We start from the raw sequence: 72,089 nt of genomic DNA on the forward strand, positions 1-72,089 counted from the left end.
TCTAAACCTCAAACTAGAGAAGTGAAGGCTGTTCATCTATCTAGCCACCTTCCAACTATCCATCCAACCATCCACACACTTAACCAGCCAACCAACCAACCACCTATCCACTCATCCATCCACCCACCCACCCACCCATCCAATCAACCATCCACTCATCCATTCACCCATTTACTCACCCACCCACCCATCCACCCAGCCAACTATCCAACTATCCATCCATCCATCCACCCAACTAACCAACCAACGACCCATCCATTCATCCCTCCACCCATCTAATCAATCATCCACCTATCTAACCAACCACCCAATCAAACATTCACACATCCATCCACCCACCTATCTACTCATTCACCCAACCATTCATCCACTCACCCATCCACCCACCCAACCATCCAACCATCCATCCACCCAACTAACCACCTATTCATCCATCCTTCCATGAGTGACACATCCAATGTAGACTCAGGTGTTTGACATCAAGACCCCCCAGATCCTGGGCCTGGCGAGCAGCTTTCCGATGACCTCACTTACTCCTGGGATATGGTCCCTGGGGAAAGCAATGTCTCACCCAAAAGGAATGATTTTCAAGCAGGGACATGCCTAGGCTGGGGGAAAACCTCAAACACTCTGCCTGAAAATGCAATTTTAACCCATTCTCCTTTGTACAATTTACACTGCTTGCAAAGAGCATGTAAGGACTGACTGCAAGTAGAAGATCCCAGCCCCAGCATACTCCTGAAGCTCACTGGAGTAAGGTCTTTGCATTCCCCATGGGCAGGGCCAGGCCCCGGTTTCAGGTGTTTCTCTAGGGGATCCCTTCATTGCGGTGGGTGCTAACATTTGGGGTAACAGAGCAAGCCACAGACTTCCAATGAATCTCCTATGCACACTGCAGGAGAGTGTGGGGGAAAGAGCTGGAGAAAAGTGCAAGTGGGTTTCCAGGGGCTTCTCACCCCACTGGTGGCTCAGCTGGTAAAGAATCCGCCTGCAGTGTGGGAGATCTGGGTTCTATCCCTGGGTTGGAAAGATCCTCTGGAGGAGGGCATAACAACCCACTCCAGTACTCTAGCTTGGAGAATCCCCATAGACAGGGGAGCCTGGAGGGCTGCAGTCCATGGGGGCTCAAAGAGTCAGACATGACTGAGCGACTAAGGACAGCTTAGTCACAGGGCTCTGAGGCAGCCCAGAGTCTTACTGGAAACCCCCGAGATGAACAATAGCCCCAGTGATCCACCCCCTGTGGTGACCATCAGATCAACATCTGTCAGAGGGAACACAAGATTGCTGTTTCCAAGCCGGAGCTAAAGACTGACTGACATTTCAGGGCGACAAGCAAGTAGAGCAAACATTCACTGAGATCGTGTTTGTTGCTCTCTTTTCTTTCTGTACAAATAAAAACGGTTCCAAAATTCTAAAACCTGAAGGTGATAAGAGATCAAATAGCTCCAGAAAAAGCATGCAAGTTAGTCACTTAGCCGTAAACTTCCCTGAGTTTTAATAACTTCACCATCTCTATCCCAGAAAGGACCTCCCAACAGTTAATCCCTTGGGGGTGGCAGAAGGGGCTGTCACCTGTCTCTGAGCTTCAAGGGTTTAAATTGTTTCAGAAGTTCATCCACCCTTCTCAGGCTGGGGGTTCCAGAGGGAAAGAGCTACTGATGCTTCTCCAAGTGGCCAGACTTTCAGGTCGGGATGGGAGCATCTTGAACCAGCCAGATTAAAGGAAAAGGGTCTATTTTCTCAGAGAAGAGTCTTAAAGGAGGTCACCCAGGAAGCCGTATTTCTCACTCAAAAACCACAGGGCAACTATATACTGCCCATGGAATTCCCTTAAATGAGAGGGGAGACCCCCAGGGGTGATAGAGCTGGCCAAGCGGAGTGGAAGGGGTTTGATTAGGGTGGGTCCTTGGAGGTCCTGACCTATGGACTAAGGTCTCAGCGCAGACAGGAGAGGAAATGTCAGTGAGATCTGAGTGTCTTTGAAAGTAGCTTTTGTAACAAAAATAACAAGATCACTGTTAGTTTTTTATTTTAAATTAATGTCAAATTAATCTGACCCTAGATGAATAGATTAATACTAATCCACACTTTAATATCTGGTTTTCCTTAGGTTTTGAAGTTCAACCTGTGTATTAAATTTTATTTGCAAATCCAGGAAATTTTAATATCACTTTCAAGGAGATTAATTTGACTAATATTCAAACAGTTCATTTTGAACTATTAAATCCCTAGTGTAAGCAGTCACATTTACAAACCTAATTTCCCTAAATTTATTTTTTTAATTACTTCAAATGTCTCCAGGAAGCAAAAGCTCCCCAAGCAGTAAACTCACTGCATTAAATCTGACAAAGACAGTTTGAAGGGGGTGAATATCAAGTGTCCTTGACTGTCCCAAAATTGTGTACAAATTTCCCAAAATGCTTCTACATTTTTCCACTTAAATCACAGGTATAAAGTTTATTCCCAAAGCAGGAGGCTAATCTGACAGTTATAATGTGTCAAACTCTCCTGGTGCTGTGTGTCTGCTCAGTTGTGTCTGACTCTTTATGACCTCACGGACTGTAGCCCACCAGGCTCTTCTATCCATGGAATTCTCCAGGCAAGAATACTGGAGCTGGCTGCCATTTCCTACTCCAGGGAATTTTCCCAACCCAAGAATCGAACCCACATCTCTTGTGTCTTCTGCAATGGCAAGCAGCTTCTTCAGCAGCTGGGCCACCTGTGAAACCCCAAATTCTCTTCAGTTAAGTTCAGTTCATTCGCTCTGTTGTGTCTGACTATTTGCAACCCCATGGACTGTAGCATGCCAGGCCTCCCTGTCCATCACCAACTCCCAGAGTTTACTCAAACTCATATCCATTGAGTCAATGATGCCATCCAACCATTTCATCCTCTGTCGTCCCCTTCTCCTCTTGCCTTCAATCTTTTCTAGCATCAGGGTGTTTTCCAATGATCAGTTCTTCACATCAGGTGGCCAAATTATTGGAGTTTCAGCTTCAGAATCAGTCCTTCCAATGAATATTCAGGACTGATATCCTTTAGGATCAACTGGTTGGATCTCTTTGCAGTCCAGGGGACTCTCGAGAATCTTCTTTGACACCACAGTTCAAAAGCATCAATTCTTTGGTGCTCAGCTTTCTTTACAGTCCAACTCTCATATCCATACATGACTGCTGGAAAAACCATAGCTTGGACTAGAAGGACTTTTGTTGGCAAAGTAATGTCTCTGCTTTTTAATATGCTCTCTAGGTTGGTCATAACTTTTCTTCCAAGGAGCAAGCGTCTTTTTATTTCATGGCTGCAGTCACCCAACTGCAGTGATTTTGGAACCCAGAAATATAAAGTCTGCCGCTTCTTGCATGGTTTCTCCATCTATTTGCCATGAAGTGATGGGACCAGATGCCATGATCTTAGTTTTCTGAAAGTTGAGTTTTAAGGCAGCTTTTTCACTCTCCTCTTTCACTTTCATCAAGAGGCTCTTTAGTTCTTCACTTTCTGCCATAAGGGTGGTATCATCTGCATATCTGTTATTGATATTTCTACCAGCAATCTTGATTCCAGCTTGTGCTTCTTCCAGCCCAGCATTTCTCATGATGTACTCTGCATAGAAGTTAAATAAGCAGGGTGACAATATATAGCCTTGACATACTCCTTTCCCGATTTGGAACCAGTCTGTTGTTCCATGTCCAGTTCTAGCTACTGCTTCCTGACCTGCATACAGATTTATCAGCAGGTCAGGTGGTCTTGTATTCCCATCTCTTGAAGAATTTTCCTTAGTATATTGTGATCTACACAGTCAACGGCTTTGGCATAGTCAATTAAGCAGAAGTAGATGTTTTTCTGGAACTCTCTTGCTTTTTTGATGATCCAGCAGATGTTGGCAATTTGATCTCTGGTTCCTCCGCCTTTTCTAAACCCAGATTGAACATCTGGAAGTTCACAGTTCACATACTGTTGAAGCCTGGCTTGGAGAATTTTAAGCATTACTTTACTAGTGTGTGAGATGAATGCGATTGTGCGGTAGTTTGAGCATTCTTTGGCAGTGCCTTTCTTTGGGATTGGAATGAAAACTGATGTTTTCCAGTCCTGTGGCCACTGCTGAGTTTTCCAAATTTGCTGGCATATTGAGTGCAGCACTTTCACAGCATCATCTTTTAAGATTTGAAATAGCTCAACTGGAATTCCATCACCTCCACTAGCTTTGTTCATAGTGATGCTTCCTAAGGCCCACTTGACTTCCCATTCCAGGATGTCTGGCTCTAGGTGAGTGATCACACCATCCTAGTTATCTGGGTCATGAAGATCTTTTTTGTATAGTTCTTCTGTTTATTCTTGCCACTTCTTCTTAATATCTCCTGCTTTGGTTAGGTCCCTTCCATTTCTGTCCTTTATCGAGCCCATCTTTGCATGAAATGTTCCCTTTGTATCTCTAATTTTCTTGAAGGGATCTCTAGTCTTTCCCATTCCATTGTTTCCCTCTATTTCTTTGCACTGATGGCTGAGGAAGGCTTTCTTATCTCTCCTTGCTATTCTTTGGAACTCTGTATTCAAATGGGTGTATCTTCCCTGTTCTCCTTTGCCTTTCACTTATCTTCTTTTCACGACTATTTTTAAGGCCACCTCAGACAACCATTTTTCCTTTTTGCATTTCTTTTTCTTGAGGATGGTCTTGATCCCTGCCTCCTGTACAATGTCACGAACCTCTGTCCATAGTTCTTCAGGCACTCTGTCTGTCAGAGCTAATCCCTTGAATCTATTTGTCACTTCCACTGTATAATCGTAAGGGATTTGATTTAGGTCATACCTGAATGGTCTAGTGGTTTTCCCTATTTTCTTCAATTTAAGTCTGAATTTGGTAATAAGGAGTTCATGGTCTGAGCCACAGCCAGCTCCTGGTCTTGTTTTTGCTGACTGTGTAGAGCTTCTCCATCTTTGGCTGCAAAGAATATAATCAATCTGATTTCAATATTGACCGTCTGGTGATGTCCTTGTTTAGAGTCATCTCTTGTGTTGTTGGAAGAGGGTGTTTGCTATGACCAGTGTGTTCTCCTGAAAAACTCTATTAGCCTTTGCCCTGCTTCATTCTGTACTCCAAGGCCAAATTTGCCTCTTACTCCAGGTATTTCTTGACTTCCTGCTTTTGCAATCCAGTCCCCTATAATGAAAAAGACATGTTTTTTTGGGTGTTAGTTCTAGAAGGTCTTGTAGGTCTTCATAGAACCATTCAACTTCAGCTTCTTCAGCATTACTACTTGGGGCATAGACTTGAATTACTGTGATATTGAATGGTTTGCCTTGGAAATGAACAGAGTTCATTCTTCCACTTTTGAGATTGTATCACCATTATCTTCAATACCTCCACCATAGTTTGGCCCCAGGTAAATAATAGGGAGGGAACACAGCTCCACCCATCAGCAGAAAAATTGGATTAAAGATTTACTGAGCATGGCCCTGCCCACCAGAACAAGACCCGGTTTCCCCCTCAGTCAGTCTCTCCCTTCAGGAGGCTTCCATAAGCCTCCTATCCTTAACCAAGAGGGCAAAAAGACTGAAAACCACAATCACAGAAAACTAATCAATCTGATCACAACAGACCACAGCCTTGTCTAACTCAATGCAACTATGAGCCATGCCATGTATGGCCACCTAAGACAGACAGGTCATGGTGGAGAGTTCTGACAAAATGTGGTCTACTGGAGAAGGGAATGGCAAACCACTTCAGTATTCTTGCCTTGAGAACCCCATGAACAGTATGAAAAGGCAAAAAGATAGGACACTGAAAGATGAACCCCCCAGGTCAGTAGGTGCCCAATATGCTACTGGAGATCAGTGGAGAAATAACTCCAGAAAGAATGAAGAGACAGAGCCAAAGCAAAAACAACACCCAGTTGTGGATGTGACTAGTCATGGAAGTAAAGTCTGATGCTGTAAAGAGCAATATTGCATAGGAACCTGGAATGTTAGATCCATGAATCAAGGCAAATTGGAAGTGGTCAAACATGAGATGGCAAGAGTGAATGTCAACATTTTAGGAATCAGCAAACTAAAATGGACTGGAATGGGTGAATTAACTCAGATGACCACTATATTTACTACTGTGGGCAAGAATCCCTTAGAAGAAATGGAGTAGCCATCATAGTGAACACGAGTCAGAAATGCAGTACTTAGACGCAATCTCAAAAGCGACAGAATGATTTCTGTTTCCGAGGCAAACCATTCAATCCTCTTCATATTTCATTTTAAATACCAAACACACCTAGTATTTTTGTTCTGAACTTAATCCTTTAATATTAATATTCATGATTGATTCCTCCATCCCTTCCACATTTAATTTGAGGCCTGCCTGGCATTAAACAATTCTTGCCAAGTAAGAAAACAATTGCACCTCCCTAAGAAGTCTAGGGTTCTCCTCTGAGAAGACAAAGATACTTATTCACCTGACTTTCAACTTCAACTCCAGATCTGACTTTGCCCTGATACACAGGAAGCCATGTTGAGCCTTTGGGGGTCACGATTTACCCAGTGCCTGGGCAGCCTTGACCCAGGCCCCTGTATGTTCTTCAGCCCCACTTCTGTCCCCTAGAGCCCCCATGTCCCCCATGGTGGTCCCTCACTGTCCCCTGTTCCCTTCCTCTGTCATCATCACCTTCTACTTTTCAGGTTGGACATCCCACCATATGGGATAAAGATGCATTCCCCCACCCCACTCCCAGTGACCAAGATCTGGTCATGGGATGTCAGTGGACTAGGCGATGCTACATAGTTTTGGGAGGGGGACACGGCCTCTTTTCTTTTCCTGCTTCCTTCCGGCTGGAGCTGGAGCTGTCATTTTGGACCACAAGATGGAAGTCAAATGCTGGGGATGCCAGAATCAGTCATCGCCCCTGTATTGGATTCAGCGAATTGACTTTCTTTCTCATTTCCAGTCTAACAAGGCCACAATGCATGTGGGTACTAAAGTGGCCTCCCCTGGATCCGGCACATTCTCAGAGCTTTGTCTGGCTCCACATTTACGACACTGAAGTCACTTTGTTGACAAGATCCAAGGTAAAAGATCCATGGACGAAAATGCCAGGTAAAGCGATGTTGGTGTACAGTGATGGGTATTCACTGTGATGGGTCCGTGGGTATTCCAGGCCAAGATGTAGGGAACAGCAATGCCATCTCAGGAGCCGAAGATGAGTTTTCATTATTTACAACAAATAAATAACTGGACACCAGGAGAAAGCAGAGGGAATCAGAAAGAAGACCCCAGTGCCAGGGTACCTCTGTCCCTCCTCCATCCAGAGTGTTTCCCAGGTCTTGGTAGAAGGGATCCACCAGGTCACAAGACCAAACCTGTATCGCAGGTATCAGAATTACTCATGTATGGGCCTCTTTGTGTTTATGTAATCCTATATCTAGTTCAGTCAAAATACTGACTTCCCTTTCAAAATGTTCTTGTTTTTCAAAAGTCCCAAGTTAAAAGGCCTCATTCAGGAATTGTCAAAATAAAGTTATTATTTTACAATTTTAAGAAATGTAAACAATTGAAAACTATCACCAACTAGACACTGATAAAATAAGTTATGGTAAATCCTTAGAACACTTTGTAGTCATTAAAAATTGTGCTAAAGAAGATTTGATAAGGAGAAATGTTTGTAGTCTGTGAAAAAAGCAATATAACTTTATATATTGCATGATCCCAATTTGGCATAAATACTTATTTGTAGATTTTAAAAGCTAATTTTTTGGGGTGCCATACCACACAGTTCGTGGGATCTTGGTTCCCTGACCAGGGACGGAATCCATGCCTCCTGAAGTGGAAGTGCCGAGTCTTAACCACTGGACCACCAAGGAAGTTCCCTAAAAGCTAAATTTTAAGCAATGACAATAACAACAAAAGTCAGCAGTCAAAAAATAAACACTTTGAATAACCAAAAAGGACCAAAAAGTATAGCACAGAGATACTCAATATTTTATAATAGCACATTTGGGGAAAGAATTTGAAAAAGAATAGAGATTATGTATAAATATATATATTTATACATATTATACATATATTATATATATTATATTTATATAATATTTATTTTTTATATTTATTTATATTTATATTATATTTATATTATATTATATTTATACATAAATATATCTATATATTTATACATAAATATATTATATTTATATTATATTATATTTATACATAATGAAGAAAGCTGAGCACCAAAGAATTGATGCTTTTGAACTGTGGTGTTGGAGAAGACTCTTGAGAGTCCCTTGGACTGTGAGGAGATCCAACCAGTCCATTCTGAAGGAGATCAGCCCTGGGATTTCTTTGGAAGGAATGATGCTAAAGCTGAAACTCCAGTACTTTGGCCACCTCATGGGAAGAGTTGACTCATTGGAAAAGACTCTGATGCTGGGAGGGATTGGGGGCAGGAGGAGAAGGGGATGACAGAGGACGAGATGGCTGGATGGCATCACTGACTCGATGGATGTGAGTCTGAGTGAACTCCAGGAGATGGTGATGGACAGGGAAGCCTGGCGTGCTGCGATTCATGGGATCGCAAAGAGTCAGACACGACTGAGCGACTGAACTGAACTGAACTGATAAATATATATACGTGTATATATACATACATACATATACATATACATATGTATGTATGTATGTATAACTGAACCACTGTGTTGTATACCTAAAACCTGAAACTAACACAACATTGTAAATCAACTATGAGTGAAGTGAAAGTGTTAGTCACTCTGTCATATCTGATTCTTTGCAACAGGCTCCTCTGTCCATGGAATTCTCCAGGCAAGGATACTGGAGTGGGTTGCCATGCCCTTCTCTAGGGAATCTTCCTGACAGAGGAATTGAACCCAGGTCTCCCACACTGCAGGCAGATTCTTTACGTCTGAGCCACCAGAGATATACAAATCAGCTATATGTCAATAAAAAGCAAAAATAAGAAAAAATGAAGAGTTTGAATCCAGATTCACCCCTAATTTCCCCTGGGTCTAGTGGAGATGGCCTTGATCAAGTCTATTAGAAATCAGCACAGCCAGAGGGGATGATCTGCTCGGCTCAGCTACAGAAGTAGATCTCACACCACCATGGACCAAGGCTACCGATGATAGAACCTAAAGAAGCGTGCTGTTCCCACCATTAGCCCTTGCAGGATGAGCAAACATCCAAGGTGGATTCAGAAAATCTGGATTTTTACTATCCATTTGACCTTGAGCAAGTTCCCTCCTCTCAGTTGGGTGAAGTGGGCTATACAGCCTCCCTCCTAACTCACAGGATGCCTCTGAGGATGGAAGATAAGCTGGTGAAGGCAGCTTGAAGGTGTCCAGGGAGCTGAAAGGGAGCTTCCGTCTGTGGGTTCATTGAGCCTGGGTTCTCACTTCAAGGAACGTTTTGGACCCACTCCATCTCCACTCCTCAGACATTGGTGTTGCCTCATTATTAGAGAAAAAGTCTATTTCTATCCTGTTTTTCAAAAATTGTTTATTCCGAGGCCAAGCAGAAGAGACTCATGAACTCAGTATAAGCTTCATCAGTTCACTTCTATGTGTGTGTGTGACTTAAACTCTGGCTTCTCTTTATTTTACTAAAGTGTAGTTGATTTGCACACATGATTTACATGTGTGTTAATTTCTGCTATACAGCAAAATTCTTCAGTTATACACATACATACATTATTTTTCACATCCTTTTCCATTATGGTTTATCACAGGATATTATTAATAAGTATAATAAGTATAGTGCCCTGTGCTATACAGTAGGACCTTGCTGTTTATCCATTCTGTATATAGTAGTTCCCATCTGCTAATCCCAAACTCCTGCCCCTGCCCCTACCCCCTCCTTGGCACCCACAAGTTTGTCTGCTATGTCTGTGAGTCTGTGTCTGTTTCACAGGTAAATTCATTTGTGTCCTGTTGTCTCTCATAAGTGTATCATATGATATGTGTCGTCCTCTTTCTGACTTAATTGACTCTCTATTTATTTTGGTTGCACCAGGGAGCTTGCAGGATCTTAGTTCCCTGACCAGGGATTGAATCAGGCCCCTGGCAGTGGGAACATGGAGTCCTAACCACTGAACCATCAGGGAATTCCCTCAATTGACTTTTAAATACACACCCCCAGGCTGGCTCCTTTTTACTCCCAGGGAGATTTGTGCTGAGCCCTCCCCGTGCGTCCAGCTCTTTGTGGCTCACACAACTGCACACCCGCTCATATTCCCAGGCCCCTCCAAAGGCTGAGCTGGACTAGCAGGAAGTCTGGAGAAGAGAGTACCATCCTCTGTGTTGCTGAACTGCCAGATGCACAACTCCACATATGAGAAAAACATAACACTCGCCTCCACTCCATCCCCATCCACTCCTAAGACTCACAGCTCCTAAGAACTGCTGCCAGAGCCTGGACACCAGGGTCCCAAGCTCCAAAATTGGTCTAAAGCTCTGCTGTCAACGTCTTGAAATTCCTAATACTTGCTGAACAAAGAACATCACACTTTTATTTCGCTCTGGGCTCTGCCACGCCGTTGGCTGGTCCTGCTCGCCACCCTCTCCTGCCCAGCTCCTGGACGAGGTGCGTCATAAGGGAAGAGCCTTGGAGGAGCAGGAGGTGACAAGGGAGTAATCCGACAGGTAGAACAGGTGTGGGGCACCACTTCATCTCTGCATCCTTCCTCCCAAATTCCAGGAAGGGGCTGCCCTCTGCTTTGCAGAAAGCAAAGGAGAAGAGGCTCTCTGGTCTTGTGATTCGACCACATTTCTGAAATGCAACGAGGGGTAAGCACGGTGGTTCCATGTGGATCTCAAAGCGCCTTACAGCAACCTGGAGTCTATCCTCTCCTGTCCCTGGGTTTGTGCTCCTAGCTTCGCAGCCAGGAGTGGAGATGAGAGAGAGCCAGGGGCTCAGGCCTGTGTCCTGGAGGCCCCTGCCCCAGCCTGGGATTCTGGCTGCAGTCTGGCAGGCTCTCCCCATCTGCTCATCCCTTGCCTGAGACTGAGGGTCCCAGGGAAGACTTCCTCTGAAGGCTGTTGCTCTTGTACATGGCTCAGTCCTTCAATGCAGTCATTGAAAGTCACTCCTAGTCATTTAAATTTGAGAAACAGGAGCTGATAAATATCTCATTCATTCATAAAGCAGCACTAAAAGTAGAAAGAAATGGAATTTTCGTAATACTTTCTCATTATTTCCTATTAGACCCTTAAACAAAGCACACATTTATAAACGGCTAAAGCCTTAAACTCAAATCAGATGACCTTAGACCTGGGGCACTGCCTGTAATTTACAGGTGAAGAAAGAGGACAGAGCAGAGAGGTGGAGTAACTCATCCAAGATCACACAGCCAGCAGCAGAGCCAGAGCTGGAATCTAGTTCTTCTAGTTCTTGGGCTGGGGCCTGACTCAGAGCAGCCAGCAGGGAGGGAGAAAAAGGGTTAGAAGCAGACACTCAGGAGATCCTGCTGTGGGCCAGGGACTCTTGGGGTACCTCTAGGCCTGTCTCCTAGCCCCCAGGGAGTCCTGGCCCCCTGGCTGTGCTAAGAGGCAGAAGGGGAATAGGTCAAGGGTGGAACCAGTCTGTATAGTAAGTCCCCTACAAGTTTGATTCCAAGAGTGGATTCATAAGTACAATTTGTAAGTCCAACAAAGTTAGCCTACGTATCCAACTAATACGATGTCATACAGTAATAGGTTTATAATACTTTTCACACAAATAATACATAAAAAAAAAACAAACACAAAAAATAAAGGAAATATTTTTAATCTTACAGTACAGGACCTTGGAAAGTACAGTAGTAAAGTATGTTAGCCAGCACACAGGGGCTAGCATCAAGTGAAAAGGCAAGAAGAGTTACTGACTGGAGGAGGGAGAGGAGGTGGGAGATGGTAGAGCTGAAAGATCATCAGCAATAGGAGAGAGAGGACATGCTACAGTGTCACTCACGCCTGACGCTGATGGCAGTCCATTTCCTCACTGGCTGGAACCAGACAAACGTTCATATCTTTGAATGAACAGCTTGAAGATTTGTACGTAGGGGACTTTGTTGTTGTTCAGTCACTAAGTCATGTGCAACTCTTCTCAACCCCATGGACTGCAGCACCCCAGGCTCCCCTGTTCATCACTATCACCCAGAGTTTGCCCAAACTCATGTCCATTGAGTCAGTAATGCCATCCAACCATCTCATCCTCTGGCTCCCTACTCTCCTCCTGTCCTCAATCTTCCCCAGCATCAGGGTCTTTTCCAATGAGTCAGTTCTTCACATCAGGTGGCCAAAGTATTGGCACTTCAGCTTCAGCATCAGTCCTTCCAATCACTATTCAGGGTTGATTCCCTTTAGAAGTGACCGGTTTGATCTCCTTGCTGTCCAAGGTACTCTCAAGAGTCTTCTCCAGCACCACAATTTGAAAGCATCAGTTCTTTGGGAGAATTACTGTATTTGATTTGAGACATCAGCATTTGTTAGCACTTAGTGTGGAGGTTTTGTTATTGTGGTTACTGTTCATTTTTATTACACAACATTTTTGTAAAGTTTTATTGAGATATAATTCACATACCACACAATTCACCCACCTAAAGTATATAATTCAATAGTTTAGTATTTTCACAAGTGGGCAATGAACACTGCAGTCAACTTTAAAACATTTTCATTGCCTTGGTATCTACTTATTCTCTGTATGTGTCTCTTCCAGACACTCCTTACAAATGGAATCAGACAGGACGTGGCGTTTTGTATTTGCTTCTTTAGCTGAGCACCATGTCCTCAAGGTTCTTCCATGGTATACCATGGGTCAGACTTTCATTCCTTTTTCTTTCTGGCTAATATTCCACTAACGGATGTTCCATTGTCTGGCCATGTCCCGTGGTTAGAGGTCCTGTTTCTCCCAAGGCCTGGGAGCGTTCCCATAGTGCTGCCTTTGGGACTCAGGGTCTGCCCTGCAATGCACCTGTCAGGTCTTGCTGAAGGCACCCCCTGACACCTTTTCTTGAGCTCAGACACCTCTAGTCAAAAAGGCTCTGCCATGTCACATGGCCCAAGAAACAGGACTGTCTGCTCCACAGCCTACACCCGTGACACCGTCTTTGCTCCAGGCTTTCTCTAAACCAGCAGCTTCCACCCCCTGGGGTAGGTGGGTCAGAGTGATACCCAAGCCACTGGGCATGCTGCCTCCAAAACCACAGATGCCTGGTGAGCATCACTCCTGTCTGACTGGCGGGAAGGGCAGGTGCTCAGCATGTCTATTGCTCTGGAGGACAGTTCTGGCCCATTCAGGTTGCTCTAAATGGGGCACCAGCGTGGAGGCCCCGGAATATTTGTGGAATGTGTTCCCACAGAGAGTTTACCCTTTGGAAGGTGTGTGTCTTGCCAGGATGGCCAGAGTACCATCACTTCTCATTCCTCGGGTTAAGTCACCCTCCGGGTCTTCCGGCTATGCCTGCGGTGGAGACCGGGCTCTCTGTGAAGGCCTCCAACTTGGGCTTCAACTCTCGCCTTTTCTTTAAGTTGCTGATTAATAGACTCAAGATGGTCAGCTTTCCTCTTGGGAGCACAGCCCCATCCACTCTTACCCCACCCTGCTCAATGGCTAAGCCGAAACCCCGCCCACCAGACTGTCAGTCTTCCAGTTAACATGGGGCAGGATCCTCACCACAGGCCCTCGGGGTCCCCACCCTGGGGCTCATCTTCAGAGTCATTTCCTAGTGAGACAGGATGGGACCTGGGAGACTTCGCTGCAGGGCATGCACCTGGACAAACATTTCTTCCAGCTACAGATACCAAGAAACTAGAAGGGATTAAAAGTAACTGTGTGCCTGCAGCAATTGGGACAAAATCTGGACAAAAGATACAAAACCCCCCACAAAAACCCATGCCAAGTGTGTGCATGCTAAGTCACTTCAGTCGTGTCCAACTCTGTGAGACCCTATGGACTGTAGCCCACCAGGCTCCTCTGTGCGTGGGATTCTCCAGGCAAGAACACTGGGTTGGGTTGCCAGGTCCTCTTCCAGGGGATCTTCCCTACCCAGGGATCGAACCTGCGTCTCTTATGTCTCCTGCATTGGCAGGGGGGTTCTTTACCACTAGTGCCACCTGGGAAGCCCCAGGAGCAAAAGTAGGGTACTGAGCATGCCCCCTGCAAGAACACGACCTGAGGGTTGGGCCAAACACCTAAGCCACCCCTCCAGCCCAACTCCTGGACACACCCCTACCCTCACCCCATGAAAGTGAAAGTGAAAGTGAAGTCGCTCAGTCGTGTCTCTTTGCGACCCCATGGACTGTAGCCTACGAGGCTCCTCTGTCCATGGGATTTTCCAGGCAATAGTACTGGAGTGGATTGCCATTTCCTTCTCCAGGGGATCTTCCTGACCCAGGGATCGAACCTGGGTTTCCCACATTGTAGACAGACGCTTAACCGTCTGAGCCATGAGGCCAGCCATGACCCTCACCCTGTAGAAGGAACCAGTTCGTACCCTCCTCAGGGAACCAGCAAGCCAGGGAATCTATTTCCTGTTCTCCCTCTCCCTGTAGCAGCATGGGCCCCTATAAAGCCCCATCTGAATTTCTTGTCTGGCCTGTAGTCAATTTCTATTGATTAAGGAGGCTGAGAACCCTGGTCGGGGCCACTAGGACAATTCCCCTAAACCAGAGCCTCTGCCGACCTGCATGGACCCTTTGGAAATGCTGGAGGAGGAAGGTGGGGGGCAGGGGGCCGAGGAAGGGGTGAATATAGTCACCTTCAGCCTCATCCCTCCTTGAGGCCCAGGGCTGGTGGTTTAGTGTCAGCTAGGAAGGGCCTGGCCAAGGGCTGCTGGGAGTGGGATCACATCTGGAAGCTCCTGATCACCAAGAACCTGGCTCCAGAGAAGGGACACCGGAGTTGTAGTGGCTGTGAGCAGTGGGGATCTGGGTGGGGAGCAGCAGCTTGCCCTGTGCCCTGTTTGTGGGTGAGACTGAGTGCTGGGGACAGCACAGAGCTCTCTCTGTGTGCGGTGGTGGCATTGGCTGCTCTCTACCCCAGCTGTTGAAAAGTCAGAGGCCCACAGGAGCTAGGTAAGTGCCTCAGCCACTTGGGCGGGAAGGGGGGTGTGTGGTGAAGGGCTGTGGTGACTGGAATGTGAGCACCCTCCGCCCCAAAGGCATTTGAATTCACATTTTACCCATCAGAAGGGACCAGACCATAAGGATGACCTCCAGTCTGCAGGCTTGGTCAAACTCCCAACACCTTGCACTCCTGGACAGTCAGTTGGCATCCCCGGCCACCCCAAAACTCTAGGGTAATAGGTCGATTGTTTCCAAACCTGGTTGATCAGCAGAGCCACAGAGACGCTCCCTTTGTATTTTTTGAACCCTTTTTCTGGCGATTCATTTTAAACTTCAGAATGAATGTACATTTGCTTTTAGAAGTTCAAGCAATTGAGAAATACAAAGAACAACAAAAATAAAGTCCTCCCCTACGTGCTTGTTAGCCCAACTCCCCTCCATGAGCCGTGTGCAGGCTGCCCCCACCCAGGCTGTGCAGACAGAGGTGTGTATGCAAACGCTGGGCGTTTCGGATTTGGCTTCAAAATGGGTCCCCACCCTACCCATCCGTCTGCCACTTGCTTTTCTTTCTCTCCTACTCACGGCACAGAAGATCCTCCCAATCAGGAGCCCCATTCAGGCTTTATTCCCTTTTTTTGCTGCTGGAGAGGCTGCAGCCTGGATGGGCTCTCTGAGCACTCCCCGAGTCTCTGTCCTGGTCTGACCCTCCCAGGCGGACCCTACTTGTGCAGTTACCATGATTCCAGATCAGCCGTCAGCGTCCCCTGGAGGAGGATGTGGTTTCCCCTCCCCCACCAGCATACGGCAAGTGTCATAACTGCTGGAATTTTGTCACATGCAGGTGGACAGGCCAGCGAGGCTCCTACAGAGGGCAGAGTGAGCCGTGCAGGCCCACAGCCCTGAAGTGTCAGCCTCCCAGAGAGGCAGCCAAGGAAGCAGCCCCTCTGCCATCAGACCCGAGCCTCCTCTCCCAGAACTCGCAGTCTTGTCCCCTTGGGGGTGGGGAGGTCATTCCTCTGCCCCTTCACATGAGGCTGGGTGTTCCCAGAAGAGTGATGTCAGATGGGCAGCTTGGTCACAGGCATGAGCAGAGGGCAGATGGCCACCCTCCCCTGCCCTCTTTTTCTTCCTTAGAACCGCTACCTCCATGAGCTGCACAGAGAATCTGGGAGGAATCTGTTACTCTCAAGTCCCATGACTCACAACAAAACCTCACCCACACTTTGGGGCCCCCACCAAGCCCCCGTGCACAGAAAGATGGATCTACAACTGTGCTTTCTTTGAAACTCTCCCTTCTTTTAGGAATTCCCTGGCAGTCCAGGGGTTGGAGTTTTTACTGCCATGGCCAAGGTTCAATATGTAGTAAAGAAAAAAAAAAAAAAAAAATCACTCTTCATCCAAGAAGAAAAACAAAAGTACAAAGAAAACCCCAAGTGTCTCCTTCTCGGAAACCTGACGTTAGATAGGAATGCTGGCTGGAGGCAAGGAGTGAGACGGGATATGAGATGGGATGTGACATGGCATGAATGCATTTCCCAGATCAGATCTGTATGCTAGGGATTCTGCTCTGAGGAATTCTCCCTCTCAGCCACCTCCACCTGCCGTGGTCCAGAGCCTCTTCCTGTATCAGCAAACGAAGCCACAGACAACTCAGCCCCCATCGGCAGCCAGGTGTGTGGGGCAAGGAATAGAGTGTAGACCCTGGTGTCCCAAGGGCCTGGATTAGAATTCACCACCTGTTACATACGGCCTGGGGCAGGGATTTCACCTCACAAATCTCCTTATCTGTCCATTGGGATGGTCAAAAGTCACTCTGAGAATGAGAGAAAGCAGATATTGTAAAAGCAGTTAGTATCCAGGAGCTGACTCATTAGAAAAGACCCTGATGATGGGAAAGATTGAAGACAGGAGGAGAAGGGGACGACAGGGGATTAAATGGTTGGGTGGCATCACCGACTCAATGGACATGAGTTTGAGCAGGCTCCAGGAGATGGTGATGGACAGGGAAGACTGGCATGCTGCAGTTCTTGGGGTCACAAAGAGTCGGACACGACTGAGTAACTGAACAGCAACAACAATCCAAATGGAGCCAAGTGCTCAAGAAAGTGGGAGGTGGGGGTGGGATTGTCCCTGAAGCAGACAGAAGGAAGGAAGAGCTCAGAGGAAGAAACAGACCTGGACCTTCTCCATCTGCACGCCCACCAGCCCTGTCCCCTGACATTCTGTGCCCCCACCTCTCCAGAGCAGTCAGACGTGTCAGCCTGTTTCAAAGTGGGACTTGTCGGAGCTGTCCTCGATCTTGACCTCTCTCTGTGCTCCCTCACAATGACCGCTGGCTGTCTCAAGCCTGGAAAGAATTCCAGCATGAGGATGTGAGGCTAAGCTTCTCCAGGCTTTGAGGAGTATTTCCTCCTGCATTGTGGAGTTATGGCAGTGTGGGGGGTAGAAGATGCAGCTGTAACAACTTCATGTACTCTAGGGGACCCAAAGTGCTCAGGTTTCTGGAGGCAGAGGTGGAAAGAATAAATGTCTTCTCAGTATGTGGAGGAGGAGCCTTGTCTGGCCACATCCTTTGAGCTACAGACCCCAAAGCTTTGCTGTCCTCCCACTCTCCACAGCCTCGCCAGGTGGGACACCTCAGACACCTGTGCTCACCTGTGCCACCCCTGACATTGGGAAGCAGTGATAGAGCTGACAGGGTGGACTGTGGACCGGAAGCCCACCTCCCCAAAGGACCCGAGGGCATTGCTCTGTGCTGGGGCTTACCCAGAGTTGGAGGGGCAAAGCCTCTTAGTAGCCCCCTGCACCCGCCCCTTCTGGCTGTGGGGAGTGGTCCCCAGCATGGGTCAGGCCTTTGGGCTCCTTCCAACACCACAACAGGAAGGATCTGATAAGGTTGGAATAGCTCTTTTCCGTCCTCTCCTCTGCGAGCTCCAAGGATGACCTCACCCTGGCCACCACCTGAAGCCCAGAAAACAGGGCTGGGCCTCCCTTCCTAGAAGGGAAAGGAGGGTCCAGAAAGAATCCTGTGGGGGAAGAGTAGGACCAGGCTCCCAGGCCTTCCCGGGTACACCCAATCCCATCCCGGTTTGACTACTGCTGACTAAGTGCTCACTGGACACCTTCTACCTGTATCTTCCCCCTGGGGACAGGTACCAGGTAGATCACATGAGGTGATGGCAGGTGTGGGGTGGAACAGCTCACTGAGGGCCTTGCTGTCTAGGGTAGAGGGGTTGGGCTTCTTGGTAAAGAGCAGTGATCTGTGCACAGGCAGACGACTTGGCCACAGCCTGGAGGAGTGAGCTAAGCCAGCCAGCAGGGAGGAGGGCGGCTCCAAGCAAGGAGAGGCTGTGGGAGCGTGGGTGGGGGCGGAGATGGCATTGATAGGAAGGGGGGGTTCCTGACCTTTTCATGCCATGAATATTTCTCAGGTTAATGTGTTAAGGTAGCAAAGTAGGACTCCAAAGGAAAAGGATGTTCAAACACAGCTATCAGAACCTAGATACAGTAGATAATCTGCTTCTTTGGGAAGCATTTGCTTGTAGGACCAGAGCTGAATCTAATAATGACCATCATTTCAAACTGGAGATGCGAGTGGTGCTTGCAGAGAGAAACACCTGGGATGTGATGTGGAAAGTCTGTGGCTGCTGAAGCAGGCTAGTCCTTGCATTTCTGACACCACAGTGGTGGCTGCTGTCATTCTAAGTGAAGGGTGTCTGTAGAGAGGTGGGGTCAACAGGCCTCAGCGAAGGTCAGGGTCATGAGACAGACTGAGATTATCTTGAACCCTGGAGCCTGAGTGTCGGGGTACAGTGTGGGGGCAGCCCCAACAGAAATAAGGCAGGGCTGGGAGTCCAATGGCTGAGCAGGAGACAGGGGTGGGGTCACTGACTCCTGAGACATCTAGTACCTTCTCCACCGTTCCAATGGGAACTCAAGACCCAGAATGAAAGAGTGTCTGTTTGGGGCAGAGTTTAGACCCCTGGATTCCTAGTCCTGTTCTTGTCCGCTGGAGTCAGATCCCCATTGAACCGAGTAGATCAGTAGGGCAGGTGTTTCCAACAGGAGGGGACACTGTTGGCCAGCATGTCCATGTCACAGCCCCTGACTCAGGCCACAATGCTGAGGGTGCCAAAAGCCAGCTCCCTCTTGGGGCGTCATCCCCTGGCTGCAGAGAAATGCGTTCTCCTCCAAGGTGGTGGGTGGTCTTCAAAGACATCAGGCTCTGTTTTTCTTGGCCAAGCCACATACATGTGAGATCTTAGTTCCCCAACCTGGGATGGAACCCAAGCCTCTTGCATTGGAAGCACAATGTCTTAACCACTGAACCACCAAGGAAGTTCCATCAGGCTCTTTTTCAAAAGACAATGCCAGGTGGGGCTGGCCTTCTCCCAGGGCTGGCCCACCCAGTCCCAGCTTGAAGACCCCCAGCATCTGTCTCAATCCACTGCTTCCTCAAACCCCACTCATGTTGATGAGTGCTGTCTAAAGCATCCACAGCCCCCACAGTAAAGACTCCCAGCCACACAGGGAGAGCATCGGGGTCCTCAGGGTGCAGGTGAAGGGAGAGGGGCACTGGGGTGCTGCTGGGCTGTGGGAATGGGGCTCTGAACCCCTCACACTGTGTCTGCTGGGCCCCAGGCTCCATCCCCACCCTCAAGCTGGGCAACCCAGTGGTCTGGTTTAAGAGGCTCTGGCCTGTCCTGTCTTGTTGGGACCTGAAGACCTGGGATAATAACTTACCTCACAGGGAAGGTGTGGGGATTAATGACTTAATGCTGCCAAGCGCCCATGTGCCCAAGTGCAGGATGCCGCTCTGGCCACTGATTCACTCTGCTGGGCTGCAGGTCAGCAAGACTCAGAGGGGATCCCTCTTGGAACATTCTCTCCACCTCCTCCTTCTGAGACCGTCTTTGCCATGGGGTTGGGAAGACATCAATTTATTACTGAACCGAACTTGGGTCCACTTACTCGCACACAGTAAAGCCCATCTGCTGACACCAGGCTGTAGTGAAGGAAAGTGCAGTGTTTATTGCAGGTGCCAAGCAAGGAGTCCAGGCAGCCAGTGCTCAAAAGGCCAGAACTCCCCAGTGGCTTTCAGGGAAAGGCCTTTAAAGACAGGGTTGGGGGTGGTGTATTATGTGATCAGCTCATGGACATTCCTCTGATTGGTTGGTGGTGAGGTAATCAGGAGTCAACATCATCAACCTTCTGGTTCTAACTGGTCTGGGGTCTCTATGCTTATGGGAGGCACACAGTTAACTTTTCCCACCTGGTGGGGTTTCAGTATCAGCAAAACAGCTCCAAGGACATGGCTCAGAATACTGTCTATAGCCCTTGAGGAGGAAATCAAGGTCCTTGACTTTGTTTGAGGGCTAAACTCTTATTACTTTGTACTGTTTGTCTGTTTTTCTTTCTGCATTTTCTCACTTCTCTGCTTAGATTTACTCTTTGCAACTTGGGACAGGCCTGGGAGGATAAATTTTTCTACTGACAAGAGGCAGGTGGAGGGGATAGGGTGGGGGGATGTCTGCTCCAGGAAGGGTCCTACTCCGTTTCAGAATCAACCCACCTCCACCCAAACTGGGGGAGGCAAGAGAAAGGCAGGCCCAGCCTCGTAGGGCATCCAGACCTGGAATCGAGAACAGAGAGGTGACTGGGTGCCTAGCAAACAGTGGGGCCCAAACAGAATCCACATCCAGCCTTAAAATCACACCAGAGGCCAACCCCAAGGGAGAGGAAGCCGGTGCCACAGGCAACATCCCTCCAAGGTATAGACCCACCTCAGTCCTTTGGGAGGGCCCATCCTCAACAGGAGAAGGCAATGGCAACCTACTCCAGTACTCTTGCCTGGAAAATCCCATGGACAGAGGAGCCTGGTAGGCTGCAGTCCATTGGGTCTCTAAGACTCAGCCACAACTGAGCGACTTCACTTTCACTTTTCACTTTCATGCATTGGAGGAGGAAATGGCAACCCAGTCCAGTGTTCTTGCCTGGAGAATCCCAGGGATGGCAGAGCCTGGTGGACTGCTGTCCATGGGGTTGCACAGAGTCGGACACAACTGAAGTGGCTTAGCAGCAGCAGCAGCAGCAGCATCCTCAACAATCTGATGAGCTTCTAATTAGGCCCCTGCTGTGGAGGCCCGTATTTTATTATAATGATAGCTTGGATTCACAGAGCATCGATCTGCCAGAAACTCCAGGCGCTCTAAAGACTTCATCTTAGTTTTCTTGCCAAATCGCTGTAGGGCCTGGAGGGGCAGGGAGGGGTTAATTGGCCATTAGCGCTAAGGAAACTGAGGCACAGGCAGGTTTAAAGATATGCCCAGGGCAGAAAGAGGTTACAACCAAAGAAAAAATATTGGGCTTTGGCGTCTGCCCACCTGTACTTGGGCTTCCCTGGTGGTTCAGCAGTAAAGAACCCATCTGCCAACGCAGGAGACGCAAGAGACATGGGTTTGATCCCTGGGTCGGGAAGATCCCCTGGAGGAGGAAATGGTACCCCACTCCAGTATTCTTGCCTGGAAAATTCCATGAATAGAGGAGTCTGGTGGGCTACAGTCCATGGGGTCGCGAAGAGTCAGACTCGATTGAACTAACAATCCTGTACTTGGTCCACAGTTTCTGAAGGTGGCCGGGACCAGACTGGTGGGGGAGGCTGCCGGCACAAGGCCCCAGGATGCCCAAGGACATGACACTGACAACAGGTGGACCCCATTTCCGAGACCTCCCAGGAGCCCCTGGTCTGGCCCATGGCATTAGCGAGGGTCCCACCTGTTCTTCTGGCCTATCTGGGTGGCTCCAGCAGCTGCCAGGCATTTACCAGGTAGAGATCAAGAGCCAGCCCCAACCTGGGTGGGCTCCCTGACCAAGACAGGAGACAACCCTGACCAGAGTGTCAGCAGCCCCAGTGAGAGAATCCTGTCCAGCAACACTGACGTATGGGTCTCCTGCTGCCACTGACCATCAGTAGTATGTTCATAGAACAAAATAGGACACCCGTTTCTGGTGTATTTCCTTCCTTTCCATGGTGGGGGGACGTGGCCTTTCCGTGGTTGGGTTCTCCACCCTAGCCTGGCCTCCACCTGAGTGCAAGCCTGATGCCATCACCCCACTCCTCTGCTCTCCCCACAGCGCACACACTGAATTGTGGAGTCAGGAGACCAAGTGACCTCAGATAAGTGAATTCACCTCTTCTGCCATCCAGGTGAGGGGGATGCCCTGACTGGGGCATTTCACACATCACGGCCCTGTGAGCTCCTGGAGAAATAAGCAAACCTGCTTTCAGTAACATCAATGATCATGTGAAAAGCAGAAGACAGAGAACTGCTAAATACACCAGCATTTATTTCAAAGTTCACAATTATTTTGAAGCTGGCAAAAGATGAAGATTGGTAGAGAAGGAAACAGCAACCCACTCCAGGATTCTTGCCTGGAGAATTCCATGGATGTAGGAATCTGGCAGGCTACAGTCCATGGGGTCCCAAAGAGTCAGACATGATTGAGTGACTGAGTGGGCACGCAATGTATAGTATATAACTTTTACTGCTGTGGAAAGCAGATAAAGATCTTTCTCAAAATATTACAGCAATGAAGACTGAGCCCAGGCAGCTGAATTTGGTCATCACTCTGTGAGATATAACTTCATTTAGGGCAAATGGCAATTCTAATTAACTGCTCATTTTCGAGTTTTCTGGTGCATTTATGAGATGGAGTGATAGCTGTTTCTGGGTTGGCTCCAGGAGCAGAAGAATTTCACAAACAGTTAAATGATGCCAGTTTAGTACTTGTGTTATCAGATGTTTCAAATAGAAAAGCCAATTAAGTTAATTTAAGTAATTGCCTAGTTTTTATTTAGATCATTAAATAAAAGTAAAGCTTTGAACCTTTATTCTGTTGAAGATGTATCACTGGATGTTTTTGAAAATGCAAGATGTAAATTCAGTGAAATACTCAATATTAATGATATCATTATTTGTTTTTGTTATAATACAAGTGTTGACATCACACAGTGTCATAGTAAAAGTATGCTATTATTAAATTAAGAAAGTATGGAGCTTGGCTATTATCAAAAAGACAAGAAATAACAAGTGTTGGGGAAGGTATGGAGAAAGGGGAACCCTCCACGTATAAACTGGTGAATAGTTTGGAGGTTCCTCAGAAAAACTAAAAATAGAGCTACCATATGATCCAGCAATCCCTCCTCTGGTATTTATCCAAAGAAAACAAAACACAAACTCAGAAAGGCATGTGCTCCCTGCGTGTTTGTTGCCACATTGTTTACAATAGTCAAGATATGGAGACAGCTAAAGGTCCATTGATGGATGAATGGCTCAGGGAAAATATGAGATGCTAGAAAGACAGATAATGGAATATTATTCAGACATAAAGAAGAATGAAATCTTGCCATTCACAACAATATGGATGGATCTTGAGGGCATTATGCTAAGTGAAATGTCAGACAGAAGACAAATCGCTATGATCTCACTTATGTGTGGAGTCTAAAAAAAAAACAAAAACAAAAGTCAAACTCATAAAAACAGAGAACTTATTGGTGGTTGCCAGAAGTGGGTGGAAGGTGGGGGGTAGGAGGATGGGCAAAATAAGAGCATCAAAAGGTACAAACTTCCATTTATGAAATAAATAAGTCATGGGGATACAATGCACAGCGTGGGGACATGAGTTAATGATACTGTAGTGCATATTTCAAAGTTGCTAAGAGAGAGTAGATCTTAACAGATCTCATCACAAGAAAAAAATTCTGTAACAGTGTATGGTGACAGATGTTAACCAGACTATCGTATGTCAACTATACCTCAATCAGTTCTGTTCAGTCGCTCAGTCATGTCTGACTCTGCGACCCATGGACTGCAGCATGCCAGGCTTCCCCGTCCATCATCAACCCCAGAGCTTGCTCAAACTCATGCCCATCAAGTCGGTGATGCCACCAACCATCTCATCCTCTGTCATCCCCTTCTCCTCCCACCTTCAATCTTTCCCAGCATCAGGGTCTTTTCCAATGAGTCAGTTATTTGCATCAGGTGGCCAAAGTATTGGAGTTTCAGCTTCAGCATCAGTCCTTCCAATGAATGAATTCAGGACTGATTTCCTTTAGGATTGACTAGTTTGATCTCCTTTCTGTCCAAGGGACTCTCAAGAGTCTTCTCCAACACCAAGTTCAAAAGCATCAATTCTTTGGCGTTCAGTTTTCTTTATGGTCCAACTCTCACATCCATACATGACCACAGGAAAAATCATAGCCATGACTAGATGGACCTTTGTTGGTAAAGTGATGTCTCTGCTTTTTAATATGCTGTCTAGATTGGTCATAGCTTGTCTTCCAAGGAACAAGTGTCTTTTAATTTCATGGCTCCAGTCACCATCTGCAGTGATTTTGGAGCCCAAGAAAATAAAGTCTCTCACTGTTTCCATTGTTTCCCCATCTATTTGCCATGAAGTGATGGGACCAGTTGCCACGATCTTCATTTTTTGAATGTTGAGTTTTAAGGCAGCTTTTTCACTCTCCTGTTTCACTTCATCAAGAGGCTCTTTAGTTCCTCTTCGCTTTCAGCCATAAGGGTGGTGTCATCTGCATATCTGAGGTTATTGATATTTCTCCTGGCAATCTTGATTCCAGCTTGTGCTTCATCCAGCCTGGCATTTCACATACCTCAATAAAATTAATTAATTAATAATTTAAAAAGGAAAGTATGAAGCAGAAATATAGTTGGAACTGTTGTAACAAACACAATTTGTACATGAATCTTAAGCTGCAGTATGCCTGTAATTGAAATAAAAGCTGCAGATATCAAAACTTATAAACATTTTTATATTTATACAGTAACTGGGCTACAAAATTTCTGTGACAAAGGTAATACAGATTACAAAAAAGAAGTGTTTAATCAGGGCTGTACAAACTTTCTCCCTTTGACATCCATATCTGCTCAGATTTTAGAAATGCATAGCCTTTGCAAATCAATCCAAATGACTTCAGTGGCACTAGATTTGAGTCTGTGATTGTGTCCTCTGGATTTTGGCTGCCTTTTCTTCAAAATCTTTAATCAAACTATTCAACAAATAGATTCTCAAAAACTTCTTTTGAAGTTTTATGACAAATTATTATAACTATTAAAAACAAGATTGGAAACAGAAAGACTATTTAAATATATCACTTCAGATGAAAGAGAAGAACTCAACAAACTGCTCGATGTCTGCGCAAATGGTGTATCAGAAGGACTTTGGAATTCTGAAATGGCTCCTTGGAATATCTCCGTTATGGAGTGGATTTTTGATGGAGCTCATATATTAGTTGGAGATGTAGGTAGCTAGATAGACAGATAGATGGATAGATAGGTGGGTGGATGGATAGATAGGTGGGTGGATGGATGGATGGATAAATAGATAGATATCAATAGCTATTGGAGTAGAATAAAACTGAGAAAGCCTATGATTTTCAGCAGATAACTTGGACAAAACTTTCAAAAGAATCATACACACAAATACACACAGACCCACACACACCTACGGATATATTTTGCCTTATAAAACTATTTGATGCTGTGAAAGTGCTGCACTCAATATGCCAGCAAATTTGGAAAACTCAGCAGGGGCCACACTACTGGAAAAGGTCAGTTTTCATTCCAATCCCAAAGAAAGGCAATGCCAAAGAATTCTCAAACTACCGCACAATTGCATTCATCTCACACGCTAGTAAAGTAATGCTCAAAATTCTCCAAGCCAGGCTTCAGCAATACATGAACTGTGAACTTCCAGGTGTACAAGCTGGTTTTAGAAAATGCAGAGGAACCAGAGATCAAATTGCCAACATCTGCTGGATCATCGAAAAAGCAAGAGAGTTTCAGAAAAACATCTATTTCTGCTTTATTGACTATGCCAAAGCCTTTGACTGTGTGGATCACAATAAATTGTGGACAATTCTGAAAGAGATGGGAATACCAGACCACCTGACCCGCCTCTTGAGAAACCTATATGCAGGTCAGGAAGCAACAGTTAGAACTGGACATGGAACAACAGACTGGCTCCAAATAGGAAAAGGAGTACATCAAGGCTGTATATTGTCACCCTACTTATTTAACTTCTATGCAAAGTACATCATGAGAAACGCTGGGCTGGAAGAAGCACAAGCTGGAATCAAGATTGCTGGGAGAAATATCAATAACCTCAGAAATGCAGATGACACCACCCTTATGGCAGAAAGTGAAGAAGAACTAAAAAGCCTCTTGATGAAAGTAAAAGAGGAGAGTGAAAAAGTTGGCTTAAAGCTCAACATTCAGAAAAGTAAGATCATGGCATCCAGTCCCATCACTTCATGGGAAATAGATGGAGAAACAGTGGAAACAGTGTCAGACTTTATTTTCTGGGCTCCAAAATCACTGCAGATGGTGACTGCAGCCATGAAATTAAAAGACGCTTACTCCTTGGAAGAAAAGCATATTGAAAAGCAGAGACATTACTTTGCCTACAAAAGTCCGTCTAGTCAAGGCTATGGTTTTTCCAGTGGTCATGTATGGATGTGAGAGTTGGGCAGTGAAGAAAGCTGAGCACCGAAGAATTGATGCTTTTGAACTGTGGTGTTGGAGAAGACTCTTGAGAGTCCCTTGGACTGCAAGGAGATCCAACCAGTTCATTCTGAAGGAGATCAGCCCTGGGTATTCATTGGAAGGACTGATGCTGAAGCTGAAACTCCAATACTTTGGCCACCTCATGTGAAGAGTTGACTCATTGGAAAAGACTCTGATGCTGGGAGGGATTAGGGGCAGGAGGAGAAGGGGACGACAGAGGATGAGATGACTGGATGGCATCACCGACTCGATGGACATGAGTTTGAGTAAACTCCAGGAGTTGGTGATGGACAGGGAGGCCTGGCGTGCTGCGATTCATGGGGTTGCAAAGAGTTGGACATGACTGAGAGACTGAACTGAACTGAACTGATGAAAGAAATATTCCCTGGATGTAAGCCGAAAGACAAAATCTCTAAACTTGCCCTGTTCCCCTTCCCTGAACCCTGCCCCTAATAACCACCGGTCTTGAATGCATCTTTAAATGTTTTAAAACAATTTTCTTGAGATATAATGGCCATGTAACAAACTACATATTTAATTTATACAATGTGATATGTTTTGACTTGTGTTCTCACCAATGGAACCATCATCTCAATCAAGAGAGTGAACACATCCATCGTTCCATTGAACGGAGAGACTACAATTGGTTTATCCATCTCACCTGCTGATGGACACAGGCTGTATCCTTGTTTGGTTTTACAAGTAAAGCCAAATGTTGCTGTGAACATTTGTGCAAAAATCTTCCCATGGACACGTGATTTCATTTCTCTTGATAAACACCTAGAAGAGGAATGCCTGAGTTATCTTGTAGGTGTATGTTTAACTTTTTAAGAAACTATCAGTTTTCCAAAGTGATTGTACCATTTTACATTCCTAGCAGCCATCATGAGAGTTGGCACACTCCTGCCAAAACTTTGTGTGGCGGTCTCTTTAATTGTGTCATTCTGACCTGCGTGTAGTGATCCTCCATTGTAATCTTAATTTGCATTTCCTTAATGACTGATGCTCTCGAAGAATATCTTCCCCTGTACTTGTTTGCCATTCAAATATCTTCCTTCATGATATACCTTTTCAAATGATTTGCTCTTAAAAAAAATGGGCTCTTTGTTTTCTTATTATCAAGTTTTGGTAGTTCTTCTTTCCATACACCAGATACAGTCCAGTATTTTCTCCAACCTGTGACTTGTCTTCATTTCCTTAATTGTGTCTTCCAAAGAGAAGATCTCAATTTTGATGAGTCCAATCTGTCCATTTTTTGTTGCACAGGCCATGATTTTGATGTTATAGTTAAAAACAGTCTCTGCCTAACCCAAAGTCCCTAAGGTTTCTTTATATGTCTTTTAAACAGCTTTTTGGTTTTACACTTAGATGTATTATCCTTTTTGGGTTGACTTTGTGTGCAATTCAAAATAGGATTTTGAAGTAGAACTATACAAATATTGCTCTATTTCTGGATTCCATTGCTCTGTTGTCCATCTTGAAGCCAATACCATCTTGATGCCTTGACTACTATAGCTTTGTAATAAACCTTGAGATCAGGCAGTGTAAATCCTTTCATTGTTCTTTTCCAAGTTGTTTTGACTGTTTTGCGTGTTAGTGTATTAGTTGCTCAGTCGTGTCCAACTCTGCTACCACATGGACTGCACCCCTCCAGGCTTCTCTGTCCATGGGATTTTTGCAGGCAAGAATACTAAAGTGGGTTGCCATTTCCTTCTCCAGGTTTGAATGTTTTCAGTCCTTCACATTTGCATATGAATTTTAGATCTGGCTTGTCAATTTCTACCAATAAATAAATAAATAAATAAAGCCTGCTAAGTTTATGACTGGGAATGTACTGAAGGTACAGATCAATTTGAATAAAATTATTTTGCAGAGGATTTTCCTGGTGGCTCTGTGGTAAAGAATCCACCTGCCAATGCAGGAGATGAAGGTTCAGTCCATGATCCAGGAAGATCCCATGTGCCGTGGAGAAGCAATGCCCATCTGCCACAACTACTGAGCCTGTGCTCTAGAGCCTGTGCTCTGCAACAAGAGAAGCCACTGTAATGAGAAGCCGGCAATGAAGAGCAAGCCCCACTCGCCACAACTAGAGAAAGCTGCATGCAGTGCGCCCTGCTGCTAAGTCACTTCAGTTGTGTCTGACTCTGTGCAACCCATAAATGGCAGCCCAGCAGGCTTCCCATCCCTGGGATTGTCCAGGCAAGAACACTGGAGTGGGCTGCCATTTCCTTCTCCAATGCGTGAAAGTGAAAAGTGAAAGTGAAGTCACCTAGTTGTGTCCGACCCTCAGTGACCCCATGGACTGCAGCCCTCCAGACTCCTCCATCCATGGGACTCTCCAGGCAGGAGTACTGGAGTGGGGTGCCATTGCCTTCTCTGGCTTAAGTGTTTGCTGCTAAGTCACTTCAGTCGTCCGACTCTATGTGACCCAATAGACGGCAGCCACCAGGCTCCCCCATCCCTGGGATTCTCCAGGCAAGAACACTGGAGTAGGTTGCCATTTCCTTCTCCAATGCATGGAAAGTGAAAAGTGAAAGTGAAGTCGCTCAGTGGTGTCCAACTTTTAGCGACCCCATGGACTGCAGCCTACCAGGCTCCTCCGTCCATGGGATTTTCCAGGCAAAGTACTGGAGTGGGGTGCCATTGCCTTCTCCAGGTTTAAGTGTTTAAAAATATGCAATTTCAATTTTTTATGCCCTATTCTATTCTTGAAAAAATATCCTGATTTGAACAATGAATTATACGGTGACTGGCCTTGAGTGACCTGGTGACCGTGGAGAGACCAGGCTGCTGCTTCCTGAGTCCACCAATCTGGCTTAACTTGAGCAAAATCAGGAAAAGACAATCTACACTTTTCATGTCACACAGTATAAAAAGACACCGTCACCTGTGAAATATTGCCAAAGACTTGAACACAAATTTAATTAAGTTTGCAGAGCCAAACTCCATTTACAGGAAATATGAAAGCAAAAGCAAGAAGTTAAATGACATAATGAGGAAATGAATAGATAATTCCAAAATATGGGATATTAGAATATAGAAACAGGCCAATCCACCAGTTTCTTCAAGTCAATGTTTTGTTTTAAGCAAGGGGAGAGTCTCTCTAGATTAAAAGAGACACAACCCCAGATATGCAGATGACACCACCCTTATGGCAGAAAGCTAAAAAGAGCAAAAGAGCCTCTTGATGAAAGAGAAAGAGGAGAGTGAAAAAGCTGCCTTAAAATCAACATTCAGATAATGAAGATCATGGCAACTGGTCCCATCACTTCATGGCAAATAGGTGGGGAAACAATGGAAACAGTGATAGACTTAATTTTCTTGGGCTCCAAAATCACTGCAGATGGCGATTGCAGTCATGAAATTAAAAGACACTTGCTCCTTGGAAGAAAAGCTATGACCAATGAAGACAGCATATTAAAAAGCAGACACATCACTTTGCCAACAAAGGTCTGTGTAGTCAAAGCTATGGTTTTTCCAGTAGTCATGTATGGATGTGAGAATTGGACCATAAAGAAAGCTGAGCACCAAAAAATTGATGCTTTGAACTGTGGTGCTGAAAAATACTCTTGAGAGTTCCTTGGACTGCAAGGAGATCAAACCAGTCTATCCTAAAGGAAATCAACCCTGAATATTCATTGGAAGGACTGATGCTGAAGCTGAAACTCCAATACTTTGGCCACCTGATGCGAAGAACTGACATTTGAAAAGACCCTGATACTGGGAAAGATTGAAGGCAGGAGGAGAAGGGGACGACAGAGGATGAGATGGCTAGATGGCATCACTGATTCAATGGACATGGGTTTGAGCAGGCTCCGGGAGTTGGTGATGGACAGGGAGGCCTGGTGTGCTGCATGCAGTCCATGGGGTCATAAAGAGTCGGACACGACTGAGCGACTGAACTGAACTGAAGAGACCTTACAACCTAATGGAATGGACAAGCCTCATTAGAATCCCAACTCACCCATTAAACTGGATAAACACATTTTTAAGACAACTAGGAACTTTTGAATACGACTCATTTCCAGATAATACCCAGAGATTAGCATTAACTTTGTTAATGGTGGAAATGGCGTTGTGGTTATGTAAGAAAATTGTTCAAAAGCTTTTGCATTGCTGTGAATAGAATACTGAGCTATGTGGGGGGTGAAATGACATAACGTCTGGGTTGCTTTCAGATACTTCATTGAGCAGAAGAATAAAGAAAAGAGATGCTTTATTCAGCGTGGCAGTCTTGATCGTTGTTGAACCTGGAAAACAGGGCCATGTATGTTGGATTTTCTTTTCTCTCTGAGAAATAAAAATATCAGTAAACAAGTAGGCCACAGTCATTAGCAATTCCAGACTCCCAGGCACTCAGGACGGAGAAAAATACCTGTGACCTAACAGCCATCAGATTGTAGCCACTCCCTATAGTGAGCCCAGGGGAGCTCAGGATGGAAAAAAACACAGCATAGCTGAAATGCATACAAAAGGAATGATTTCAGTGGACCCAGACTCTTGCATCTTTCCATAGAGAGACAAGTGCTACATTCCTTAACCTGGGATATCTGGTTTCCTTTAATTAACAATAATCTCTTAATGTTCAGGCTACCTGTCCTTTCGGAGAAGGCAATGGCACCCCGCTCCAGTACTCTTGCCTGGAAAATTCCATGGACAGAGGAGCCTGGTATGTAATACTTCTGTGTAAGCTGGCTCCTCCCTTCCGCTCCTCAGAGTCGTTCTCTCAGGGTTTATTTGAGATGCTGCCTCCCGGGCTTGGAGTCCTAAAAATTCCCACCGAGTAAAACATAACTCTCAACTTTTAGGTTGTGACTATATTTTTAAACCAACATGTCCTTGTAGATGCATAGAAAATGAACGTGAAAGTGTCAGTCCCTCAGCCATGTCCGACTCTTTGCCACCCCATGGACTGTAGCTTGCCAGGCTCCTGTCCATGAATTCTGCAGGCGAGAATACTGGAGTGGTTTGCCATTCCCTTCTCCAGGGGATCTTCCTGACCAGGGATCGAACCTGGGTCTCCTGTGGATTGTGGGTGGATTCTTTACCGCTGAGCCACCAGGGCAGCCCGTGTAGGTTCACGGATGGTGGCAAAGGCACGCCTCTTGTTGCAGTGTGGATAATGCGGGAGGCTGTGCATGTGTGGAGGCAGAGGTCTGTAGGAAATCTCTGTACCTTCCCCTCAATTTCACTGTGAACCTAAACATGCTCTAGAAACTCAGGTCTGTCTAAAATAAATAAATAAGCAGGCATGTGCAGGTCATCAGTTCTGGCCCATGAAACATAAAGAAAGGTCTCCCCCAGAGGCTTCTGGGAGGATGTTTTTCTGTATAAAAAGGAACCCAGGAAGAAGACTTCCTCTTCCACCCTGAATAGTATTGTCTGCTTCTGATGCCAGGCACAGGTAGCAGCTGTCTCAGCAACAAGAGAGGGGATCTCACCGGAAGAACAAGCCCACCCCAAGTGTGGCGGTGCAGAGCCACCCTGGTCCCAGTCCAGATTGCTGAGGCCCAGAAATGACCTCCTACCTCCAGGCGGGGTTCTACAAAACGACAGTTCTTCCTGCTGTGTGAGCAGTAAGAATTTCCTATTAAGTCAGTTCTGGCTGGGTTTTCTTATTCAAGTGCCCCTCATTTGGCACTTAATAATTCGTGTGCATATTGGAATCTTCTTCCAACTTCTTTGTAAGTGACCAAAGGGCTTCCTTTTTATCATTCTTCCAACTCCTCTGAGACACTGAACAATCTCCAGCCAGAACCTATTTAAACGTATTTATTCAAATCTACATCCGACACTCTGAGGCTGTGGCAGGTTGAAAGGTAATAATCACAGATGGGAAGGAAGCCTGCATGTGACATGACCACTGAGAACCAAGAGGAAGTTGCGCTGGGGTCAGACCCTCATGGAAGGCTTCCTGGACGAAGGGAAGTCGCTCAGTCGTGTTCGACTCTTTGTGACCCCATGGACTGCAGCCCACCGGGCTCCTCCGTCCATGGGACTTTCCAGGCAAGAGTACTGGAGTGGGTTGCCATTGCCTTCTCCTGGATGAGGTGGACTATAAATTGGGCAGGTTGTGCTTCACTGGGTAGAGATGAGGGTGAAGGTGGGTATCGAAAGTTCTCAAGGTAACTGAGGCAAAACAAAGGAAGGAAATCCTTCTGGTCATCTTGGGCCAAGTATAGGGGTCAATGAGAGAAGTCTGGAAACACTGACTCAGATTGTGGAGGAGCTTCTAGGCCTATGCAAGGCACTGTTCGGTCTTTTTATTCACCAGCTGGTGAAAAAAAATAATGTGATGATTAACGATTTCAAGTCCTTCATTTTAGGAATAACCAAGTGTCTATCAGGTGAGCCCTCTGCCCAAGGTCACAGGCCTGGACTCCTGGCTTCCCATTCAGGGCCCAGATCCATCCTCCAGGGCCAGAAGGCCACCTCGGGGTGGGGGTGGGGTGACACCTCCCAAAACCCAGGGCTGCCAGTGGGATGGGATGCTCTCCAGAGGAAGAAGATGACCCCCACCTTCTGGTGACAAACAACAGAGGTCCCCTTTGTCTTCTGTATGATGCAGATAACTCCCAACTTATTAGGGATTTAAAATATTGAATAATTATATGTTAAAAAAATCTAGTATATAGTAACAGTTTAGTTCAGTTCAGTTCAGTCGCTCAGTCGTGTCCAACTTTAAGTAATAACTCAGTATGTGGTAATTATTCTTCCTGCAAGTTCCAATCAACTGATCAAGGCAAACCAAAAAAGTCCCTCTTTCTGGGAAGAGGACTAACCACTCACCACTCATTTATTAAATCCAATTAAAATTTTACTGCCTCCCCTCCCCCTTCATTTTCTCTCAACTGAGCTTCTGCTAAGAACATTCACTCTCCCCCACTGGCTCACCAACTGAGGGCAAGCCACTTAAGGGCCATTTTATAATTTACTGTAATTAACTCACTCTGCCAACTCTGGGCAGTAAACATGCCCCGGGGAGCAAACGTCACTGGAAAGACGATGAGGCCGAAGGGACGCAAGACCAGGATGCTGTCCGGGCAGAGGATTCGTGGTGTCACAGAGACACGCAGGGCAGAGTCCTGTCTGGGAGGGGGGACATTCTGGGTCACCGCCCAATCACCAGCCATGAAGAAGGTTGTTACAGGTGTGGGCAGAGGTTGTTACAGAGGAGGACCTCTGCTGTGCCTTTGAAACCACAGTTGATATCAAAACAAGAAGTTCAAAGCAACTGTGCTCTGTTCTCACAGGGGCTCTGGTTGTGTCTGGTTGTTTTCCAGAAGGGGGTCTCTATATCACATCATTCGGTGGCACAGGCCCCAGGTCACACGTTCTCCAGAGGAGGACTCGGGGCGTAAGTGGGTTCCTGGAGTCCTCCAGACGGGGATGGGGGTGGGAGTGGGGGAGGGGAGGACGGCTGAGAGGCTTCGGGAGCAGTCACACCCTGCACAGCGGCCCTTTGATCAGAAGTGGGTGGATGATGAGCAGGGTACACTCATCGTTGTAAGGTTAGCTCAACTTTGTTTTCTGCTGGTTATTCTCCAACAATTTGACAAAGATGAAAACAACTTCCTAATGCAATCTGGATGGGAGAGTTCTGGATGAAAGGTCGTTGGATTTCCTGGCATACTTCAGGTGTTTGATAAACACGATGTGTGAGCGCATGACTGCATGACTGCATGACTGCATGAATGAATGAAGTGAACGAATTAAAGAGTAAGAAAAAGGAAGCAGGGGAGGAAGGAAGGAGTAGGTAATGGCCTGTAAAATCGACATGGATTGAGTGTCTCTCTTCCAGGCACTGACTGAACCCAAGAACACTGCTCCTAAGCATCTGCCCACTACTGGAAGAGAAGAAAAAAATGTACATGTAAATATAATGCATGTAAAGGATTGGGAACGTCCCAAGGGATCATAGAGACAGGGCTCTGACATTTAAAGAGGAAAACCTTATAATGTTTATGTGGTTCGTGCTAAGTTGCTTCAGTCGTGTCCAACTCTGTCTGACCCTATATACTGTAACCTGCCAGCTCCTCTGTCCAATGGGGATTCTCCAGGCAAGCATACTGGAAAGGGTTGCCAGGCCCTCTTCCAGGGGATCATCCCAACCCAGGGATCGAACCCAGGTCTCTTACTTATGTCTACCTGCATTGGCAGGTGGGCTCTTTACCACTAGCACCACCTGGGAAGCCCCTTATAATGTTTAATAACCGCTGTAGTTTCACTCTGTATACTCTGCACACGAACACACTCATGCAATCCTCCCAACACCCCTAGCAGGGAAGCACGTTTTAGAGACGAGGAAGCATGTGAGTGAGGTCAGGTAATGTACCCAGAGTCACAGGGCATCTGCATGATGGCACCCCCGTACGCCTCCCCTCACCACTCAGAATTCCTCCTAAGGCATCCTGCACCCCTAAGAGACAGGGAGGGTACCTGGCCAGGCGAGCACTATCTGGGTGGGAGAACCTGTTATTCCTCCACCAGGTAGATCCCTGCTAATGGAAGAAGTAGATTTCAAATCGAGCTTGAGAATGACAAATGCTCGCACAGCAATCAACAGCTCTACCCAAAGGTTTAAGGACATGTCAGCAATGAGTACTCTTGCCTGGAAAATCCCATGGATGGAGGAGCCTGGTGGGCTGCAGTCTGTGGCATCATTAAGAGTTGGACACAACTGAGTGACTTCACTTTCACTTTCTCTTTCCACTTTCATGCATTGGAGAAGGAAATGGCAACCCACTCCAGTGTTCTTGCCTGGAGAATCCCAGGGATGGGGGAGCCTGGTGGGCTGTCGTCTATGGGGTCGCACAGAGTCGGACATGACTGAAGCGACTTAGCAGTAGCAGTAAGTCTGCAGAATATCACGAGTTGGAACTACCATGAGGGTCACTGCAGGTATGACTTACACGAGCTTCTCACGTGCTACACTTGAGTCTGCAGTTTCTTTTCTCTTTCCCCATTAAAAAAAAAAAAAAAAAAAAAAAAAAAAACCCCACCTTTTTCTTAAACGGGTGATTTTTTTAAATAATTCTCTTTATTTTTGGCTGTGCTGGGTCTTCGTTGCTGCGTGGGCTTTTCTCTCATTGTGGCAAGTAGGGGCTGCTCTCTAGTTGCGGGGCACAGGTTCTAGGGTATGTGGGCTTCAGTAGCTGTGGCTCCCGGGCTCTAGAGCCAAGGCTCAGTGGTTACAGTGCATGGGCTTTATTGCTCCTCCGCATGCGGGATCTTCCCAGATCAGGGATTGAACCCATGTCTCCTGCATTGGCAGGTGGATTCTTTACCACTGAGCCACCAGGGAAGCCCCATGTTTGTTAGAGATGATGGTAGGCAATGGGAGGAGAGCAGTCCTACTTCTAGATGGCCAATTCAGGAAGCCTAAGAAGTGAACAAGGCAGGAAACCATGAAGAGCTTGGACCCAGTGAAGTGGGCAGAAAGAAAAACATACAGGATCCTTGCCAATCACTCCCGCTGTGGGTTAGGATACACTGGGCTGCAAGTAACAGAAGGACCCATCAGCCGAGCCCCCAACAGGGAGGGGCTGTTTTTGTCCCATGACAAGGAGACTAGAGGGGTGCCTCCTGCTGGAGGCTACTGGGGTTTAGCTCATCAGAGTCTGTGCCTGAGGCCGTCTCAGTTCTTTGCTGCGGTGTTGGAGAAGACTCTTGAGAGCCCCTTGCTCTGAAAGGAGATCAAACCAGTCCATCCTAAAGGAAACCAGTCCAGAATATTCATCAAAAGGACTGATGCTGAAGCTGAAACTCCAATACTTTGGCCACCTTATGTGAAGAACTGACTCACTGGAAAAGACCCTGATGCTGGGAAACATTGAAGGCAGGAGGAGAAGGGGATGACAGAGGATGAGATGGTTGGATGGCATCACTGACTTCATGGACATGAGTTTGAACAAGCTCTGGCAGTTGGTGATGGACAGGGAAGCCTGGAGTGCTGCAGTCCATGGGATACCAAAGAGTCAGACACGACTGAGCGACTGAACTGAATTGAACCTGAATGAGGTGGCTGCTGTAGAAATGCAACTGAGCTGCCTCTGGCCGAAAGGGAGGCTGGGCTTCTATGCTCCCATCCTCCGGCCGGGAGGGGGAGGCTGCCAAGGCAGGAGAGTCTTGAGGGGCTGCTCACAGCCACTGGGACCACCCCCAGGGTCTAGGCACGCAGCTTCTGCAGGACAAGTGAGGTCCCAAGAACATCTGAGAGGCAGGGAGGGCTGCACAGCTTGATGAATCGCTGCCACCCTGCTGCTCCATCTGCACAAATAACTCACCTGGTTCTTGTCGTAGCCTGCCCTGGCTGTGAGCACAGAGGTTCGCTTCCTCCTTGGATAATTGCCAGCCTGAATTATTTATGAGCCTAATGTACACACAGATGGGTTCTGACGAAGGCCACTAAGGAAACAGTCCCTCTGCAACCCTACACCCAGGCACCTAGTGAGGCCTTCTCCTGCAGAGGGAGAGAGGGGAGGTGGAGACAAGAACGGCCACTGCTCCCAGGCAACCAGGCACGGATCCATTCCACCCCTCACTGTTTCCAAGTGCCTGGGGTGGACTATAGTGATCAGGCAGTGAGGGGTGGTGAGCGCTGGGGATGAGAATCAGGGCATGTCGTGGGGTCCCCAGCACATGTAGGGAGCCAGAACCCAGACCTCTGTTGATGTCCCAGCTCTGCCAGTTTCCAGCAGCAACAAAGGACTTGACCTCTCTGTGCCTCAGTTTTCCCACCTGACTAGTGGGTTTGCTGCAAGGATTGAAGGCAGAAATCCCTGTGCACTGGATTCTTTGCCAAAATAGCTGCAATTGTTCCCTTCTGAATCCACGCCCCTTCATCTTGCATCCCAGGAGGAGTCTAGCGTGCATGCCTGGAAGCTGCTGGGCCTGTGACTCACGCCAGCCAATAGGATGCAGTGTGGGTGACATCACCTGCTCAGAGCCCTGTGGCCTCTGCTCTTCTATGCAGATAGCAGAACCCAGAGAAGGGGAGAGGTAACTGGCCAGCAACTAGGTGCCGAGGCCAAAGGCTGCACAGGAAAGGGAGGTGGGCTCTCCAGAGACATGGAGTGGTGATAGCCTGTCCGCTGGGGGCTAAATTTTGAGTCAGAGAGAACCCGTGTCCCATAGATGTTTTGGGGATACTAAGATTGTGGCCTTTCCTGGAGTTGTTGTTGTTCAGTCGCTCAGTCATGTCCAACTCTGCAACCCCATGGACTGCAGCACGCCAGGCTTCCCTGTCCTTCACCATCTCCAGGTGTAGCCTGGTCCAGTTTGCCAGATCAGAACTTTAGAAAGCCAGATGGATTCCTCTGCTCCCTATGGGAAGAGGGCAGTGGAATCTGGGAAGGTGTTTGGGGTTAGGGCTGGGGTTCGCTGAACTCTTCACTAGCTGTCTTTATACAGGGATGGATTGGAGGGTCTCTAGGGCTATTTGCTTGGTTGTTTGTCGGTTATTCCTGCTTTTTGAACAAGAGATTATTTTTTGTAGCTGAGGTCAGCACTTTCCTTTGGGTCTCAAGTGACCCTGTGTGAGTATGTGGGGAGGTGGGAACAGCCTGGAGGTTTGAGAAACCCCCACATCCCCCCTACCCAACCCCCAACACGGGCTCCATATACCAGCTGCCCAGTCTAGAGCTGCACCTTAGGGCTCTAGGCACCAGACTGCCCTAGTTTTTTTTTTTTCCTCCAAATACACAGTAGCCTAAATGCTGAAGCAATGATATAGGTCCACAAAGCTATCATTGTCCACATCTTTAAATTTTAAAAAGGGGGGGATCCTTGAATCAAACATGAGTAGGAGTAGTTGTGGGTAAGGGGTCAGCCAGGACAGCCCACCTTGAAATGCCCACTCTACCCTATGCATTCAGCCCCTTCAATTGGCTGTTTCTGGGGTTCCAGCCATGCCTCCAGTGTTCCACAAAGAACACCCTGGAACTTCCCAGCAACCTAAGATGCTTCAACTGTGTCTGTAGCTCTTGAGGGTCTGAGGAGGCCAGCGATGTCTTTGGTTTTCATCGTGGTCGTGTGTGCCTTGGCAGTGTCTCTTGCAACGGCTTGTGTGGGAAGATGGCTCAGTAAAGGCAGAAGGTGGTGGAAGAAACCCCAGAACATCCGAACCCAGGACAGCTGGTCCACCCCAGGTTGCTGAGCCCTGCCCAGACTCAGTGGCTCAGCCACTGACCCCACTGCTGGGGTCTAGCTACTCAGCCACACTCCGCCTCAGTTCCCTGTCTATAAAACTGAGAGTAGAAACACCTTCCCTGCATGGCAAATGCTGTGTAAGTGTTATTTGAAACCTAAGTACCCAGGGAAGAGAGAACAGAAGATGGGAAACCTTCCTGCCCTCCGAGCTGGGATGAGCAGGACCCTGACAGTGAGTAAGAAGACCTCAAGGTCAACTTTAGATTCTTAGGCCCTGAACTTCAATCACCTACATAACCAGAAGAGCCAGTTTCTCTGGGTGCAGAAGGAAAGGAGGGGCAAGTGGAGGAAGAAAGGCATATGAGGAGCCCAGGGCCATCCTGAGAAGCTGAGGGTCCCACACCTGGGCCTTTCCCATGGCTGGGAAGTCCCACAGCCCCCAGGGCCCCAAAAGGATAGCAGGGTCCATCTCAGGAGCCTCTGCTCTCGGCTCAGGGTCTAGGGTCCAGGACCGGATGGGCAGTGGACCCTCCTGGAGGGACACCTGCACCCACCCCGCTCCCTAGTGATTCCCCTGCAGAGATGAGTGCCTGCCTGCACACCTGGTGCTTCCCACCATCTGTGAAGGCACAGCCAGGGGCCAGAACTTCCCTGAATGTCTCTCTCCCTTCATCCACTCTGTCTCCTCAAAGCCCCACCAGAGCCTCTGGAGAACTCTCTGGAATGTGAGTCTGATCCCCTCAGCACTCGAATCCCTGTTGAAGTTCATCCAGTGGCTCACAGGCTGGCCCCCTGCCCCTGCCTTATCCCACCACTCTGTCTTTGCCTTGCTCTTCCCTGGGTCAGGGAGGCCCTTCCACATCTGGTCACCCTGCAAACTCCCACCCTGCTCCCAGCGAGGCATCTTCTATGTTGCTGTTCGGTAGCTCAGAGTCTTTACGACCCCATGGACTGCAGCACGCCAGTCTGCCCTGTCTTTCACCATCTCCCAGAGCTTGCTCTAACTCATGTCCATGAAATCGGTGATGCCATCCAACCATCTCATCCTTTGTCTCCCCCTTCTCCTCCTGCCTTCAATCTTTCCCAGCATCAGGGTTTTTCCCAATGAGTTGGCTCTTCACATCAGGTGGGCCAAAGTGTTGGAGCTTCAGCTTCAGGTGTCTTTTGGGAACCCTAATAGTCAGACCTGTCTCTCTCCCACCCTGTGCTATGTCCACAGCTGTTTAGTAACTGTGCCCTGCCCCTAGTTTAGAAAATGACCCCCTTGCATGTCTGAATCCCAGATTCTGAGCTCCTGGGAGCACAGGGCTCTGCCGTGATCTTTACATTCACCACTCAGGCCGGCTCAAACCCCAGGGCTCCTCTGACTTGGGCAACTTGCCTACGCTGTTGGAAAGATAAGTGCTGGGCTCTGATCCCTGGGCCCGAATTACAAGCTGGGTCAGGTGAGCTTACCTCTCAGAGCCTCTGATTCCTTATCTGCAAAATGGGTCTACCCTCTGACTCAGAAGATCTAGAGGATCATGACCCAGACACACCCATAGGAGGCCGGGGCATGAACCAGCAATCTGCTCCTTAGAATAACACAAACAAGCATCGGGTGGCCCAGAGAGTGAGCCACACGCTAGGTTATCCAAAAGCAAGTCATCACGAGGAAACAGGGAGGGAGAAGCAAGGGGCGGCCAGGCCAGCATGTCCACAACAAAGGACACCGAGCCTGGCCAGGGCTTCCTGCATCTGTTCTGGAACATTTCCTTCTCTTGTCTTCTCACTTGGGGGCATCCAGGCTGGCCCTCCTAACAGTAACGGCCTTGGTTTGGACATGCTAACACCTTAGGTCTGGCTCATCCAAGCTGCCAAGGAGCAGCAAGGGCAGCCGTCCAGAGTGAGGGAGCTTGGCCTCTGCCCAAACAGGTGTGAGTTTTATAGTTTGACCTTGTGCAGGTGACATGAGTCTCTGTATTTCTTCTTGATGGCCAGGACTGAGAGGGGAAGGACAACTCTGGTCACTCTCTCGCCCCCTGTGCTATCTTCAGAGGGCCTCTAGGACTTGTCAGTGGATTGGGTAGAAAACCGGGTCCCTTGGAGATGGGTAAAAAACACAAACCATCCTCAGTGAAATCAGAAATCAGGGAGGTTCCTGCCCCAGTGACCACTCGACTAGAGAGTGGGTGGACGGCTGGACGGGTGGAGGAGATGTCCCCGATGGAGCCCCGAAGCCTCGGGCGCCAGGCCAGTGGCATGCGTTCTCCACGCCAGGCGGCATCCATGGGGTCATGGGGTCAGACGGCCGGGAAGACCCTGCTTGGCCGCTGCCGGCTGTTGTTTCCCACTGGTCTCCAAACTTCTCACAGTTACAATTTCCTCACCTTTAAAACTGGAGTAAAACCATCCACTTTATGGATTGTGAAGATGGAAGGAAAAGCTTGAACAGGTTGCGGGTCCATCCAAACAAGTGTGCGATGACTCTGGCAACGAAATGGCCAGGAGACAGGGCACCCTGCACAGAAAAGGTTAGGAAAGGGCATCTTCAGGAAGGCGCCTGAGCCCCTGCCTGCCCTGGCAGGAACTGGGACTCCAAGCGGGGGCTGGGGAGGGTGGGGGAGGAGTAGCAGGAGGGGCAGGGGAGGGGGTGAGAGAGTGGTTAGGGGAAAGGTTGGAGGGAGGGGTGGGGGCGTGGTGGGAGGAGGGGTGGGAGGAGGGGGAAGGATGAGAGAAGAGAGGGATGAGAGGAGCACGGATAGCCTGAGAAGCGAAACTCCCCCAGACAGTGAAGGCCAGTGGAGTACAACACTCACTACGTGGTGGGTGTGAGAGTTGTCCCTTTAACACAGACAAGTAAAACAGGGACACATACACAATCTGCCCGCACAGATGACGCCTAATGGCATCTTTGACAATAAGGATACCTACTGGTGGAAGACCCAGACGGTACAGGCAGGTTCACAATGGGCAGAGCCCCCCTTCACCACCACCCTGCTCCATGTCTTTACTGAGTACCTGCTGTTCCCAAGATGTCTTGGGGGGCGGGGGAAGGGACGGCTCCACCTGTCTTCCTGGTCCAGCTCCCCTTGAGGTCACTGGGGGCCCTGAGCCCCTCGATCCCAATCCCGGACTGTTTGACTTTCCCACGACTGCTCTAACAAACACTTAGTGACTTCAAGGGGGCCTCCTCGGTCGCACTAGTGGTAACGAACCCACTTTCCCGGTGGCTCAGACAGAATAGAATCTGCTGTCAGTGCAGGAGACGTGGGTTCAATCTTGGGGTCGGGAAGATCCCCTGGAGGAGAGCATGGCAACCCGCTCCTGTATTCTTGCCTGGAGAATTCCCATGGACAGAGGAGCCTGGTGGGCTACAGTCCATGGGGTTGCATAGAGTCGGACATGACTGAGCAGCTAAGCACAGCACAGCCCAGCCAGTGCAGTAGACTCAAGAGACTTGGGTTCAGTCCCTGGGTTGGGAAGATCCCCTGGAGAAGAGAATGGCAACCCACTCCAGGTATTCTTGCCTGGAAAATTCTATGGACAGAGGAGCCTGGCGGGCTGCAATCCCTGGTGTTGTCAAGAGTCGGGCATGACTGAGTGAGTGAGCACAGAGTGGCTTCAAACAACAGGAACATATTCTCTTACAGTTCTAGAGGACAGAAGTCCAGAATGAGTCTATAGGGGTTACAATTAAGGAGACAGCAGGAGTGACTCCTTCTGGGGGTCCCAGGGGATGACCGCTCCTCACCTAGTCCTGCTTCTGGGGCTGCCGTCTTCCTGGCTGGTAGCTGCTCTGCCTTTCTGGCCACATGAGCATCTCTTCTTCTATAGTCAGGTCTCCATCTGTCCCCTGCTCATGAGGACACTTAGGATGGCCACACAGGTGCTCCAGGATCCTCTGCCCATCTCCAAATCTTTAATCTCACCTGCACAGTTCTTTTTATTTTTCCATTCAGGGTCACATTCATAGGTTCCAGGCGTGAGGCCAAGGCTGTCTTGCTGCTGCTGCTAAGTCGCTTCAGTCATGTCCAACTCTGTGCGACCCCATAGATGGCAGCCCACCAGGCTCCCCCGACCCTGGGATTCTCCAGGCAAGAACATTGGAGTGGGTTGCCATTTCCTTCTCCAATGCATGAAAGTGAAAAGTGAAAGTGAAGCTGCTTGGAATCATCCTTACTACTTGGAAGAGTAACCGTGAACCAGGTCAGGCAATGGGAAAAGCAATAGTAACAGTAGTTCAGGTCAGATCCAGGTGTGTCTTCCAGAAGGGTCCAGAGGGGCGGAGCAGAGCTGCTCCGTGCCAGCTGCTCCCCGAGAGTCTGTGCATTGATCCATCCCCAGAAACAGGGCAAATGTGATGAGAGCCATCATCTGGCCACCTGATGGGAAGAGCTGACTCCTTGGAAAAGACCCTGATGCTGGGAAAGATTGAGGGCTGAAGGAGACAGGGGTGACAGAGGATGAGATGGTTGGATGGCATCACTGACTCGGTGGACATGAGTTTGAGCAAGCTCTGGGAGACAGTGAAGGACAGGGAAGCCTGGCATGCCACAGTCCATGGGGTCTCAAAGAGTCGGACACAACTTATCGGCTGAACAACAACACAAGCTATGCTTCTTCAGGTATGGAATGGCCAGACTGTTAAAGCCCAGCACCTTCCCCAGCCTGGCTGAAAAGGAAACCTTCCTCAACATGCACGTCTAGGGAGCAGCCCTCCCAGCACGAATTCAGGAAGAATTGATTTTAATTGAGTTCCCCTTCCAGGACCTCCACTTGGGTGAGGCAAACATGGCACCACACGTTTGCATCATCTGCCAACCGGAAGTGCTGACACCTGCCAGAATCCCTGAAGCCCCCTCCCCTGGGGCTGCCTCCCCCACATTCCTTCTCCAAAGTGTGTGACCACACCCAGACCCCAGGAGAGCCTAGGAGGGGAGATGGCTGGAGTTAGAGTTGCCATCCTGAATGGATCACCAGCTCTTCCTGGGAGAGACGTGAGAGATTTCTGCAACAAGGCCAAAGATGAAGATTGAGCCTGAATTACCCACTGGGTGGCCTGACTTTAAAACAAACAGATGGAGTCAAAAAATAACACCAACATTCTTCCATTAAATTGAGAAAAAACAATGCATTTGGAAATTGGTCATACTGAGATTTTTTTTTTTTATTTCCATTGCTAGTAGGTTTTGCCCTGTGTACATCTCAATACCCTCTTCTGCAGACTAGAATACTGGTCATTCACGAGTCCTGCTGAGACAGCTTTTGTCCAAGTTCTAAAATGTCCGCTTTCCTCTTTTTTCCCTTTTTGCTGCTTAAAGGGAACCATAAAATTGGGCAGCCTTCTAACCAACAGGATGGATGTTTTAAACACTGGAGAGCCATCCAGATTATCCCAGGGAGCAGGTTGCCCCACAAGCTCCTGATCACCCATTTCCCCTCTTTTCCTCCACATTCTTTGCTGCTGTCCCATGCTGCGCATGACAGGTGCTGGGGACCTCCGGAGAGCGCGGAGGGTCAGGTCTCTACTCCGGTTCCTGGCTGGAGACGTCCACCAGCTCAGGTTGGAAGGGGGTGTCTCCTGACTTCTAAGTTAGAGCCTGTGAACAGATGAGAGCAAAGGCGCCTTCATTACTGGAAAAACATCAGTAATGGCCAGTGAGCCTCAGTAGGAACTTTGTCCACCGGGAACTACCCATTTCTTTTTTTTTTTTAACTTTTCATTTTGTATTGGGGTATAGCTGATTAACAATGTTGTGATAATTTTGGGACAACAAGGAAGGAACTCAGCCATACATATATACATGTATCCATTCTCCCCCAAACTCCCCTTCCATCCAGGCTGCCATGTAACATTGAACAGAGTTCCCTGTGCTATAAGTAGGTCCTTGTTGGTCATACACTTTAAATATAGCAAGGAAGAGCCTGTTTCTTATCAAATTTGAAACAGTTGCTCGCTTGGCTCACAGCAGTGCCTTGCAAGAGAACTTCCTCCTGCAACATGTGAGGATAGCGCTGAATGGGGTCTAGCTAGGACGGCAGATGTCTGGGAGAGACCCCCTCGCCAATACACATGCCAGCAAACATCCTCCAGACTTAGTGCCCAACCCGGCTGGATGTTCAGAATCCTGAGACCTGGGGGAGTTAACACCAGACCCCCAGATCTCCACCCTAAGTAAGCACCAGTCATCCCTGGGCCTCAGTCTTTGTGTGTGGAAAACACAGAGAGAGACGCGTTCCCTCTGTCCCCATCTCTGCCTCATTGGATTCAGGTCTAGGAAAGAGTTTGTCCTGCATTCAGATTTTGGTGCTTTCATCGGAAGGTGCAAGCCTGCAACCCTTTTGGCCAAAGTTTCCATTTCTTAAGAGCTATTCCTGGGATCACCGGCTCAAGTAGAAGCTGCATTCCATCCAAGCATCTCCATACTACCAGTTACATCCCAAAATCAGATTTGTCTCTTCACTTCTTACCTGGAGGATGTAGTAGACAGAATATCAGTGGTGGTTTAGTCACTAAGTTGTGTCCGACCCTTGCAACCCCATGGACTGTAGCCTGCCAGGCTCTTCTGTCCATGGGATTCTCCAGGCAAGAATACTGGAGTGGGTTGTGATTTCCTTCCCCAGGGGCTCTTCCTGACCCAGGGATCGAACCCAGGTCTCCTGCTCTGCAGCCAGATTCTTTACCGACTGAGCTACCAGGGAAATCCTGGCATGAGTTCATGAAGCAGAGTACTGACATTCCCCAAAGACACCCATGTCCTGCCCCTGGAACTTGTGAATATGTTACCTTATGTGGCAACAGGGACTCTACAGGTGGGATTAAATCAAGGACCTCGAGGAGGGAGATTTCCCTGCATTGTCCAGGTGGGCCTGGCATCCATGAGGTTTTTACAGTGCTGTTTCCATCATTCTAGACCAAGTAGTGGAGGCAAGCAGACGTGGTCAACCTTCCTCTCGTTGAAGGCGAAGGGAGATCAGGAGCTGCCAGCCAGGTCAGAGTATACACCTCAGATTTCCTGGACAAAGTCACAAAGCCAATAGTAATGTCTCTGTCCTCAAGGACCTTCCCCTGGGCATGTCCCCTGGCACAGCCACTTCCACCTTTATCTCACTCCTCAGGTGGGAGTTGGTGGCTTCCTTCCTTCCACTGATATGGGTGGCTGGGCCTACTGATCTTGGCCCCTGGCAGCCCACTTGGCCTTAGATTGTCACCTTTGAAATGCCTTTCCCAGGCCCGGCCTCAGCCTGGAGCCATGGCCTCCAGAGGGCGGGTGACGGACGAGAGAACCTCGGTCCCAGCCATCTGCCCATCCTCAGCCTCACTCTGGGCTGGGCTGGGTGCAGGGATCCTGGGAGGCAGACACTCACCCCAGACCCATGTTAGCGATAAGGGAAGTGCCTGGGGAGGGTTATGGGTGTGTAGGGCTGAGGTTTGAATCCAGTCCGTATAGTCAAAGCTATGGTTGTTCCAGTAGTTAGGTACTAGGAAGTAGTAGTAGGATGTGAGAGTTGGACCACAAATAAGGCTGAGCATCGAAGAACTGATGCTTTCAAATTGTGGTCCTGTAGAAGACTCTTGAGAGTCCCTTGTATAGCAAAGAAGTCAAACCAGTCAGCCCTAAAGGGAAATCAACCCTGGATATTTATTAGAAGGACTGATGGTGAAGCTGAAGCTCCAATACTTTGGCCATCTGATGCAAAGAGCCAACCCATTGGAAAAGACCCTGATGCTGGGAAAGATTGAAGGCAGGAGGAGAAGGGGACAACAAAGGATGAGATGGCTGGATGGCATCACCTACTCCATGGACATGAGTTAGAGCAAGTTCTGGGAGATGGTGAAGGACAGGGGAGCCTGGAGTGCTGCAGTCCATGGGGTCACAAAGAGTTGGACATGACTGAGCAACTGAACAACAGCAAAATCAAACCCAGAGTCTGAATGCACAGAAGCTACCCTCCCCCTGGCCCCATCTTACTGCTGAACTGCCAGCTTCTCTCAGCTCCTGGATGCACAATCCTTGTCCCTGCCCCTCTGTGTCCCTGCTGAGCAGCCACTGAGGGGAACAGTATCTCCAAGAGCATTGGCACCTGCACACCTTCCCCAGGGTGTCAGAGATGCCCTTGGGGCACAGGTGCCCCTGGGGTAAGTCTCCTGGTTCCCAGTTCAGTTCCATTCAGTCGCTCAGTTGTGTCCGACTCTTTGTGACCCCATGGACTGCAGCACACCAGGCTTCCCTGTCCATCACCAACTCCCGGAGCTTGCTCAAACTCATGTCCATGGAGGTGGGGATGCCATCCAACCATCTCATCCTCTGGTTCCCAGGCAGGGCAACAGTTACTGTCCAGAGCCTGAAATGCATAAAGGCACTGTTACCCCGTGATGGTGCCCCAGGAAAGACAGTGTGAAGCGCGAGAGGGTGCTCACATCCCAGGCCTCAGGTGAGTCCCTGTGATGGCTGCTGAGTGTGAGTTCTTGGCCTCCCACAGGAAAGAATTCAAGAGCAAGCCTTAGTAAAGGGAAAGGATGTTTATTCAGAGAGATACACGCTCCACAGACAGACTGTAGTCCATCTCAGTAGGCGAAAGGCCCCAGCGTTTTTATAGAGCTGGGTAATTTCAAAGGCAGTTGAGTGGGAGGAGTATTCCAGCTGTTTTGGGAAAGGGGCAGAGGTTCCAGGAACTGGACCACCACTCACTTTCTGACCTTTTATGCTCGGCCTTAGAACTGTCATGGTGACTGTGGGTGTTGTTTAGCCTGCTGATGTGTTAGCAATGAGCATATGCTGGAAAAGTTCAGTTTTCATTCCAATCCCAAAGAAGGGCAATGCCAAAGAATGCTCAAACTACTGCACATTTGTGCTCATTTCACACGCTAGCAAGGTAACGCTCAAAATCCTTCAAGCTAGGCCTCAACAGTACGTGAACCGAGAATGTTCAGATATCCAAGCTAGATTTAGAAAGGCAGAAGAACCAGAGATCAAATGGCCAACATCTTTTGGATCATAGAAAAAGCAAGAGAATTCCAGAAAGACATCTATTTCTGCTTTATCGACTACACCAAAGTTTTGTGTGGTTCACAACAAACTGTGGAAAATTCTTCAAGAAATGGGAATACCAGACCACTTTCCCTGCCTCCTACAAAACCTGTAGTCAGGTCAAGAAGCAACAGTTAGAACCGGACATGGAACAATGGACTGGTTCCAAATTGGGAAAAGAGTCCGTCAAGGCTGTATATTGTCACCCTGCTTATTTAACTTACATGCAGAGTACACAGTCCAAGTGATGATGCTGTAAATGTGACAAGGGCACTCTTGGCTCATGCAAGTGGCCTGATCTTGCTCCTTCTTTTCCGGCTCCTCATCCCTGCACCCTAACCTCTCCCCTGAGCTGGTGGAAGAGGGGTGAGGGCCTGGATTCCCTTCTGAGGGCTCTCTGTTTCTCTCCTGCAGGCAATTTCACTTTCCCTTTCTGCCTCTGATGGAATGGGTGAGGATCATTTCTCTGAACCAGGCAGTTGGGCTTCTCTGATGCCCTCCTTCGCTGCCCTGGGAAACTGGGGGCTGTCCTGTTAGACTGTCTTAGCGGATTGCTAGTTAATAATTGTTCTTGAACTTCAGGTATGTCACTCGACCTGCATTTCCTGCTGAGGGAGGCACTGACATGCCTTGACATCAGTTGACTTATCTGTCAACAAAGCCACTTCTACCTGCTCCCCCACTCCCCTCCTTCCGGGCCACCTCTGCCTCCACCCTCACCTAGAACCCAACCCCAGCCTCTGTGCTGGGAGCACGACCTGCCCTGGAGAGAACCACAGAAAAAAAAAAGGGCTTTGAGAAAAGAATCAGGTCAGCATGTTTGTGAGGGTGAGTCATCCTTCCAGTGGCCACAATGAGAGGCCATGGAGATTCACAGAGATCACCTTGAATTTGGGGTTTGACATCTAAGCCCCCTGTCCTCAGGGAAGCCACCTGCAGAGGTGGGGTAGCCCGTGAGCCTGCAGGTTTTCTGCTGCAGATCATCCGAGAGGACTCTGTGTGCCTGCCTCCTGCCCCCTAGTCCTTACCCTCAGTCACAGGCCTAGACCGGAGAACCACCCCACCCATCCTTGGTTCTTCCAGAAGGATGGTCTGACTTCCTACCTCTTTCTCAGAGGGTCCGTGACTCCAATGCCCCCTTCTTAAGTGCATCTTCTGTTCACCCATTCTCTGCACAGTAGAAGACCCCATGCCATGCCATCATGGGTCAAGTCCCAGCAATGCGACACCATAACAGTGAGCCTGATGATCATTTTGGCTCTGAGAGCCTCAATGCTTCATCTGTCAAATGGAGGCAAAGCCTTCCAGTGGGTGATCGAGGGGTGGTCACCTGAGGGATTGCAGTGGAGACACTGGTCAACAAGGCAAAGCCGGGTGTTGCAGGGGCTGGGGGGCTCCAACTCCTTGAAGACATTGTAGCAAACAGGCCCTGTCCTCTCGCCGTCTGTCCTCAAGAAGGTGTGGGGACCAGTCAGGCAGGTCTTCAGGGAGGTGACCATGTTTGCTTTGGATCATGGGGCTGGTCTGCACACTCGCTGGCACCACACCCCATGTGTCAGCCTCCAGGAAGCAAGCTTTTCCACTGCTTTTCCTACTGTTTTTCTACCAAGTTGTGTTAGGCTGGGCCGGCGCCCAGGGCAGACACCCCTGAGAACCTGCCCTGTGGGAAGAACCACCCCCTCCCCCAAGTACATGCCAGCTCAGGGCTAACTCTGCCCTGGGCACTCACCCATCCCAGCACTGTGCCAATGTCCTCCATGTGCGCTAAAGTTTGGTTTTCACATTTCCCCAGGGGTCTGAGTTCTTTCAGCAAATATCTACCAAGCGCCTGCTCCCTGCAAGGTTCAGAGACACGTCAGCAAGCAAAGCATCTCAACATCCATGCCCAGGTGAGCCTTCCACCCTAGGTGGGGAGGCAGACCACAGAGCAGAAGGTGCCAGAAGGAGCAAGCATGGCCTCACTGAGCAGAGACTAGACGGAGATGAGACAACAGGCCATGGGCATTGTTATCCTCATGTTACAGCTGAGGAGACCAAGGTACAAAAGGACCTGGTCAAGGTCACATAGTTTGTCCTTGAACCAAAGTACTCCGACTTCGGTACATTTACAGTTTGTTCTCTAAATGAAGCATCAGGAGCTTTTCCCTAAAAAGGCCTGGGGAGTAAATGTTCTAGGCTCTGCGGGCCACATTTGACTCTGACACAAATTCTTTGTTTTTTTACAACCCTCAAAAAATGTGAAAACTATTCCTGGCAGCACAAAAACAGGTGCATAGCGTGGCTTTTTGACCCTTGCTCTAAGCCATTAGCCTCTCCAACATTCCTAGTGCAGTTAAAATGTCTCAGAACCCTGCATGACCCGAGGTGAATGGTATTAATCCCATTTTATGGACCAGGAAAGTGAGGCTCAGGAAAGTGAAGTAACTTGGCTATGATTATGGAGGGCCAGAATTCCAGCCCCGGTCTGGCTGGGTCGGCAAGATCCAGGCACTTTCTCCATTCTGCTTGATGTCTTACTTTCGATGCTGATTTTTAAATCCCTGTTTTAAAATGCAACATTGAAATAAGTTAAGAGGTTGGGATTAACATATACCCCCTACTGTGTATTAGACAGATAAGCAACCAGAACCTACTGTGTAGCACAGGGAATTCAATATTTTGTAATAACTTATTAGGGAAGAGAATCTGAACAATATATGTGTGTGTGGAACTGAATTGCTGTACTGTACGCCTGTAATTAACATGATATTATAAATCAGCTATACTTCAATAAAAATAAATAAATTTATGATTCCTCAAAAAATTAAACATAGAATTGACATATGACCCAGAAACTCTACTCCTGGGTATATATTCAGAAGAATTGAAAGCAGGAACTCAAACAGATATCTGCACACCCTGTGTTCATCGCAGCATGACTCACAGTTGCCAAGAGCAGAGGCCCCTCAAGTGTCCATGGATGGATGACTGGAATGCAGTCCAAGGAGAGTGTGGTTCATTCATTCAAGGCAATGGTATTCAAGCTTAAGGGGAAGGATATTCTGACAGCTGCTGCAACAGGGATGAACCTTGAGGTCACAGTGCTCAGTGACAGAAGCCAGCCACGAAACAGCAGATATGATTCCTCTTACACGAGGTCCCTAGAGGAGCCAAACTCATGGGGACAGCAAGCTGGAAGGTGGGGGCCAGGGACTGCGGGAGGGGATGGGAGTGGATGTGAGAGTGAGCAGTTCATGGGGGCAGAGCTTCGGGTTAGAAAGATAAACACGTTTTGCAGATGGAGCCGTGGTGATGGCTGGACAGCAGTGTGAGCAGAGTTCATGTTACTGACCCGTACAGTTAAAAACGGTCAAAATGGTACATTCATGTTTTGTGTATCTTTATCACAGTTAAACAAATAAAGCCTTCACAAGAGGAATAACGCACCAAACTGATCTCCATCCACCCCTGAGTGAACGTCCATCCACGTGACACCAACTTGGCTTGGGAACAGAGAGACCGCAGAATCCAGGACGCACGTGGGAGGCAGGTGAGGAAAACGGAGGCCCAGGAAGGCTCCCTCCAGGCAATGGATGCCCCAGTGCCAGGCATTGGGCAGGGGAGTGGCCAGATAGGTCCACGGTGTGACTTGGCAGCCCCCAAGGCCCTACGCAGGGCTTCCAGTTCCAAGTTCTAAGCTCTTCCCGTCAACCTGACCCCACAGTCACAGTCCCTTGTACTGGGAATCAGAGCAGGGTGGGGCTTGCATTCTGAAAACTGCCCCCTTTCCACTGGTCTTCCCAGGAGGACCCGGCTGAGCCCAGCTGACGGTGCCAACCTGTTTGCCTTCATTGTTGCAGAGAAGCACCCAGGGAGGAGCCCCAGAGTAGGCCCTGCAGGAGGCGAGTCATGGCAGGCGTGCCAGTCAGCTCACAGAGTGACCCTGAATGCACAGCGCGGCACAGGAGGCCACTGCTTATGGGAAATCGACGTTTAATGGATAATCAGCCATGCACTGAGCCTGAGTATTTTGTGTATTTTGTTTAATTCTTACAGTCACCCAAGGAGGAAAGAACCATCATTCCCACATTCCAGATGAAAAAACTGAGGTTTCCAAGGGCCAGGGGGCCTGCCCAGCATCAATTGGTCAGTTGGGAAGCCCCCTCTGTGGCCCTTCTCAGTCTCTAGCACATTGGTTTGACCTCTGACCTTTGAGGGTGCAAGGGGCAAGCTCAAGTTCAGAACTTTGGTAGAAAATAATTTCTTTTATTATATAGAAATGTCTAAACTTTATCATCCACCAAAATCATTTGACCTGTATCTCTGATTTTTTATTGCCTTGAGAATATCCTATTCACTACATTTTGAAAACAATGTAAGAAAGGGGACAATAAAACCAACAGAACTGAAATTTACATTTTCCTTTTCCTTTTTCAGCTTCTTAAAACACAACATGCTTTAAATTAATGGCAAAAATCATTCAAGGTTTAATTAAGAATTATTTATCTATGGATTTATAAAACTGTCAAAGTCCTGTTTTTGTAAAAATGTCAGTCTTGTTTTTGTAAAAACAACAAAAATTGTGTGCCATTTATTCTGTGGGAGTGTGAGATAGGTGTTATTTAAGAAAAGTTTATTATTTGAAAATAACAAATATTTATCCTTACTAATTGAAAAGGAAAGTGACAGTCCCTCAATCGTGTTTGGCTCTTTGAGACCCCATGGACTATATAGTCCCTGGAATTCTCCAGGCCAGAATACTGGAGTGGGTAGTCTTTCCCTTCTCCAGGGGATCTTCCCAACACAGGGATCGAACCCCGGTCTCCCATATTGTAGGTGGATTCTTTACCAGGTGAGCCACCAGGGAAGCCCAAGAATACTGGAGTGGGTAGCATTTCCCTTCTCCAGTGGATACTCCTGACCCTGGAGCTGGGGTCTCCTGCATTGCAGGTGGATTCTTTACCAACTGAGCTACCAGGGAAGTCCAAGTAAACCAATTTATTTTATTCTGTTTTGATGTAATTAACCTCACTCATTTGTTTGTTTTTAAGATTTTATTTATTTATTTTTGGCTGCACTGGATCTTCTTTGTTCTGCACAGGCTTCCTCTAGTTGCAGAGAGGAGGGGCTACTCTGTAGTTGTGGCGCGTAGGCTTCTCATTTTGGTAGCTTCTCTTGTTGCGGAGCATAGGCTCTAGAATGTGTGGGCTTCAGTAGTTGTGACTTGAGGGCATATGGAATCTTCCTGCACCTGGGATCGAACACACGTTCCCTGCATTGGCAGGCAGATTCCTAGCCACTGCATCACCAGAGAAGTTCAACCCTGCTGATTTATACTTTTTAAAATTGTGATAATTCATTCAGGGTAAGCCTAGAATTTGTCTTTTCACTATCTATAAAAATATTTTTGCTAAATAAAGTATAATAGGACTCCACAATATGTATACAAGCTGCTTAGAAAAGCATTCTTTTTTTTTACTGACTCTTATTGACTGTAAAAATAACTATTTACAATGAGACAACTGGGACTTTAACATAAACATACATTTCTATTGGAAATTGTCTTTAATTGCTAGGTTAATCCTAATCACATGTACTTTGAAATTTAAAACTACATGTTTTAAAATAATAATGTTCACTTTCTATAGATTCACCATAATGTTTCTCCAATTAGTCCGTGTTGTTGTAGTTGTTACTCAGTTGCTAAGTTGTGTCCAACCCTTTGTGACCCCACGGACTCCAGCACACCAGGCTTCCCTGTCCTTCACTCTCTCCTGGAGTTTGCTCAGAATCATGTTCATTGAGTCAGTTAGTCTATAGTACTCTTTAAACAAAAAATTAAGCCTGTTCTGGAAGCCAAGCTCAGACGGAGCACCTCCTGGCACTCTTTGGAGAATGGCTACAGTTTCCAGCCCAGTGGGAGCTCCCACCCCAAACAGTGGCTCTGGAAGTACCCGTCCGTGCTGGGTGACTTAGATCAGGCTCCTGGTGGTGGTCTGTCCCACCCCTGAGTGAGCTCTGCAGAGGTCGCAGCTGCCTGCCCTTAAGGAGGAGGCCAGTAACAGGAGAGCTGGGTCACCACTGGGCACCTGTGCTGTGCTGGGCATGCAGCAGACACGGGTGAGGAGCACAACCAGGAAGAAGGCATGGGCTGGGTGGATGCTCCTGATGGGAAAAGAGAAGGACATCTGCAAGAAGTTCGATGACAAGGGACGAGAGACGGTGACAAGAGTTTAGCTTCTAGGGCCAGCATGTTGAAGAAGGGGTTTTTCAGTGCAAGAAGTCTTGAGCAGCCGTTGAGGGTGGAGCCAGCCAAGAGAGTATTAAATTGTGTCCTGCTAAGAGATACGTCCATCCCCTAAGCCCCAGTATCTGTGAACGTGACCTTATTTAGAAGCAGGGTCTTTGCAGATGTAATCAAGTTAACATGAGGTCATACTAGGTTAGGATGAGCTCTAAACCCAGTTGAACTGGTGTCCTTAAAAGGAAAAAGAAATGTAAGCACAGACAGAGGGAGGACAATGTGACGAGACACCTGGAGGAGACGATCACGTAAAGATGGAAGCAGATCTCAGGGAGCCATCTACAAGCCAAGGGACAAGGGGGACTGCAGTCACCGCCAGAAGCTAGGAGTCAGGTTCAAAAGGAAGCCTTCAGATGAAACTAGCCAGCCCGGCCCACACCTTGATCTCAGACCTCTGGCCTCCAGAACTGTGAGGAAATAAATTTCTGTTGGTTAAGCCACCAATTTGTATCATTTGTTATGACAACCACAGGAAACATACACGAGTTAAGCAGATGCGTTCTGACATCTCAGAACTGGACACAAAAATCAGATGTGACCTTGTGGTCTGAGCAAAGGGATGAGAACAGGCTACCCCCCCCTTCCACGCTCACCCCTGGGGCAGCAGGGACCCAAAGAATTCCTTGAGGGGTGGGGGTGATATCTGCTGGAGAATCTCCTGTCCACTACCAAAGAAGGCGTGTCCAAGGAGTGTCAGGACAGGATAGGAAACCTCTGTCTGGTCAGAGAAGCTCCCAAACTCCTTTGCTGCCTAAATACCAGCATTTAGGTTCCACTGGGAAAGAAAACAAAAAGACTGCAGAAAACAGCAGGGAAAAGAGCATTGGGTGGATGGTTTCCATTTTCCCAGGTGTCTGTGTCACCAGTCCAACATGCTGGAACCCCTCATTTGTTACCGGGTAGCTGACTGCACAGCCATAAATCCACCTGTACCAACCCATAAACCTGCCAAAGCCAGGAGGTGACTCTAACTTAGTCACGTAAGCCTGTGCTCAGACTTCAGCTGGTTCAGTGGCCAGGGTCATCGCAGCCACTGGACACAGCAAAAAGGAGAATCTCAGGCAACCTAAGGTGCCTGCCCTGACGTCCACATGGCTGGGTTTGGGTTTCTAAAGCCACCTCAGAGGGAGTGTTCATATTTTCTCCTCAGAGGAGAGTTTGTAATTTTTATGAAGATGATTATTCCTTCCTTTTTAATTAATTTTTATAACATTTTTTTAAAAGTCAGTGTTGCAAGGCTTGCTTGTCACCACACCCCTTCCCGTCTACCATTCCCTCCCCACTGAGTTACTTTCAAATGTCTTAAATGTTTTATATTTTAATCTTTACCTTCACATTTTTAACTAACATGATTACTACACTATTTCTTGTTTGTTTGTTTTTGCCATCTTAGCTCACTTATTAAAGTACCCTCCACCATCCTCCGTACACTCTCAGACTCTTCCACACTACTTATCATCTTCACAATTATATCACAATCTTTGGCCAAATCAATGTTTAGGATTGGCATTACTATGACTCCATAAATGTCACAAGAAAGTCTCTTACAGCACTAAGATACTCTTTCTTTTCTTGTGCAAAGTTTTGTTTTTCCTGAAGTTAATTATTGACTCATTTTTTTTCATACACTTAATTTTTTATGTACTATGGACCACTTGGGCTTCCCCGGTGGCTCAGATGGTAAAGAATCTGCCTGCAGTGTGAGAGACCTGGGTTCAATCCCTGGGTCAGGAAGATCCCCAGGAGAAGAGCATGGCAACGCACTCCAGTATTCTTGCCTGGAAAATCCCATGGACAGAGGAGCCTGGCAGGCTACAGTCCATGGAGTTGCAAAGAGTCAGACACAACTGAACCACTGACACACATACATGGACCACTTCTTCCCCAATGTTGCTGCTAAGTCACTTCAGTCGTGTCCGACTCTGTGCGACCCCATAGACGGCAGCCCACCAGGCTCCGCCGTCCCTGGGATTCTCCAGGCAAGAATAGTGGAGTGGGTTGCCATTTCCTTCTCCAATACATGAAAGTGAAAAGTGAAAGGGAAGTCGCTCAGTCGTGTCCGACTCTTAGCGACCCCATGGACTGCAGCCTACCAGGCTCCTCCATCCATGGGATTTTCCAGGCAAGAGTACTGGAGTGGGGTGCCATTGCCTTCTCCGTCCCCAATGTTAGAATCCGACAAAGCTGAAAAACTCATCCCAACCAAATCACGCACATCAGGTAAGCATGCACGTCTTGTTTTGTTGTTTGTTTCTCCAGTGGAGACATCCTGACTGGAGCTCCCTGTCCTCCCATTCGTATCTGGACTGGCTGACTTTTTGGGTATGGCATAGCTGTCCTCCCAAGAGTTCCCTTCAACTTCAGTGAGAATGTCTTTGCATTTTTCTGTGCTATATACAGTGTGTCCTGGGTCCCATGTCTTTCTCTTTCTAGGTTTATTTTCTTACTCAAGTGAAGCACACCCTCCAGTAGCTTCCTAAGAAAGGATGCAGGTGGGGTGCAATTTTTAGTTCTTAAAAATGTTACATATTTTCAACATCTTTATTCTGTCCTTTATTTGACAGTTTGTACAGATAAAGAATTCCAAGTAAAACTTTTTAGAATTTTGAAGGCATTGCCCCCACTATTTTCTGCTTTCCAATATTATTAATACTATAACACTATTGAGAAATTCTGGTGCATTGAATATCCCACTGTTTTCCTTCCATAAATATTTAGAATTTTTTAACCCCTTGTGTTTTGAAATTTCAACATGACGCACCTTGTTTCATGTTTTATTAAGAAACTTGGTTCACACTTTCAATCAGGAAAATCATGTCCTGCAATGATTTCTTTGCATTGTTTGACAACTTTTTCTTCTGTTAAGCATCAATCTTCATTGTTGACCCAGAACAGCCAAAAAGCAAAATAAATAAAAATTTTTTAAAAAAATAAATAAACAACTCACAATGCTAAGTGCTGGTAAGGTTGCAAAGCAAATGAAGTTTGCATAAATCACTGACAAGAACACAGAATACTATAGCCACTTGGCAGAACAGGTTGGCAGTTTGTCTTTCTTTTTTTTTTTTTTTTTTGGTTGTGACATGCAGCTTGTGGGATCTTAGTTCCCCAAGCAGTGTCCCTGCAGTGGAGATGCAGAATCCTAACCACTAGACTGCCAGGGAAGTCCCAGATTGGCAGTCTGCAATGCGGGAGACCTGGGTTCGATCCCTGGGTTGGGAAGATCCCCTGGAGAAGGGAAAGGTTATTCACTCCAATCTTCTGGCCTAGAGAATTCCATAGACTGTACAGTCCATGGGGTCACAAAGAGTCAGACATGACTGAGTGACTTTCATTTTTACTTTCAGGATGAACTTAAATATAGACTCACCAAATGACCTAGCAAGTCTAATCTTAGATATTCACCCAAGAAATAAAAACTAATGTTTACAGGGACTTCTTTGGTGGCCCAGTGGTTAAGAATCCACCTTGCAATGCAGAGGACTAGGGTTCAATCCCTGGTCAGGGAACTAAGACCCCACAGGCCATGGAGCAGCTAACACCTCACTGCACTGAGAGTCCATGCACCACAAAGAAAGATCCCACATGCTAGCAACGAAGATCTGATGTGCATGCATACTCAGGTCTGTCTGCCTGTTTGCAGCCCCACAGACTGCAGCCCGCCAGACTCCTCTATCCATTGGATTTTTCCCAGCAAGAATATTGGAGAGGGTTGCCATTTCCTCCTCCAGGGGATCTTCCCAACCAGGGATCAAACCTGTGTCTCCTGCACTGGCAGGTAGATTCTCCACCACTGAGCTACCTGGGAATCCCCTTAGGACCTGATGCAGCTAAATAAATAAATATTTTAAAAATAAAACTAATGTTTACACCAAAACTTGTATGCAAATGTTTAAGGCAACTTTATTCATAATCACCTCAAACTAGACAAACCAACAGTCTATCTATCAGCTGGATGACAAGGAAGACACTACAGACTTGTACGTGCAACAACACGGACTCGACGCAATTGCATTATGCTGCATGGAAATGCCACATTCAACAGCCACATCCTCCCAATGGAAGCAGGAGGTTCCATTGAGATGGCATTCTGGAAATTCATTCAGTGGAGACTGGAATGGTCACTGGCTGCCAGGGGCTAGGGCGGAAGCAGGAGGCTGACTGTAAAGGGGTAGGGAGCGGTTCAGGGTGGTAGACGTCTGTTCTGGATTGTGTGGTGGTAACACAACTGGGTACATGAGTCAAAACTCGTACAGAACTGAGTTTTACTCTATACCAGTTGTATCCCAGTAAAGTGTTTAATGCTAAGTCATGTCCAACTCTTTGCAGCCCCATGGACTGTAGCCCACCAGGCTCCTCAGTCCATGGGCTTCTCCAGGCAAGAAGACTGGAGTGGATTGCCATTCCCTTCTCCAGAGGATCTTCCCAACCGATGGATCAAACCTGGGTCTTTCCCATTGCGGGTAGATTCTTTACCATCTGAGCCACTAAGGAAGCAGTTGAGGGACTTCCCTGGTGGTCCAGTGGGTAAGAGTCCACCTTGCAACGCAGGGGACGATCCCTGGTCAGGGAACTAAGATCCCACACACCATGGAGCAACAAAGCCCATGGGCTGCAACTACTGAGCCCCTGTGCCACAACTAGAGAGTCCATGGATCAAAGCAAGATCCTGCATGCTGCAACTAAGACCTGAGGCAGCCAAATAAATAAATCAAGTTAGCAAAATAAAATATTTCTGTTACTTTCTAAAAAATAATAATATATAAGTTGAAGTCAGATACATGTGGGAAGTGCACTCTCACACTGTATTTTGAGTCCTTGAGAGGATGAATAGTCAAGATCCTGAGCCAATGTCCTGCAGGACATTATCCAAGAGGATTCTCCCTCCCAGACTTTTTCCGAGTGACAGGCTTGACACACGTCACCCTCGATGATCTCAAAGCCCTGGTACAGACAGTCTGTGATCTGCAGGAGGTTAGGCCACGCCCTCTCTAGAGGCGGTCCCGGGCAGCAGTCACCTTGCTTGGCATTTATGTTTCTTTGCAAAAGGCAGCCTCCTCCACCAGCTTCGTGGACTGACTCAGGTCTTCTCTAGGCCAGGAAATGAGGAGGGAGGACAGGATGCCTGTGGTCCACACCCTCTGGGAAAGGGCAGCTCCCACTGGGAAGGGACATTGAGTTCCCGCCTGGGGACAGTGTGCCCCCCCCCCCACAGGGCCTGATGCCAGCCAAGGGACCACAGCCACCATCATGAAGGTGAGCTCTGGTTCAGACTCGGACTGTGTCCATTTCACGAGATCACTTGAAGGAGGGGTGCAAAGTCTCCATGTGCAGCGGGGGCCTGCAGAGGAAGACAGAAATTGGCATGCTTCCTTCAGACCCTCGCCCTTGGCCAACAGGGTGCCAGGGGGTCAGAGCCCGGTACCAGCCAGGATCAGAGGATCAGAGTGTGGCAGGGTCCAAGCCCCCTGTTCACTTCCCAGTGCAACAGCCTTCCAAGTGTTTGCCAAGCACAGTTAGGAAGGTGACTCACTCAGCCCACGTGGGGGATGCTCACACAGAGCACAGGCTGCCGAGAAAGGTGCCAGAGCACGTGGGTACTGTTCCTCCTCTGGCTCCATGGGGTGGCTGCCAAGAGGGCCCTGCCCTGCCCCCACCCCACGCAGAGGATGCCCCTGGGCCTACTATAGGCCAGTCCAGCTGCTAAAAATAGTTCCAGTCTGGAGCCAGAATCAATAAACATCATCACATTTTCCATGCCAGGCAGCAGCACAGATTGACAAGGGAAATCATGGTGACTTTCCTAGTCTTCCATGTGCAGCTGGCCAGTGGCAAAGGGGAGCTTTTTGAACAGGACTGAGTCCCCTGAACCTCACACTGCAGCTCCAAACGCTTTCCAGAGGTAGGTCAGGCAGGACCATGGTGCCAACATGGGAGAGGAGCTAGCCTCACACTTTTTTCATATTCTGTGACATTTAAATCGTATGTTTCTTATTTCTGAGAAGACCAAATGAATGACAATGTAGATAAAACAAGTCTACAAAACTGGTCTACAAAGGGATAGTTCCTTTTGTGAGACAAGTTCTTACCAAGCGAACCTTGTAAGTTTTAAAAATATACTGTTTTTCGGGGCTTGGAGGTCCAAAGTTTAAGAACCCACCTTCCAATTCAGGGGACGCTGGTTCAATCCCTGGTTGGGGAACTAAGATCCCACATGCCCCGGAGTAACTAAGCCTACATGCCACAACTAGAAAAGAGCCCAAGCACCGAGACAAGCACCCATCACAAAGTTTAAAAAATTAAAAGAAAAAAAACAATAAAAAGAAAGTATATTCAGTTTCTCAAAAAGTCCTGGTTGGTGTGCAACCATTTCATAAATGAGAACATAAAATCAAGTATAATATTACCCCTTGATCAAGGTACTATTTAAAAAGCTTTCTTCCCGGACCTAACAGAAGCAGAAGATATTAAGAGGAGATGGCAAGAATACACAGAAGAACTATACAAAAAAGATCTTCACAACCCAGATAATCACAATGGTATGATCACTGACCTAGAGCCAGGCATCCTGGAATGTGAAGTCAAGTGGGCCTTAGAAAGCATCACTACGAACAAAGCTAGTGGAGGTGATGGAATTCCAGTTGAACTATTCCAAATCCTGAAAGATGATGCTGTGAAACTGCTGCACTCAATATGCCAGAAAATTTGGAAAACTTAGCAGTGGCCACAGGACTGGAAAAGGCAGTTTTCATTCCAATCCCAAAGAAAGGCAATTCCAAAGAATGCTCAGACTACCGCACAATTGCACTCATCTCACATGCTAGTAAAGTAATGCTCAAAATTCTCCAAGCCAGGCTTCAGCAATATGTGAACCGTGAACTTCCTGATGTTCAAGCTGGTTTTAGAAAAGGCAAAGGAACCAGAGATCAAATTGCCAACATCCGCTGGATCATGGAAAAAGCAAGAGAGTTCCAGAAAAACATCTATTTCTGCTTTATTGACTATGCCAAAGCCTTTGACTGTGTGGATCACAATAAACTGTGGACAATTCTGAAAGAGATGGGAATACCAGACCACCTGATCTGCCTCTTGAGAAATCTGTATGCAGTCAGGAAGCAACAGTTAGAACTGGACATGGAACAACAGACTGGTTCCAAATAGGAAAAGGAGTTCATCAAGGCTGTATATTGTCACCCTGTTTATTTAACTTCTATGCAGAGTACATCATGAGAAATGCTGGACTGGAAGAAACACAAACTGGAATCAAGATTGCCGGGAGAAATATCAATCACCTCAGATATGCAGATGACACCACCCTTATGGCAGAAAGTGAAGAGGAACTCAAAAGCCTCTTGATGAAAGTGAAAGTGGAGAGTGAAAAAGTTGGCTTAAAGCTCAACATTCAGAAAACGAAGATCATGGCATCTGGTCCCACCACTTCATGGGAAAGAGATGGGGAAACAGTGGAAACAATGTCAGACTTTATTTTTCTGGGCTCCAAAATCACTACAGATAGTGACTGCAGCCATGAAATTAAAAGACGATTACTCCTTGGAAGGAAGGTTATGACCAACCTAGATAGCATATTCAGAAGAAGAGACATTACTTTGCCGACAAAGGTTCGTCTAGTCAAGGCTATGGTTTTTCCTGTGGTCATGTATGGATGTGAGAGTTGGACTGTGAAGAAGGCTGAGCGCTGCAGAATTGATGCTTTTGAACTGTGGTTTTGGAGAAGACTCTTGAGAGTCCCTTGGACTGCAAGGAGATCCAACCAGTCCATTCTGAAGGAGATCAGCCCTGGGATTTCTTTGGAAGGAATGATACTGAAGCTGGAACTCCAGTACTTTGGCCACCTCATGCGAAGAGTTGACTCATTGGAAAAGACTCTGATGTTGGGAGGGATTGGGGGCAGGAGGAGAAGGGGACGACAGAGGATGAGATGGCTGGATGGCATTGCTGACTGGATGGACGTGGGTCTCAGTGAACTCCAGGAGTTGGTGATGGACAGGGAGGCCTGGCGTGCTGCGATTCATGGGGTCGCAAAGAGTTGGACACGACCGAGCGACTAATCTGATCTGATCTAATCTGATTGTGACTGCCTTAATATTGTTGTTGTTGTTTAGTCACTAAGTCATGTCTCACTTTCAGACCCCATGGACTGCAGTATGCCAGGCTCCCCTGTCCTTCATTATCGCCCAGAGTTTGCTCAAACTTATGTCCATTGAGTCACTGATGTTAGCTAACCATCTCATCCTCTGTTGCCTCCTTCTCCTCCCACCTTCAATCTTTCCCAGCATCAGAGTCTTTTCCAATGAATCAACTTTTTGCATTAGGTGGCCAAAATATTGGAGCTTCAGCTTCAGCACTGTCCTTCCACTACATATTCAAGGCTTATTTCCTTTAGAATTGACTGGTTTGATCTCCTTGCCATCCAAGGGACTCTCAAGAGTCTTCTCCAACACCACAGTCCAAAAGCATCAATTTTTTTGGCACTCGGCCTTCTTTTTGGTCCAACTCTGACATCCATACACTACTACTAGAAAAATAAAGTACCACGAACTGGGACTTGAACAACAGGAATTTACTCTTAGCTCTAGAGACTAGAACTCCAAAATTAAGGCATGAAAAGAGCCACGCTCTGTCTGAAGTCTCCAGGGGAGGGTCCTTCCTGGCCCCTGCCAGTATCTTTGCCATCCTTGGCTGGCAGATGCATCACCCAGTCACATGGACGTCTTCTCCTGTGTCTTCTCACTGCCTCCCTCTGTAGCTGTCTGTCTGTCTAATTTTCCCTTTTTAAGGATGCCAGTCATATCAGGGTAGGGTCCACACAATGCCTCATTTTCTTTCATTTTTCTAAAAGGCTGCTATGTTGCTGTGCTCAGTTGCTCAGTTGTGTCTGACTCTTTGTTAATTTTCTCTTTTTAAGGATGCCAGTCATATCAGGGTAGGGTCCACACAATGCCTCATTTTCTTTCATTTTTCTAAAAGGCTGCTATGTTGCTGTGCTCAGTTGCTCAATTGTGTCTGACTCTTTGCAATCCATGGACTGTAGCCCGCCAGGCTCTCTTGTCCCTGGAATTTCCCAGACAAGATGGAGCGGGTTGGCATTTCCTCCTCCACGAGATCTTCCCAACCAGGAATCAAACCCCCATATCTTACATCTCTTGCATTGGCAGGCAGATTCTTTATTACTATGCCACCTGGGAAGCCCCTTTTTGCAAATAAATTGGTTAATTCCAGGTGGTGTAGAATTCAGGATAAAACAAAGACTAAAGAACACACTCTGGCAGGAATATTCTGGGCTGGGTTTTTGTGCATCTCACAGCTAAGGTAGGAATGGCTGAGAAGTACTAAAGACAAGAGGAGCCAGTGTATGATTTTTTTTTTTCACACAAGTTTTTTATTCAATGGACAATAGGTTCCAAGACAACACTTCATTCTATTATCAGCTCTAGATTCAACAGACGTCATGGCAGGACATCCAGGTGTTTAAACAAGAACGGAATGAAGGATCGTCATTGCCTTAGGCACAAGGAACAGCTTACTTTTTGCCAGATTTCTTAATTCCACCTGTGGTCAAGTGGCCTCTTCCCACAGCCCTTGCTTTTAGCTCCTAGAGTTTCTTCTGCCCCTCCTTCTGTATCTGCTGGAACTCATCTCGTCCATCTTCTTGGCTTTCTTCTTGGGGTGCTTCGGGGGCTTCTTCTTGCCTCCTTCGAGGCCCGACATGGTGCCTGCCATGCCTCATTTTCTTTTAATCACCTCTATAAAGACCCTGAATCCCAATAAGGTCATGTTCTGAGATATAGGGGATAAGAACCCCAACATGTCTTTGGGGGATCACATAAATAATTAATAGCACTGCCTAGCTTCTCCTGGAGGAACAGAGGTGGGAGAGGGAGGAGAGACATGTGGGAAGATGTGGGGAGAAGCCTAGCCTGCTTCAGGCATGCCCACTTCATTTTTGTGGTTTGTACCCATGAAACATGCAGGGCAGACAGAACAAAAGAATTAAAATGCAAAGCCAGAGCACAAACCCTGATGGTGCCAGAGATGCAGTGGTGAGAGCATTACCTGAAGAAGTTGTTTTTCTGTTGTTGTTCAGTTGCTAAGTTATGTGCAACTCTTTGTGACCCTGTGGATTGCAGCACGCCAGGCTTCTCTGTCCTTCACTATCTCCCAGAGTTTGCTCAAACTCAGGTCTATTGAGTCAGTGATACTATCTAACCATCTTATCCTCTGCCTTCCCTTTTTGCCTTCAATCTTTCCCAGCATCAGGGTCTTTTCCAGTAAGTCGGCTCTTTCCATCAGGTGGCCAAAATATTGTAGCTTCAGCTTCAGCATCAGTCCTTCCGATGAATATTCAGGGTTGATTTCCTTTAGGATTGACTGGTTTGATCTCCTTGCTGTCCACGGGACTCTCAAGAGTCTTCTCCAACACCACAGTTCAAAAGCATCAATTCTTTGTCATTCAGCCTTCTTTACGGTCCAACTCTCACGTCCGTACGTGGCTACTTTGACTATATGGACCTTTGTTGGCTGATGGCTTTTTGTGATTTGTCTCGGACGTGTTTGGGGTCTGAAGTCCATCCAGTCTGGGTCAAGTTTCAGGTGGGGCAGTAGGTCATGGGCCCTGGAAGAGCATCTGGCTCCCGGGGCACAGGCCTGGGGAGACCCACCCCCTGGCAGGTGGGCCCTAGTGACTTTCCAAGGAGAAGAGAAGCATTGGTTCAAGGTTACACGTGGCCTGTTCCTGGCTCTGTGGACGGAGCACGCTGTTACCGTCTGCGATGCAGCGGGTCCTTTCAGCAGCACCATCCACATTTCACAGCCCATGAGGCTGCCAGCCAGGTCTCAGGCTTCAGAGGTATTGGCCTCTCTGAGGCTAGGAAGCCTCAACCTTAAAACCTGGTTCCAGAGAAAACACATACAAGGCTGTCCGTTGCGGCCCGTCCGTCCTCCCTGTGCTGACACGACTCAAGAATCACATGACGCTTTGAGTGCCTTTGTTCACAAGCAGCCTGGGGATGGCAGGGGTCTCAGCCTGCTAGACTCTGGTTAGAAATGGCGACATCTGAGTGTCAAGGCAACACCATCTGTTCCCAAAATCGGGCTCAGCAGGGTCATGGCTGATCCATCCTCGCAGTCCACCTCCTCTTCCAGGTTTGTCTCTGGCTTCTTCCTGTGTCCTCTGGGAAGGCGCCCCCCAGGCTGGCCAGGAGCAGTCATCAGCACCTGGCTTCCCTGTGCAGGGCCTGAAAGAGGGCCCATGGGCAGGCGTTGTTAGGAGAGGGCCCCAGAGAGCCCCAGCAAGGGGAGGAAGAAGGTGAAACTGGAGGAGGAAATACACTGCAAGACACAGGGGAGGTGGGTCATGAGGACTTGGGACCCCAGAGCTTCAGAGTTGTCAGGTGAGGCCAGACAGGGAGCAGCCTTGCCCGTCCACCCCTGGATCCCATAGTCAAGCAGTCACTCCCACATCTCCTGGCACCATCTGCATGCCAGGTGGGCTCCACGAGGAGAAGCCAGGGGCAGGAAGTGAACAGGGTTCCCCCAGACCTGCTCCCACAGCAGCAGCTGGGACGCGGGGGACAGGGCACAGGAGGCGTTGGGCATACCAGTCCCCCACGACATTTCTTCACTGCAGGGGCAGAGATTGTAATAAGCGAGTGGGCAGGCCCTTGCAGTTGAGTCTGGGTCCTGGGAACCGGGCCTCAGCCAGCAGGGGAGGCCGTGGAGAGCAGTTGGAGGCAGGCGGGGATGGGGGAGGCCACCTTGCCTCCACTGACTCATGGAGGCAGGGAACATTCCTCTCTGAAGCCATGGAAGGCCCCATATCTGTGCCCTACAGTCACCAACTGACCCCCAGCTGGTGGTGGGGGGGCTTCCTGACCGACCCTCCCAAATGAATGCAAACTGGGTGTGAGATGATGAAAACATCCATTTATTCCGTACCTGCTACGAGACTGGAGCTCCTTCTGTGGTATTTTATTGACCGTCCAGGACCCTGCAGGGCAAGCATGTGTGGGCCCCCTTTGTAGAGGAGGACCCCAGGGCTCAGGGGGGGTTGGCATCTTAGCAAAATCCACACAGCAGGCATGAGGGTCACAATGCAGGGCTGCCCACACCCTCAGGAGCCAAGCCCAGGTTGACTTGGTTTTATGTGCTTTGTCGACACCCTGCCAGGACATCAGTAGAGGGAGTGCCCTGCAGAAGACTTGCAGGGGGCCCTGCCATGGTGTGTGAGTGTGTGCACATGTGTGCATGCGTGCATATGCGTGTAGTGGGACGAGGAAGAGCCACATATCCTCAGAACTGCCTGCTTTGGTTCTCATTCAAACCTACGCAGGGAAAAAAGCAAAACCAGGATGCCCAGTTAAACTTGCGCTTGGATGTCAGATAAACAGATATTGCATACAATATACCAACAAATTATTTGTGTTTATCTCGAATTCACATTTAAATGGGTGTTCTGAATCTTACCACTGGTTCTCATGGGCTGCCAGCTGGCCTATTCCTCGCATTAAATACCATGCTTTAAACATTTAGAGGGATTTCTGTATACCTAGTGGGATGCTGAGTTATAATTGTTAATAGCCCTTGTCTCTGGTTAGTGAGCTTACAGATGGTTTTATTTCCTTGTTTATACTTTTCTATATTTTCTAATTTTTTCAACTCACATCTACTTCACAGAAAATATTTTAATGACTCCAGTAACAATTACTCTCTCCTCCTTGGCACCTGAGTCCAAAGGGCAGATTCTGCCAGCATGGGGGAGAGGACGGAGTGGACTTTGGCAGCTGTGGGTCCCAGGCCATGTGAATAATTAACCCTCAAGAGGGAGTCTTGAGGGGCTGATGAGGGTCTGAGTGCCTGGAGAAATGGGGCTGTGATGAGAGCAGTGATTGGAAAGAGTGGTTCAAAGGCAGTTCACGAATTGGCCACTTTGGGGGCTGTACAGGGGGCCGCCCTGCCAGGTGCAAAGGCTGCTACCCACCTCGAGACAAGGAAGACTCAGGATGCTCTGGTGGAGAGGCTGAACTGCACCCACCGAGGGGCACATGTGCAGTAGGAACGCCACTAACATCGGCTACAGAAGCATATTCCCTGACAAAACTTCCACTTCTTCCCAAAAGAAAAACGAAGATCACAAGACCAGGTGTGCATTACAACCTTTTTTTTTTTTTTTTTTTTTTTTAAGGAAAGGGCGTGCATCCATCCCCTTAGAAAAGAGTTGCAAGGTTATAAGGAAATGAGAACTTGTCCTCTCTGGGTGCCTCTGCAGACTGTCTGCAGGAAATCAGGAGCTGAGTTGTCCCACACGCAAGCCATGGGGTTGGGGGTGGGGAGTAGGCACCCTTCTAGGGGGCTGTCTTCATGCAAAGCCCATCCCTCTGCATCTCCTGGCAAAATGCTCCTTCTGCCATTTGAGACATCCATCATTGTAATCAGTGCTTCTGCTACAAATCTGTCACTCTGTAATCTGATACATTCTTTATTACCTACACACATCCCACAGCAGTCATCTAAAAGAATGATGTGTTTTTCACTTGTTGGCCAAAGTCAGCCAATAAAATGATAATTGCATGTTTGTTATTCACTTCACAAATTCAGGTAGTTGATCCAGACATCATAGAGTTCATTTTTCACTTATTTCCATATTAACCTTAAAATTACAAACAAACAAAAAAATAACTCTCTATACTTTTGATATAATTCAATAAAAGACTTCAAACTTAAAAAAAAAAAAAGAGTGGGTATCCTGAAGCTCCAGCTAGGTCCTGGCCACTGGCTAAATGCAGTGGGCACCTCCTTCCAGATTGTGCCAGGTGGTTCGGTGGCCAAGACTCCATGCTCCCAGGGCAGGGGGCCTGGGTTTGATCCCTGGTCAGGGAACTAGATCCCACATGCCACAACTAAATATCTCACATGCCTCAACGAAGATTGAAGATGCCATATGCCAAAACTAAGACCTGGCACAGCCAAATAAATAAATAAATAAATGTTTTTAAAAGAAAAGTAAAGTGTGGGGCAGGATCTCAGAGCCCACCCCTCGCTCATTCCCCAGGGCCTGGGGAAGGGGAAGTCCTGATTGACTCAGTTCTTGCGGGGGTGTCCACTCCTGAGAAGGGGTTAACCTCACCCCTTCAGAACTGCTTGGACCAAATGTGAGTGTGTACGTATGCACGTCAGTGTGGTAGGGGACACAGGCCATCCGCCACAGAGAGCAGACACTTGAGGAAGCTCCCTGCGCCCGTTTCCTTTTCTTTAAAGTGTTTGAGTGTCTGACAGTGGCTGTGTGACTCTGTTTTGTCAGTGATCAGGAAGGTGAATTCACCAACGGCTTCTGGACAAGGTGACACAAGAGCTGTGAGAATAGAAGCCCTTTGCCACCTGCCCCTCCCTGCACTGGGTGTTGCCCTAGGAGTATGTGATTCCTGGAACCCCTACAGCCATCTTGCCACTGAGGGGCAAGCCAAGAAAATCTCACCAACCCAGTGCCCTCCCTGCATAGTTCATGAAATGATTGAAGGCATTGCTATTAACTACACTTCAATTTTTAAAATGCAAAAAAAAAAAAGAAATTTTTTAAAGAAAGCTTTGCTTTAGCTTCTGAGAGTTAGAGATTCTATTATTTATGACCAAAAGCACCCTATGACCACAGCCATTTTGTTGACAGACAAATAAATGGTCAGGAAGCCAGCTTAGTCATCTGGGTAGAATTTAGCTGAGACCTGTTCTGACACCTTTATACTCAGGTACTATAAATGAAAACTTTGCCCCTTGACATCTCCCCAGCTCCCCATTCCCACACGACCATAACCTTCTGTGTGTGAAATGATTCCCGGTTGCCGTGGGGACCAGGACACCTGCAAAGGAAACAGACTGCACAGTGGGGTTGAAGGTCAGTCTAGGAGTAGGGCGTGGGAAGACAGATTCTCCTGGCCCTTCTCTTTAATGGCCTAATTGTTATTTCGCACACAATAGTCTAATTATTTCCCTAAGGCTGGGGACAGGGGCTTGCCTGGAATGACTTTCTGAGTTGTCACAGGTCCCTTCCTTCTGATTCCTACTTGTGCCTAGCAGGGGCTGGGCAGCCCCCGTGGCAGAGATGGACACTGGCTTAGCACCCCTGGAACAGCAAGGAGGGGCCAAGGGGAAGCTGCCCTTAATCTCACCCTCCACAGGCCTGGACCTGGGCAGCACGGCTGGAGGTGTAAAGGTTCTATTTCTAGAACTCTCCAACCTGCCTGCCAAGCTCCAAGTCTCTACTGCAGGCAGGCAGATGGGCACGAACACTCATGAGAAGCCCACTGAATGCATCATCCACCCCACTTCCAGGACCAACAATCAGGCCTAGATTGGGTTTCATCTGACCCCTGTTCTTTCATTCAACACATATTTATGGAGCATATTTCTCTGCTCTCAGGTGTGGATGTCTATGGTGGGCAGAATAAACCCCTCCTCCACCCATCTCCACCCAGGGATGATGATGATCCTGGCCCTGAGACCTGTGTCATTTCTTCTGGCAGCAGGGACCCTGTATCTGTGGTTCAGGTAAGGATCATGAGCTGCAAGATCATTCTGGATTATCCACGTTGGCCCAACATCATCCCAGAGGAAGAGAGTCAGTGAAGGAGACCTTCAGGGAAGCAGAGAGGGAGGGATGTGATGGCTGGCTCTGAGGCTAGAGGAAGGGGCCAGAGAGCCAGGAAGGTGAGCAGCTTCTAGAAGCTGGGAAAGGATTCTCCCCCAGGATGTATAGAAGGAACTTCCCTGCTGCCACTTGACTTTATCTCAGCCAGGCCCACATCAGACCTCTGACCTCCAGCACTGAGAGCTGATATATGCAAGCTGTCTTAAGCCAGGTGTAACAGCAGCCACGGGGAACCAGCCCAGTGGCCCTCTCATTGACCTCCATCCCCAGACCCCGCCTCCTCCCTGTGCTTCACACCTTCCTCCTGCCACCTTTGAATCCAGACTTTTCTCTCCCAATACAGCCTCTGATCAAACCAGTCAGTCCTAAAGGAAATCAACCCTGAATATTCATTGGAAGGACTGATGCTGAAGCTGAAGCTCTAATACTTTGGCCACCTGATGTGAAGGGCTGACTCATTGGAAAAGACCCTGATGCTGGGAAAGATTGAGGGCTGGAGGAGAAGGGGATGACAGAGGAAGAGATGGTTGGATGGTATCATGGACTCAATGGACACGAGTTTGAGCAAACTCCGGGAGACGGTGAAGGACAGGGAAGCCTGGCGTGCTGCAGTCCCTAGGGTCACAAAGAGTTGGACATGACTTAGAAACTGAACAACAACTCATATACCACATAATTCACTCATTTAAGGTGTTCAATGCAATGGCTTTTAGTACATTCACAGAGTTGTACAACCAACTCCCAGCCATCTCCATGGTCAATTGTAGAACCTTCATCACCTCCAAAAGAAACACTCTACCCTTTCAGCAACACCCTGCAATTTCCCTCAGCCCCCAGGCCCTGGAAACTAAAATACTTACTGTGTTTCTATGACTGTGCCTGTTCTGGACATTTCATATGAGTGGAGTTGTGTAACACATGTTCTTCTCACCCTTCCTTTTCCTCCTCGCCACCTCCAACCCTCCACCACTTCCTGAACCCACCTGCCTGGCACTCTCTTCTCTCAATGGGGCGGGGCAGGGGGGGTGGGTTGGGGGGTGGGGGACGTGTCACCTGTTATGAGTGTTATTGTTGCCTGTTCTGGTGGTTGGGGGAGAGGTGTTGGGGAGATGCTTTCACTGTTTCCTTCAATGCAGACACCCTGGAGAGTCCCACAGGTGAGGCAGGGCATCGTCCTACTGGCCCCAGTCACACCTGGACGTGGGGAGGACTTCCTGGAGAATGTGGCCAGGCCTGTGTGGAGGAGGAGGGAGGTGGGCAGCAGGCCAGCCAGGAAGCTCCAGAAGGAGGGGCACGGATGTGTAAGAGGGGCTGCCAGCCCCTCAGGGGCCAGGACAGAGGCCCAGGATGGTAACTGGAAGTGGGGCTGGACACAGGCTAGAGGGAGCGGCCTTCATGGGGGCAAAAGGACCACTGAAGGCCTGGGGGCGTCAGGCCTGGGAAGGAGAGTCAAGTTTCTTTAGAGGCCGCTGGCTGCTGAAGGGAGAGAAAACAGAAGGAAAGATGGAAGGAGGCCTGGAGCCTCTCAGAGGGACATTCCTGGCTGGCGTCCTGAATTAACCTCATGAGTTAATTCATTCTCAGAGCACGGAAGAGGCCAAAGTTCCTGTCAGGTGCCCCGGTGAGCACTCACAGCCGCCTAATAGAGTCCTCCGCACTTTGCACCCGGGACTTCAGGGACTCCAGCCAGCACCCCCGCCAGCCCACACTCTCCCAGCTCCCTCCTGGGTGCTTTCTGGGTTCTGGCTCCACCCCAGGTGCTTCACCACTGAGTGCCGCACCCACTGGGGGTACCTGCAGATGGAGCCAGGAACCACCACACCTCCCCCAAAGTCCTTGGTCCCAAAAAGGTGGCCAGAGACAAGAACAAGCAACTTGGCAGATCGGAGAGAGTTTTGTTCCCTTCAACTCCTGGCTGGCTTTGCAAATAGCAAAGCATGTTGTCTTTGTAATGCAAGAAATGTCAGCTCTTTGTTAATGATCATGACCCTGATGCTGGGAAAGATTGAGGGCAGGAGGAGAAGGGGGCAACAGAAAATGAGATTGTTGGATGGCATCACCAACTCAAAGGACATGAGTCTGAGCAAACTCCAGGAGACAGTGAAGGACAGGGAAGCCTGCCGTGCTGCAGTCCATGGGGTCCCAAAGAGTCGGACACAACTGAACAACTGAACAACAATAATGACATCTGTGGGTTGCAGTAAAACCTATACAATAAACTTACTTGAGAGAAATTCAAATATTGAACTATTTAAAAACAAACTTTTGTGTGGGGGGAGGATAAATTAAGAGTTTGGAATTAGCAGAAAAAAATATATATGCTAATATATAAATTGAAATATACAAAATAGATAAACAGCAACTGT

General features: G+C 47.9%; 1 long non-coding RNA gene across 1 annotated transcript; it reads left to right on the forward strand.

The window, feature by feature from the left end:
- The first annotated feature begins 50,851 nt into the window (after nucleotides 1-50,851).
- LOC123334991 lies at nucleotides 50,852-52,095 on the forward strand. The gene is made up of 3 exons (XR_006553185.1): nucleotides 50,852-50,960; nucleotides 51,172-51,311; nucleotides 51,622-52,095. It is a non-coding gene; the product is annotated as an uncharacterized LOC123334991 (long non-coding RNA).
- Nucleotides 52,096-72,089: the final 19,994 nt, after the last annotated feature.

This window comes from Bubalus bubalis, chromosome 1 (assembly GCF_019923935.1).
Source record: "Bubalus bubalis isolate 160015118507 breed Murrah chromosome 1, NDDB_SH_1, whole genome shotgun sequence".
NCBI lineage: Eukaryota > Metazoa > Chordata > Mammalia > Artiodactyla > Bovidae > Bubalus > Bubalus bubalis.